Genomic DNA, 72089 nt, shown 5'->3' on the forward strand with positions numbered 1-72089 from the left:
TGTTTTTAATTATAGTTGACATACCATATTATATTAGTTTTTGATGTATAACATAATAATTCAAAATGTATATACTTTATGAAGTAATCATCACAGTAAGTCTAGTACCCATCTGTCACTGTACATAGTTATTACAATATTATTGACTATATTTTTATACTGTACCTTACATCCCCATGACTTATTTTATAACTGAAATTTTATACTGCTTAGTCCCCTTTCCCTTTCCACCCATCCCCTCACCTCATCTCCTTTAGGAACCATCAGTTTGTCCTCTGTATCTGAGTCTGTTTCTCTTTAGTTTTGTTTCTTTACGTTGTTTTCTAGATTCCAAGTACAAGTGAAATAATTTGGTATATGTCTTTCTCTACTGACATATTCACTTAGCATAAAACTCTCTTGGTCCATTGATGTTGTTGCATATGCTGAGTTTTTTATGGCTGAGATATCCCATTGTATATATACATGCTACATCTTTATTTATTCACTCTCAATGGACACTTACATTCATTTTTTTATGAGTTGCCTTGCTGAAAATCTTTTTTTTTTTTTTTATGGAGTCAGTCATAGAAAGGGATAGATAGGGACATACAGAGAGAAAGGGAGAAAGATGAGAATTGCCAATTCTTCATTACAGAACCTTAGTTGTTCATTCACTGCTTTCACATATGTGCCTTGACTGGGGGGCTACAGCAGAGTGAGCAACCCCTTCCTCAAGCCAGTGACCTTGGGCTCAAGCCAGTGACGTTTAAGCTCAAGCCAACAACCATGAGGTCATGTCTATAATCCCACGCTCAAGTCAGCAACCTTGCATTCAAGCTGGTGAGCCTAAGCTCAAGCTGGAGACACCAGGGTTTCAAACTTGGGTTCTCCATATTCCAGTTTGATGCTCCATCCATTGTACCATGTCCTGGTCAAGAACCCTGCTGAAATTCTTAAACATTATATAGACAAAAGTATGTATCATTTTAATATTAAATTTTGCTTAGGTATTAGGTTTCCAAAGGCCTTCTATAGCCATCCAAAAATTATAAAACTGTTCACTAATACAGTCTCTTACTCTAGTGGTTTAATATTTAAATTAAAGTATAATACTTTTCATCAATTATGAATATTAATATATGATTATCTTGAAATATTTAAACAACATAAGGAAGTATAATGAATAAGGTAAATGGACCACCAAAATAATAAAATTTAAAAGTTACATTATCTTTAAAATGTATTTTTGGAGGTTGTTGGGAAACAGCTGTTTTAGCCATACTTGCTTGCACTTTGCATGATTAGTGCATGAGCATATGGCAGAGCCACATGTGTATAACCTATGTAAGGTGATGTGTGCTTTCCCTTAGCGCAGATTGCTTGCTTACCACTGCAAGGGACTGTTTAGCAGATTACTTACTGTCACTGTGAGAAACAGTTTTCTCCTATTTGTTTCCAGCCATTGCAAGAACTTAATAAATGAGAATGACCCAATGCTTTCTGGCTCTGTTGTTTTCTTACTGTTTTCCCAAATCCAATGTCAACCTACCTGGCCTCTGCCACTGGAATTGTATCTGGCATAGTGGCAGGATTTGGATCAGGTACATATGGATCCATCAATGTCCTTGAAAGGTAGAATAGAGAAGTGACCATTCTTGAACATATGGTTCCTGGTGGCTACCATATTGGAGACTATGGATTGGGTGTCTTTTATAGCCCTGCAAGAAGAAACCAAGAGCTCTCTTTAAGAAGCTGTGCAAGGTCAAAAGCTCTAGGGTGAGATGAAGGCTAAGTTCCTTCAGTGGCAAGGAAAGGAGTAATTTCTGTGAGTTTGAGAGTCAGTGCAAGCTAGAAGCTGAATGCTGGCAGGGGCAATTGTTAGAGAAACAGCTCCAGTTTCAACATCTTCAGTTTCAGCTTTAGGCTGACAGCCAGCAACTGCAAGAACTGAAGTAATTGCTTAAGAAGGAGTGGCACCTTTGCTGGTGGAGTGACTCTGAATCAGTGGTGGCAAGCATTTTCAACTCCTCCTCCTCTGAGGACTCAGAGTTCAACCAGTGGTCACCCAGAAGGTAAAACCCCAGCAACAAAAAGTACCTCAGGGGCAGGCAAACCCCCTCCACAAATAGTTGAGTCCTCTATGGTCTGGCCCTACACCCAGACAGACTCATTGGAGTTAGGGGTGAAATTCAGGCAGAAACCCACTGAGTTCCTGTGAGACATATTGGTAGGTGACATCATGCTCTCTGGAACAGTGATGGAGAAATTAGCCACTATTATAACACCCTCCTCCTTGAAGCAGCATCTTTAGAATTGCCATAACAACCCAAGAAATCCTCCTACCTTATTATAATAGGTAGCCTGACCTATGGTGGCACAGTGGATAAAGCCTCGATCTGGAATGTTGAAGTCACTGGTTTCAATCCCTGGACTTGCTTGGTCAAGGCACATACAGGAAGCAACTACTAAGAGTTGAAGCTTCTTGCTGCTCCTCCCTCTTTCTCTCTCTCTTTCTTCTATATAAAAATCAATCAATAAAAAAAATTTAGAATGGGTGATAGATGCCATTTGTAAGATCTGGCAGAATGTTGGAAATTTGCCAGGGGCAGTGAATCGATGGCAGTTATATACTGAGCTTCAGCAGAACCTCCAGGAACTAGGTATAAGAAATGCTGCTTTCAATCTGAGGTTTTGTGGGCCTGATGAGAAAATATTTATGGAAGAGATGATGGACCTTATTCTCTGTAATACCCTGTCAGTCATTTTGGGGTCAATAGTAGCTATCTTGAGCCTTTATGTGGGGCAGCCCATCAACACTGTTCCACAGATGGTGAAAGATTTGGGGGCAGCGGAAGAAGCACAGCACCATAAGAATGTGCAAGCTACTACCAGTGCTGACCTCCTCACCCAACTAACAAAAATGGGCTTGTAAAGGTTACTCAAACATTGATGTAGATAGATTTGATTGTAGTCAGGGAAGATAAAAATAAATTAGATGGAAGGTCTAATAGAGTTCTGTTAGAGTGTTAGCAGCAGCTTATGCTGGAACAGAGGTTTAAGCCACTGAAAAAGCAGAAAAAAGAGACTGCCGTGGCAATTGCAAAGAAAATGGCTGGTACTCATGTTCCATAGTTGCAAGATTATATGTTGGAGACAGCTGAGATAGAGGAGGATTCTCAAGATCTGTTGTTCCAGTTTGAATAGGGAGAAGACTGAGGGACCTGTCTAACAGGGATGAGCAAGGGGAGGCCCATATGAAACTGACAATCCACTGGTACACTTCTAATGTTCAGCATGTATTGCCTTTAGGAGATAATAGGTGCTTTTGCAGCAGTTAAGAAAACTGTCAAGGTGGCACAGGCCTTGAATGTGTTTGACCTCAGCAGACCCTGCGAGCTTGGTGAAGGGTTTGGATGGAGCTTGTGACAATGAACAGAATGCTTATGAAAGGTGCTCTAGTCTGTTATCAAAGAGCTGTATGGCTAGTTGCCATGGACTTTCACAATGAGTGATTTGTACAGACAGCTGTGCTGTCTATTATGGACTGATCATTAAGCAGTATAATGAAGTCTTTAAGCAGGAACTGTAACAAGAGGGGACACTAGCTCCCTTGCTGGATGGACATACCACATGTGGACAATACTACAAAAGACCTTAATGGGTGGCCCCAGCACCTGTGGTGGCCTACCTGTACCACACAGCTGCTTTCATCCAATAGCAAAAATGCACCAAGGACACTTTTTTCAATGGGCATGGCCCTGAACTATATAAGTTTCCCACCTATGATGGCTATCCTTGTTGGCACTGTGGGGTAGGGAGTTAGAAGTGGGCTTCCAGTTAACTCCCTGGGCAACCCACACCTGGCTGCCTAAGGTAGAAGTGTCTCATCCCTTGGGTGTTCAGGGAGATGTCATTGTGAAGGACAACTTTGTAAATATAATAATTTTTGGTATAGCTTGTGCTTTTGCAAGTTAGTTGCTATAGTCTGTACTGTTTCTGTTATGTAATGTACCTGACCCCACTCCTCACACAGGAATCACTGTGGAAAATATCTGTTACATAGATTATGAGGTGAGCAACCCTAAAGGGGTGGAATGTTGGGAAAACACCTGTGTTAGGCTTATTTGTTTGCACTTTGCATGATTAGTGCCTGAGCATGTGTCAGAGCCATGTATGTAAAGTTCATGTATGGCTATGGGTGCTTTCCCTTGATGTGGATTGCTTGCCTGCCACTCTGAGTGGTTATTTGGCAGATTGCTTGTCTGCCAATTTGAGAAGCAGTTTTCTCCTGACTATTTGCTTGCTGGCCCTTGTGACTACCTCATAAATGGGAATGGCTTAATGCCTTCTGGCTCTTCAGTTCTTATACCATCTACCCAAATTCAATGTGACCCTCCCTGGCCTTGGCCACCAGTATTGCAGATATATCTTTGTTATACAGACAGTATGTCAGAGAGTGTATGTGTACATTTGTGTGTGTTGCTCCATATAGTCTGTGTATTCTGCCTTTCTCACTCCATAACAATATGTTGTAGTGAGTTTTTGTGTATTAATATAAATATTCTTAATTATCATTAGTGGATTTACAGTAGTACAGTGGTACCTTGAAATATGAATATACCAACATACAAATTTTTCTTAAGATACGAGCTGCGACTTGGTCCATATTTTTGTTCAAGATTCAAGCAAAATTTTGAGATATGAGTCGTGATTTGGGAAGCTGCTGCTAGTTGGCGCATTGGAGCATGGGTCCATTATCGGCAGTTTGATATGAGTTGACTGACTTACGAGCTCGGTTACAGAATGAATTAAATTCATATCTCAAGGTACCACTGTATAAGATTCAGTAGGTTTACTCTAACAGTTTCACTATATGTTTCCAATTTCTTCTTAATAAATGATTTCTCAAATAAAGTTTTTGTGTATGTCTGTGTATACCTTTACCAAATTGTTATATTTTTATTATGATACATTTCTAGGCTTGAAATTGTTTTCTAATACTTTTTATTTTATTTTATTATTTTATTACTTTTATTTTATTGTGTTAACATGGATTCAACTGTCCACTGAATATAACAACCTCATGCCCTCCCTCATGTCTCTGTACACACTTTTTGCCCTCTTCACCATAACCCTGCTTCTTTCTGGGATTTGTTGCCCTGTTATCTGTATCTCTGTGTTATGTATATATAATTTCACTAATCCCTTCACTTTCTCTGATCCAATTTCTACATCCCCATTTTCTTTAATAGCTGTCCTTCTGCTCCCTATGAACCCATCTCTAACTCTGTTCTGTTCCTCAGTTCACTTTGTTCCTTAGATTTCAAATACAGGTGAGATCATGTCATATTTTTCTTTCTTTGCCTGGTTTACTTCACTCAGCATAATAGTCTCCAGGTCCATCCATGTCATTGCAGAAAGTAAGATTTTTTTCATAGTTGCATAGTATTCCATTGTGTATGTATACCACATCCTTTTAATGCACTCATCTACTGATGGACACTTGGGCTGTTTCCAGATCTTGGCTATGGTAAACAATGCTGCAATAAACATAGGGGTGCATATCATTTTTTTGAATCAGCGATTTGGTATACTTAGGATATATAACTAATAGTGGGATAGCTGTGTCAAAAGACAGTTCCATTTTGAATTTTTTAAGAAAACAGAATACTGTTTTCCACAGTGGCTGCACAAGTCTGCATTCCCAACAGCAGTGCAGGAGGGTTCCCTTTTCTACACACCCTCACCAGCACTTATTGTGTGTTGTTTTGTTAATGAGTGCCATTCTGACAAGTGTGCAGTGATAGCTCATTGTGGTTTTAATTTGCATTTCTCTTATAATTAGTGATGTTGAACATTTTTTCATAAGCCTATTACACATCTGTATGTCCTCTTTGAAGAAGAGTTTCTTTAGTTCTTTTGTGCATTTTTTAATTGAATTGTTTATCTTTCTGGTGTTGAGTTATAGGACTTCTTTATAAATTTTGGTTATTGACCCCTTATCAGACTATTGATGAATATATTCTCCCATTGTGTGGGTTGTCTTTTTATTTTGTTAATGGTGTCTTTTTCTGCACAAAAGCTTTTTATTATGATAGAGTCCCATTTGTTTATTTTGTATTTTATTTCACTTGCCTGTGGAGATATATTAGCAATAATATTGCTACAAGAAATATTGGAGAGTTTACTGTCTGTTTTATTCCAAGATGTTTATAGTTTCATGACTTACATTTAAATCTTTTACCCATTCTGAGTTTATTTTAGTGAATGGTGTAAGTTGTTGGTCTAGTTTCATTTTTTTGCATGTACCTGTACAACTTTCTCAACACCATTTATTAAAGAGACTCTTTTCTCCATTGTATGACTTTACCTCCTTTGTCAAATATCAATTGACCATAAAGGCAGGTTTATTTCTGGGCTCTCTTTTCTGTTCCATTGATCTGTATGCCTGTTCTTAATGCCATTACCAAGCTCTATTGTGTACAATGGCCTTGTAGTATAACTTGATATCAGAAAGTGTGATACAGGCCCTGGCCGGTTGGCTCAGCGGTAGAGCGTCGGCCTGGTGTGCGGGGGACCCGGGTTTGATTCCCGGCCGGGGCACATAGGGGAAGCGCCCATTTGCTTCTCCACCCCCACCCTCCTTCCTCTCTGTCTCTCTCTTCCCCTCCCGCAGCGAGGCTCCATTGGAGCGGAGATGGCCCGGGCGCTGGGGATGGCTCCTTGGCCTCTGCCCCAGGCGCTGGAGTGGCTCCGCTCGTGGCAGAGTGACGCCCCGGAGGGGCAGAGCATCGCCCCCTGGTGGACAGAGCGTCGCCCCTGGTGGGCGTGCCGGGTGGATCCCGGTAGGGCGCATGCGGGAGTCTGTCTGGCTGTCTCTTCCTGTTTCCAGCTTCAGAAAAATACAAAAAAAAAAAAAAAATCTTAAAAAAAAGAAAGTGTGATACATCCCAATTTATTCTTCATTTTCAAGACTTCTGAGGCTATTCATGTTCTCTTTTGGTATCATATAAATTTTTGGAATATTTGCTTGATATCTTTGAAGTATACCATTGGTATCTTAATAGAAATTGCATTGAATTTATAGATTGCTTTGGGCAATATAAACATTTTAATGATGTTTATTTTTTCTATCCCTGAACATGGTATATGCTTCACTTGTTTGTATCTTTCTTGCTTTCTTTTTTCAATGTTTTATAATTTTACAAGTACAGGCCTTTTACTTCCTTGGTTAAATTTAATCCTAGGTACTTTATAATTTTTTTTTGTTACAATAATCAAGAGAATTTTTTCTTAATTTCTCTTTGGGACAGTTTATTGTTGGTGTTTAAAAATACCACTGGGCCATGGCCGGTTGGCTCAGTGGTAGAGCGTCGGCCTGGTGTGCAAGGGGTCCCGGGTTCGATTCCCGGCCAGGGCACACAGGAGAAGCGCCCATCTGCTTCTCCACCCCTCCCTCTCTCCTTCCTCTCTGTCTCTCTCTTCCCCTCCCGCAGTGAGGCTCCATTGGAGCAAAGATGGCCCAGGCGCTGGGGATGGCTCCTCAGCCTCTGCCCCAGGCGCTGGTGTGGCACTGGTCGCAACAGAGCGATGCCCCGGAGGGGCAGAGCATCGCCCCCTGGTGGGCAGAGCGTTGCCCCCTGGTGGGCGTGCTGGGTGGATCCCAGTCGGGCGCATGCGGGAGTCTGTCTGACTGTCTCTCCCCATTTCCAGCTTTGGAAAAATACAAAAAAATAAATAAATAAAAATACCACTGATTGCTGAATATGATTTTATATCCCACCACTTTGCAGAATTTATTTATCAGGTCCAGTAGTTTTTTGTTTGAGACTTTAGGGTTCTCTATGTATAGTATCATATCATCAGCAAAAACTGATATTTTTACTTCTTTTCCCATTTGGATGCTTTTATTTCTTTTTCTTGTCTGCTTGCTGTGGCTAGAACTTACAGAACTATGTTGAATATGTGTGGTGAAAGGGGGGACCCTTGACTTGTTCCTGACCTTAGGTTATTGCTTTTAATTTTTGCCCATTAAGTATGATGTTGGCTGTAGGTTTTCCATAGATGTCCTTCATGATGTTGAGGTATGTTTCCTGTATTCCGGCTCTGCAGAGTTTTTTCTCATAAATCATTGCTAGATTTTATCAAATAATTTTTCTGCATCTGTTGATATGATCATGTAATTCTTTTTTTTTTTTTTTTGAGTTTTGAAGGGTTTTATTTAAGGAGATTTATTTAATATTCCAGCCACATATGCTGACACAGGACATTTGCAGTCCCAAATCATATGCACCAAATACATCTCAGGAGCTGGTTATATACCTGTGTGTCACACATGGGCTGAGGAGAGCATGATATCATGGCATAAGCTTACAACATTTGTTTAGGGGACACACAGAAACATTAAGACTTTCAAGGCAACATAATCAAATATATTTATAATCTTTCAGGGTTTATCTTTCCTCCTTTGCCTAGAGGTATTTTACCTTCAATATTCCAGGAAGGGGGAGGAAATATAGTCAATGCAAGGTGGTATGTAAATTCTTTCTCCCATTGAAAAAGAAGTTTCTCAATTAACCTTTATTTTAGTTTTAAAACTAAATGACCCATTGTCCTTGCAAGCAAGAAACTTCTACATTTTTCTCCCTCCCCTCCCTAAAGGAAGGATGGGACAGGAAATTCTGATGTTTCCTCCTAGAATATCAATATTAATTTTTCAGCTTTTTGATACCTTACTGCACTATAACCATATATTACTACAACAACACTCAACTACCTCAGTAACATGAACTTATATGCTAGTATTCAGAAGTGTCTCTGACACAAATCCAGATGAGACAGACCTACCTGGCCTGGACTTCCAGACCACAGACTGAAGAATAAACATCACATGGATTACACAAGCCACTTGGAACTCCCCTGGGCTTCCTCCTAAAGATAAAGACTCTGGGACACCTTAGGACACTGAATCCTGTTGTGAACCACAAGATGCACTGAAGCATCCTTACTTGCTCATGACTCACGACGTGATCTTTAGTTCTGCTTCAATACTGTAACTTATCATTGATCATCCTAGTCTCTTACTTTCCTGCCTCCACCACATTCAGGTTTCTTTTTCAAATTTTGCACATTTGCCAGTCGACCTAAATGGAGCTCTGCTTTGCTTGCAAAATGCTTCCTGTTTCTAGAGCACCTTCCACCTACACCCTTCATTTATAATTCTCAGGATTCTCATCATATTTTTTTATTAATCAACTTAAACAATTTTACATACATTGCTTTCCCAAAGATATCTATACATAAACATAATGTCACACATAAAAATATCAACCACACTTTTATTAACACTATTGCCTTAGTTTCTTTTTTTTATTAAATTTAATGCAGTGACATTGATAAATCAGGGTACATATGTTGAGAGAAAATATCTCTAGATTATTTTGACATTTGATTGTGCTGTATACACCTCCCCCAAAGTCAAATTGTCTTCTGTCACCTTCTATCTGGTTTTCTTTGTGCTCCTCCCCTCCTCTAATCCCTCTCTCCTTCTTCACCCTCTCCCCCCTCCCCCAACCTCCTGCCCCTGTTGCCATCACATTCTTGTTCATGTCTCTGAGTCTCATTTTTATGTCCCTTCCATGTATGGATTCATCTTAGTTTTTTTTTTTTTTTTTTCTGATTTACTTATTTCACTCCGTATAATGTTGTCAAGGTCCATCCATGTTATTGTAAATGATCCGATGTCATCATTTCTTATGGCTGAGTAGTATTCCATAGTATATATGTACCAAAGCTTTTTAATCCACTCGTCCTCTGACGGACACTTGGGCTGTTTCCAGATCTTCGCTATTGTGAACAATGCTGCCACAAACATGCGGGTGCATTTCTCCTTTTCGAGCCGTTCTATGGTGTCCTTGGGGTATATTCCTAAAAGTGGGATAGCTGGGTCAAAAGGCAGTTCGATTTTCAGATTTTTGAGGAATCTCCATACTGTTTTCCACAGTGGCTGCACCAGTCTGCATTCCCACCAGCAGTGCAGGAGGGTTCCCTTTTCTCCACATCCTCGCCAGCACTTAATCTGTGTTGTTTTGTTGATAAGCGCCATTCTGACTGGTGTGAGGTGATATCTCATTGTGGTTTTAATTTGCATTTCTCTAATGATTAGTGATGTTGAGCATTTTTTCATATGCCTATTGGCCATCTGTATGTCCTCTTTGGAGAAGTGTCTATTCATCTCTTTTGCCCATTTTTGGATTGGGTTGTCTGTCTTCCTGGTGTTGAGTTTTACAAGTTCTTTATAAATTTTGGTTATTAACCCCTTATCAGATGTATTGTTAAATATGTTCTCCCATTGTGTAGTTTGTCTTTTTATTCTGTTCTTGTTGTCTTTAGCTGTGCAAAAGCTTTTTAGTTTGATATAGTCCCATTTGTTTATCCTGTCTTTTATTTCACTTCCCGGTGGAGATAAATCAGCAAATATATTGCTCCGAGATGTCCGAGAGCATACTGCCTATGTTTTCTTCTAAGATGCTTATGGTTTCACGGCATACATTTAAGTCTTTTATCCATTTTGAGTTTATTTTTTGAGTGGTGTAAGCTGGTGATCTAGTTTCATTTTTTTTCAGGTAGCTGTCCAATTTTCCCAACACCATTTGTTAAAGAGGCTGTCTTTACTCCACTGTATTTCCTTACCTCCTTTGTCAAATATCAGTTGTCCATAGAACTGTGGGTTTATTTCTGGGTTCTTTGTTCTGTTCCATTGATCTATATGCCTGTTCTTATGCCAGTACCAGGCTGTTTTGAGTACAACAGCCTTGTAGTATAACTTGATATCAAGAAGTGTGATACCTCCCACTTTATTCTTCTTTTTTAAGATTGCTGAGGCTATTCATGTCCTCTTTTGGTTCCATATAAATTTTTGGACTATGTGTTCTATATCTTTGAAGTATGTCATTGGTATTTTAATTGGCATTGCATTGAATTTATAGATTGCTTTGGGTAATATAGACATTTTAATGATGTTTATTCTTCCTAACCATGAGCACGGAATATGCTTCCACTTGTTTGTATCTTCCTTGATTTCTTTTATCAATGCTTTGTAATTTTCCGAGTACAAGTCTTTAGTCTCCTTGGTTAAGTTTACTCCTAGGTACTTTATTTTTTTGGTTGTAATTGTGAAGGGGATTTTTTCCTTAATTTCTCTTTCTGACTGTTTATTGTTGATGTATAAAAATGCTTCTGATTTCTGAGTATTGATTTTATATCCTGCCACTTTGCTGAATTTATTTATCAGGTCCAGTATTTTTTTGACTGAGACTTTAGGGTTTTCTATATACAATATCATATCATCTGCAAATAATGATAGTTTTACTTCTTCTTTTCCAACTTGAATGCCTTTTATTTCTTCTTCTTGTCTGATTGCTGTGGCTAGGACTTCCAGGACTATGTTAAATAAGAGTGGTGAAAGGGAATACCCCTGCCTTGTTCCTGATCTTAAGGGTATTGCTTTTAATTTTTGCCCATTGAGTATGATGTTGGCTGTGGGTTTCTCATAGATGGCTTTTATCATGTTGAGGTATGTTCCCTGTATTCCCACTTTGCTGAGAGTTTTGATCATGAATGGGTGCTGGAGTTTATCAAATGCTTTTTCTGCATCTATTGAAATTATCATATCGTTTTTCTCCTTCTTTCTGTTTATGTGATGAATCACATTGATTGATTTACGAATATTGTACCAGCCTTGCCTCCCCAGAATAAATCCCACTTCATCATGGTGTATGATTTTTTCCATATATTGTTGGATCCGGTTTGCTAATATTTTGTTGAGGATTTTAGCATCTATATTCATCAGAGATATTGGCCTATAATTTTCTTTCTTTGTGTTGTCTTTGCCTGGTTTTGGAATCAGAATTATGCTCGCCTCATAAAAGGAGCTTGGAAGTCTTCCTTCCTCTTGAATTTTTTGAAATAGTTTGAGAAGGATAGGAGTTAGTTCTTCTTTGAATATTTGGTAGAATTCCGTTGTGAAGCCATCGGGCCCCGGACTTTTCTTTGTTGGGAGTTTTTTGATAACTGTTTCGATCTCATTTGGTGTAATCGGTCTGTTTAGGTTTTCTGATTCTTCCAGATTGATTTTTGAAAGATTGTATGTTTTAAGGAATTTGTCCATTTCATCTAGGTTGTCTAGTTTTTTGGCATACAGTTCTTCATAGTATTTTCTTACAATATTTTGTATTTCTGTTGTGTCAGTTTTATTTCTCCTCTCTCATTTCTAATTTTATTTATTTGAGTCCTCTCTGTCTTTTTCTTGGTGAGTCTACTTAAAGGTTCATCAATCTTGTTTACCTTTTCAAAGAACCAGCTCCTAGTTTCATTGATCCTCTGTATTGTTTCTTTAGCCTCTATGTCATTTATTTCTGCTCTGATCTTTATTATTTCCTTCCTTCTACTACATTTGGGGTTAACTTGCTGTTCTTTTTCTAATTCTTTTAGATGCAGGGTTAAGTTGTTTATTTGAGCTTTTTCTATCTTCTGAAAGTGTGCCTGTAGTGCTATGAACTTCCCTCTCAGCACTGCTTTCGCTGTGTCCCACAAATTTTGAGTTGTTGTATGCTCATTGTCATTAATTTCTAGGAATTTTTTTATTTCTTCTTTGATCTCATTCTTAATCCATTCATTATTTAACACCCTGCTATTTAGTTTCCATGTGTTTGAGAATTTTTGAGCTTTTCTGCTGTGATTCATTTCTAGTTTCATGCTGTTGTGATCGGAGAAAGTGCTTGATATGATTTCAGTCTTCTTAAATTTGTTGAGAGCACTTTTGTGCCCTAACATGTGGTCTATCCTAGAGAATGTACAATGAGCGCTTGAAAAGAATGTATATTCTGCTGCTTTAGGGTGAAAGGATCTGAAGATATCTATTAAATCGAGTTGATCTAGTGTTTCCAATAAGTCTGCTGTTTCTTTGTTAATTTTCTTTCTTGAGGATCTATCTAGTGATGTTAGTGGGGTATTGAAATCCCCTACTATTATAGTATTGCTGTTGATCTCGCCCTTTAAATCCATCAAAGTCTGTTTTATATATTTGGCTGCTCCTATATTAGGTGCATAGATATTTATAATAGTTATATCTTCTGGTTGGATTACTCCCTTTATCATTATGTAGTGGCCTTCTTTATCTCTTACTATATCCTTTGTTTTAAAGTCCAGTTTGTCTGATATAAGTATTGCTACCCCAGCTTTTTTTCATTTCCGTTTGCATGAAATGTTTTTTTCCATCCTTTTACCTTCAATCTATGTGTGTCTTTTGTTCTAAGGTGTGTCTCTTGTAGACAACATATGTATGGATCCTGTTTTCTTATCCACGCAGCTACCCTATGTCTTTTGATTGGATCATTTAATCCATTTACATTTAAGGTTATTATTGATATGTAGTTGTTTATTGCCATTTTCTTCTTTAAAGGTGTATTCCTTTTTTTGCTATATTCTTTTCCAACTTTGATCTGTTTACAACAGGCCCCTTAACATTTCTTGAAGTGTTGGTTTGGTTGTAATGAATTCCTTGAGTTGTTTTTTGTCTGGGAAACTTTTTATTTCTCCTTCGATTTTAAACGATAGCCTTCCTGGATAAAGTAGTCTTGGTTGTAGGTTCTTGTTCTGCATTACTTTGAATATTCCTTGCCATTCCCTTCTGGCCTCAAGTGTTTCTGTTGAGAAGTCGGATGTCATCCTTATGGGAGCTCCTTTGTAGATGATAACTTTTTTTTCTCTTGCAGCTTTTAATATTTTCTCTTTATTGCTTAGCTTTGGTATTTTAATTATGATGTGTCTTGGTGTAGGTTTCTTTGGGTTTCTCTTTAATGGAGTTCTCTGTGCTTCTTGGACTTGTGAGAGTTTCTCTTGCATTAATTTAGGGAAGTTTTCAGTTATGATATGATTGAACAAAGTCTTTATTCCTTGTTCTTTTTCTTCTTCTTCAGGAACCCCTATGATGCAGATGTTATTTCTCTTCATGTTGTCACAGAGCTCTCTAAGTGTTTTCTCTGACTTTTTGAGTCTCTTTTCTCTTTTCTTCTCTGCTTTCATGCCTTCATTCCAGTTGTCCTGCAACTTGCTGATTCTATCCTCAGCTGTATCCATCCTGTTTTTAATTCCTTCCATTGTGGTCTTCATTTCTGATATTGTATTTGTCATCTCTGACTGATTCTTTTTTAATATTTCAATATCCTTTTTTTACTTGCTATTTCTTTATTTAGGTTTTCAAACTGCCCCTCCATTGTTGTTCTAAGATCCCTAAGCATCCTTACAATCATTATTTTGAACTCCGCATCTGGAAGTTTGTTTATTTCCATATCACTCAGCTCATCTCTCAAAGGTGTCTCTTGTGGTTTCATTTGGGTTGCACTCCTTTGTCTTCTCATAATGGTGTTTTATTTGTAGAGTTGGTTGAGTCTAGGCTTGGTGTTGTCTGCCTCCAGTTTTCAGTTGTGTTATTTCTAGGTCTTCTTGGGTTGGTATCAGCTATTATTTGTAATCCACTTTCGGATTTGTGCAGCTTTGAAGTCTTGATTTGTTTGTTTTCTTAACAGGTGATAGTCTTGTTAACTGATCTCAGCAGGGGGCTTCCTTGAAACTGTAACCAGGAATGCTGTGGGTATAACCTGAGATGGTGAAGGTCTCTTCCACCAACTAATCTCACTGGGGGCAGGGGTTTTTCTCAGCTTCAGTAGGGGGAGGTGTATCTCAGATCTCCATGGAGACCTGAGTTACTGCCCCTCCTCCCCACTTCTTGTTTTCAGCTGTGTCTTGTTGCGCTGATTGGAGCTGGATAGATATCCGGAGATCTCTGATCCGGAAGCACTTCAGCTCTGTTTTGTGAAAGGTTCAGTCCCTCCCCCAGCTATGGCTGCCTCCAGCATGAATGAGTCCGCTTTTTTATTTTGTTTCTTGCATACCTTAGCCCCTCACAGTCTGTCCCTCTCCTTGTCCTTTCCACTTGGGAGATAAGCTGGTCTTTTCAACCCACCTTACTCCCTGGTTTCCAGGTAAGTGGCTGTGAACAGTAGTTTCTGTTCTTTTTCCTCTGTGAAATCCTCTCTGGGCTCTCAGCCTCACCCCCCCCCTCTGCTGTTCCTGTAAGCAGAGGAGATTCAGGCACTCCTTACCAGGATTATTGTGGCTTCCTCTTTGCTCCTTGGTTTTTGAGAGCTGTTCTTGCAGTTCATTGTTGGTTTTTCATGCTGATTTTTCCTAAATTGATTTGTATTCCAGTTTGGTGTTGAGAGCTGGGCGTCTGGGCGTCTGCCTACTCCACTGTCTTCTTCAAAAGCCCCACTATTGCCTTAGTTTCACTTCACGTTTATCCGATCTCTGCACCGCCCGACTAGTGAACTGCAGCCCCTGCCCAGAAGCCTCACAGTTCACGTCCACAGCCTTGCTGAATCTTCCGCCGCGTTTCATCTCGAACCTGCCCGAGGCCGATCATGTGATTCTTATATTTCCTTTTGTTTCTATGATAAAACACATTGTTTGATTTGAGAATATTGTACCAGCTTTGTCTTCCCATAAAAATCCCACTTGATCATGATGTATGATTTTTTCTATGTATTGCTGGATCTGGTTTGTTACTATTTTGTTGATAATTTTAGCATCTAAGTTCATCAGGAATAATGGTCTACAGTTTTCTTTCTTGGTAGTGTCTTTACCTGGTTTTGGAATGATGATTATGCTTGCCTCATAAAAAGAGCTTGAAAGTTTTCTCTCCTTTTGGAATTTTTGAAATAGCTCGGGAAAGATAAGTGTTAGTTCTTCTTTAAATGTTTAGTAAAATTGCCTGTGAAACCATCCAGTTCATGATTTTTGTTTGCTGGGAGTTTTTTGATAACTGTTTCAATTTTATTCATTGTAATCAGTCTATTTAGGTTTCTCATTCTTCCAGATTGAGTTTGGAAGAGTTTATGTTTCTAGGAATTTATTTCACCTAGGTTGTCCAATTTTTTGGTATATAGATATTCATATTATTTTCTTAAAATTGTTTGTATTTCTGCAGTGTCGGTTGTTACTTCTTTTTAATTTCTAATTTTATTTATTTGAGTTCTTTCTCTTTTTTTTTTTTTTGATGTATCTGGTTAAAGGTTTGTCAATATTGTTTACCTCTTAAAAGAAGCAACTCTTGGATTCATTGATATTTTGTATTTTTTTTTTAGCTTCTAGGTCATTTATTTCCATTTTGATTTTTACTATTTCCTTTCTCTACTTCCTCTGGGCTTTATTTGTTGATTATCCTCTAGACTTTTGACATGCAGGGTTAAATTGTTTATTTTAGTTTATTCTTGTTTCTTAAAGTATGCCTGTAATGCTATGAACTTCGGTCTCAGGACTGTTTTTGCTGTGTCCCATAGATCTTGAGTTGTTGTATGCTCATTTGTTTCAAGAAAATATTTGATTTTTTTCCTTGGTCTCATTGTTAACCTATTCATTTTTTAATAACATGGTATTTAGCCTCTAAGTGTTTGAATGCTTTCCAGTATTTTTATTGTGCTTAATTTTTAGTTTCAAGCTGTTGTGTTCAGAGTATATGCTTAATATGATTTCAGTCTTTTTAAATACATTGAGATTTCTTCTGTATCTTAACATGTGGTCTATCTTAAAGAATGTACCATGAGCACTTGAAAAGAATGTATATTCTGCCTCTTTGGGGTGAAGAGTTTTGACATTGTCAATTAAATCCAGTTGATCTTGTGTGTCATTTAAGGATGCTGTTTCTTTCTTAATTTTCTGTCTGGAGTATCTATCCATTGATGTTAGTGGGGTATTAAAATTAATAACTATTCTACTATTGCTGTTGATCTCACCCTTTATGTCCATGAAAATCTACTTTATATATTTAAGTGCTCCTATATTAGGCGTATAAATATTTATAATGGTTATATCCTCCTTTTGGATTGCTCCATTTATGATTATGTAGTGACCTTTTTTATCTCTTAATATAGGCTTTGTTTTAAAGTCTATTTTGTCAGATATAAGTATTGCTACCCCAGCTTTTATTATTTTTATTTGCATGAAAAACTTTTTTCTATCTCTTCACTTTCAGTCTATGTGTATTTTTTTTTCTGAGGTGGATCTCTTGTAAACAACATATTTATGGGTCTTGTTTTCTTTTATTTGTTTCAGAGACAGAGAGAATCAGAGGGAGGGATAAATAGGGAAAGACAGATAGGAACACAGAGAGATGAGAAGCATTAATCATCAGTTTTTTGTTGTGGCACTTTAGTTGTTCATTGATTACTTTCTCATATGTGCCTTGACTGTGGGGCTACAGCAGATAATGTAACCCTTTGCTCAAGCCAGCAACCTTGGGTCCAAGCTGGTGAGCTTTGCTCAACCAGATGAGCCCGTGTTCAAGCTGGCAACCTTGGGGTCTCGAACCTGGGTCCTCCGCATCCCAGTCTGACACTCTATCCACTGTGCCACCGCCTGGTCAGGCTGGGTCTTGTTTTCTTATCCATGCAGCTAACCTATGTCTTTTGATTGGAACATTTAATTCATTTACATTTAAGTTTATTACTGACATATACTTATTTATTGCCATTTTATTCTTTATATCTACATTCCTGTTTTTCAAGATTTTTATTATTTTTCTTTTGCTCTTTTTACAACGGGCACCTTAACATTTCTTGCAGCACTAGATTGGTTTTAATGAATTTTTTTGAGTATTTTTTTTTGTCTGGGAAACATTTTATTTCTTCTTCAATTTTAAATGATAGCTTTCTGAATAAAGTAGCCTTGGTTGTAGGTTCTTGTTTTGCATCAGTTTGAATATTTCTGGCCTCAAATGTTTCTGTTGAGAAGTTGGATGTCATCCTTATAGGGGCTCCTCTGTAGGTAATTAACTGCTTTTCTCTTGCAGCTTTTGGTATTCCTTCTTTGACTCTTAACTTTGGCATTTTAATTATACTGTGTCTTGGTGTAGGCCTCCTTGGGTTCCTCTTTAATGGGACTCTCTGTGCTTCTTGAAGTTTTGTGACTTTTCCTTCATCAATTTAGGAAAATTTTCAGCTATAATTTCTTCAGACAGGCTCTGTATCCCTCGTTCATTCTGTTCTCCTTCAGGAATCTCTATGATGCAGATGTTTCTCTTCAGGCTGTTACAGAGCTCTCTTAGAGTTTTCTAAGTCTTTTTTTAGCTTCTTTTTATTTTGCTGCTCTATTCCTGTGCTTAAGTTTATCTTGTCTTCTAAATCGTTGATTCAATCCTCTGCTTCATCCAGCCTGCTCTTGATTTTTTCTAATGCAGTGTTCATTTTTTATACTGTATTTGTCATTTCTGACTGGTTATTTTTTTATGATTTCAATATCCTATTTGTTACTGGTTATATTTTTATTTAGGTGCTCATTATATCCATCCATTGTTGCTGTAAGATCCTTAAGTATCCTAAATGTCATTATTTTAATAATGTATGTTGTTAGATTGGTTACTTCCATTTCATTTAGTTCTTTTTCTGGGGATTTCTCTCATTGATTTATTTGGGTCACGTTCTTTTGTCTACCCATTTTGTCTGTGAAAAGAGTCCTCTTTTGGGCATGCTGCTTGTGTAGCCAGCTGAATCTAAGGTTGGTGCTACCTGCTACCAGGTACTAGTTGTATTGGTTCTAGATCTTCTTAGGTTGGCATCGACTGATGTTTGTAACCTACTGTGGGCTCTTTGTTTCAGTTCCTGCTCTTTTTGCTGTTTGTGTCTATGTTTTCTGTGCATGGGTAGTGTGGGAGGATCCAACTTGTATATAAAGACCAGCTTCTTTTTGCTTAGAGCTGACAGGAGCTCCATAAAATTTCCAATCTCTTTAAGGTTTGCCTCCAATTTTCAGTTGCTCCAACTTCTCTTGCAGCTCTTTCCAGAGTTTTCTGTAGAAAGACTGTAGTTTAAACCCAGACTTACTTCGCCCCACCAATCCTGCTACAAGTTTCAAGTTTGGTGGGTTAGGACAGCTGAGTTTGAGAATACATTACTGTGACCCCTTACTTCATGGGTCTCTTGGACAGTAGCTCATTACAGGGATTGTGATCCCTACTCTGAAGCCTAGTCCCTCAGCCACTGCTGGAAACTCAAATTTTATTTCTCTCCAACAAGGAGAACAGCAAGTTCAGATCAAGTGAGGTTAACATTCTCCTCTGCAGAAGTTCTTACAGCTCATGAGACCCTGGTCTCAAGAAAAAAGACAGAGAGTCCTCTCCTATGGCTGACTGTGCCTCCCAGAAATTGGCTAAACCCTTTGACCAGATCCAACAATAAACTCATAGGGACACACACTTTGATTGTCAATGCCCCAAGCCTCTCTCCTTTTCCCCTTTGGAGTTTATCCCCGAAGGATAGGATATCCAGCACATTGGCTGGCTGATTGTGAATCTCCACCCTATCCAAAGCACATGAGCCATTGTGCCAGTGTTGATCATAGTGAGCAGAGCTCACCACAGCTGGGCCAGATTTGAGGAGCTCTTCCTTAGGATACCATTCTAGCAAAGGTTATTAAGTCTTGAGTCAATGATCTCTGCAGTTGTCCACTGGTTGTGCCAGCCCTGTGCCTGTCTGGTAGAAACCTGAAGCAGACCAGTGGGAAACACTGACCTAGACTAGACCTCAGCAACCTTTTTGAAGCTACAAGAAATCTAGAGTTTGTGGCTGCCTCTTCTGGGCCCTGGTGCACATGGAAATACCAACTGAAACCTAAGCTGGCTTTTACCCACACTGAACTTGTGGGAAAGTCTGCTTAAAAGCCCAAGGTTCCCTGAGTCCATCTTTTTGCAGCCTCTGTCTGCTGGCTGCTTTTATGTCTCAACCATTGAGAAAACTCTGAAGCAATTTAATGATTGGGAAGGGTAGTAAGTGTGGCTCTGCCACTCAGCTCTAAGTGTCAGTCTGTCTAGAGTTTTTTTCACAGAAATAAGTAGGGTGTGGCCCCAGGAGTGTGAAGAGTTTTGCCTCTGAGATTCAGAGGTGTGATCTTTATGAATTCTGGACAGTTTCCCCTGAGTCTTCGTGAGGTAGAATTATCAGTCTTAAACTCAGGAGTGTGTGAAGGTGGTACCTCTGGCCTTAGCACCAGAAAACAGAGTCACTGACACATCTCTTGCTTCCTGGCTTTGCAGAACAACCCTTTGCCCTGACTGGAGTAGGAGAGACTCCCAAGGGGAGAGCAGTTGTTTTTCCCAGGTTGATGCCACTCAGAGGTTATTGTTCCACCAAAGAAAGATGGCAACTACAGTATTGAAATTGATTCAGCACAGGGGTTCCAATAGCAATCTCCCACCGGGTCTCTCCATGGGCTTATGCAAATTCAGTCCTCTCAGCACTTCCTCCCCTAGAGTCCCTGGTAAGTGGCTGTTAACAAGGATTTCTGTGTGGGCCCTTTAAGACAGAGTCTGTATCTCCAAAAAATCAGTCCCTTTCTCACGGACAGAAACTCAGCTCTTTTCACTTCCAAATGCTGTCTAGGTGACTCTTCTAGGCTCTGGGGCTCTGGACCTGGGCTCTGGGCCTGGGGCTGAGCACCCAAACCTCTCAGGGCAACCCTGCACACAGTGAGAGTCCCTCTGGTTCCCTCGCCGCTGCTCGCTCCTGGAAGTGGGGCCACCTTTATTGTGTCTCTGCTTTTCTTACCAGTCTCAGTGTGGCTTCTTCTGTGACCCTTGGTTATAGATTCTTCTTCATTTAGTTCATAGTTGGTTTTTCAAAAATGATTGTTCTTAAATTAAGTTGTAATCCAATTTGGTCCTGGGAGGTGGCTGTTGGAATATCCGCCTGCTCAGTTGCCATCTTCTAATCTTATAGCCTTGACTTTGTTGAACCAAAGAATATAGAAATTTATAATATTGGTATAAATTTCTAAAAAATTCATAATAAAAATTGAGCAATTTTTACTTTTAGTATCCTCTTATTACAAACCTGATACATAAATGTTTGTATCTTACTAAAAATGTGTTTAAATCCTAGAAAAGTTTTCACACATATTTTAACTGTGAAATTTTATAGCTTTAAATTTTCTTTTGCTAAGAATATAAGTTTAGCTTTATATTTATTTTGCTAAGAATAAAAGTTTTTATTTTAAGTAAAATGGCCACACAAACTAAGAACAAGTATAGCATAGTTTGATAGTTCGCTATGGCATTATGCAGTGGCAATTATATTTTATGGACACATTTTTATTTTACCTGATTCACAAATTTCAAATTTGCTTTCCCAGGACACTTTTGTACACAAAATTTGTAATCTCATTGCAGAAGAACTGACAAAAACGATCTATCATTTTAAGTCATGTGCACACAATTTATAAATCAATATTTGTATCAAAAAAGCCACAAATTCATTCAGGTGGTATTGAGAATGGTGTGGGGGAACTTGAAGAAATCAAAGTGAATTGTAGGTATTTCTAAAAATATCTGCCTTTGTCTTGCTGGCATATCTAGGCAGATAGAGAAAAAAAGGGTATTCTTATAGAGAAAAAGAGAGAAAGAGACAGAAAAAGAGAGAAAAGAAAAAGAAAAGTATTATAAAACAATAGTGTGTTGATATCTTAAAACATCAGCCCAGCAAGTATGATTACACACAACTATATGATATGTCTCCAATTATTTTTATGATGCAGTAGTATAAAGAGTAAGCCACCCTAAACTGTGGTGGTGCATTGGATAAAGCATTGACCTGGAATGCTGCGGATGTCATTTCAAAATCCCTGGGCTTGCCTGGTCAAGTAACATATGGGAGTTGATGCTTCCTGCTCCTACCCCCATCTCTCTCTTTCTCTTTCTCTCTCTCTCTCCTCTCTAAAATGAATAAACAAATTCTCTAAAAAAATGAGCTAAAAGGTTTTAAAATGATAATTAAGAAAGAAGAAACATATTATGAAACATTTCAATGATTTTTTTTAGTAGAAAATTTGGAACTGCTAAATAATCTTAATCAATTTTGTGGTGTGGGTAAAATAGAGATGCAGAGGACTCTAACATTTCTGTGAAAATCAGATTAGAGGAGGACACATATGAACAAGAAAGTAGAGTGGTGTGGGGGAACTTGAAGAAATCAAGTCTTCAAGAGTCTATTGAAGTAACTTCAAGAGTCTATTGAAGTAACAATGGAAATAATTGATAGTGCAATGAAGTAACTAATAGTAATAGAAAAAATTAAAATAATAAAACAAAAAGTAATAAAATTGGCATGCCTTTGTATAAGATTTTATGAATGGAAGAGGGAGAAAATGTTAAAGATTGCTGGTTTATATGTTAAATAGAGAGTTTGATTTAATGTATTTTAATTTTGACAAGAATGTATGATGGGGGAATCCAAGATGGTGACAGTATAAAAAAAGATATTCTAATTTTTTTTTTTTGCAGGACCAAACTGGAGTTATAACTAAATTTAAAGAAAAATATCATAAAAAAACAAAGCAGAACTAAATGTAAAGGATACTCATAAATAAGTATTCACAGAAAGAATCATATAGAAACTGAAAGAAAGGGTGGAGACACAAAAGAAGCTGCCTCTGTGCCCATGAGTGGCAGCTGATTTTTCAGAGGGACATCTCAGGTTCAGGAAAGGTTAACCCTGAGAGTTGTGCTTTTCAAACCCCTGACCAGGTGTCCTACCCTAGAACACCAGAGCCTGGAACAAGTGCCCACATAATATTTGACAACTAAATGATGTGAAGTTTTTGTCAAAAAAAGAGAGACAAGAGTTCTTACAGACACAGGTACCCTCTTAAGGGCCAATGTAGAAAATAAAATTTATAGAGACTTGCCCTGGGATCTGGTAGATGTGGGCTGAGTGTACCAGAGTAGGGAAAGAAGAGTGTGAGATTTCTAGCTCTGGAGAGAAACATGATGGTAAAAGGGACACCAGAACCCCTATGATAAATTATTCTCAAATACCAGAATTACTATGATTCTTGTGTAGAGCGGACTCCTCAGTTTGGCATTAGTCTGGGGGAAGGTTACCTCACACTCAAGAATATTTCTTGCCCCACCCTATGCAAATTAGATCTTGATGAGAATTAAACAACTTTTTCTGGGAAACAAGTGGTGTGACAGTGACACTATTGATTAGTATTAAAGCAGGAGCTTTTTCCCACTCCCTCCCAAGGATAGAATTGATGTTTTTGTTACATGAGAGATTCAGTAGAAATGGTTTAAACTGAGGTAAAACAAAATATCTGATTTTCAGAGGCTACATCCACTTGAGTCTTAGTGGCTATACCCTACTGGGTTCTGTAAAAAATTTAGAAAAGACTGACACCTGAGGCCCTAGGATGAGAGCCACACCCACTATTTCTCCTTATACCTGAATTACTCCAGGATATAGACTCTATCACATGTTTTTTAAGTGATTGGACCCAATAAGCAGCCAGAAAATAGTTGCATCAGGTGGCAGCTCTCAGGGAACCTTGGGCCTTTTGCTAACTTACAAACAGGCTTGGAATTGGTGCAAGTCATCCTAGGTATGCAACTTGGTTTTTCTATATTCACCTAAGCTGAACAGAGCCTGCCACAAATTCTGATTTGATTAGATTTCCAAGAAGGTTGCTGAAGGACAGTCACAGGAAGTGTCTTAGAGTTGTCTGCTCCAGATTCCCTCCTAAGAGACCCAGAACCAACACATCCAGTGGCCAGCTATGTACTACACTGGAGCAGTACCCAACTAGCCTTTCTAGCAGCATATCCAAAGGGAGAGAGATTCAGGCACTAAACCTAGCTAAGGCAAATTTTGTTTCCTGTGTTCTACATCTATACAGCAGCTCACATGCATTAGATGAGATAGAGTGTCACAGTTGGGAGGCCCAAGTCCTGTATATACTGCCTCACTGATCTAAGTTTCACAGGAAAAAGAGAGAGAGGCTTAGAGAAAAGGCATTTAAAGTGTGAATTTCTTGCAACCTACTGTTGGGACCAGTGAAGGGGCTTAACCACCTTTAGAGGGAGCACAAACAGCCCACATGGAAGACCCTCTAAATCTTTCTTTCTCAGACCAGAGTCTTCACAACTGAAAGAACTTCTGCAAAGGAAACCATCAACCCCACCCAATCAAAACCTGCTGCTCCTTTTGCTGGAGAGAAATAGAATTGAAATATCCTGCAGTGGATGAGGGATAAGAATCTGGAGTAGGGGACACTTTTCTCATAGTGAGCTCCTTGCCAAGGGACTCCTGAAGTAGGTGGTCCCAATAATGTGATCAGCCAGAATTTTGCTGCTCCAACCCACTAAGCTTGCAACCTGTGGAGGGGTTAGTGAGGTGGGTTAGGCTGCACCCATTCTACACTCTTTATACAGAAGACTCTGTGGGAAGTCTAGATAGCTGCAAAAAAAGTGGATAAGATGAAAAGTGGAGACAAATTTTAAGAATCTGGGAGTTCTTTACAGAACTACTGTCAGTAGCTGATCCTTATATACAAACTGGCTCCTCCCATACATATTCAGGCACAGAAAATGCAGACACAAACAACAAACCAATCGGTAGCTCCAGTTAGTATTCAGTGGGTTACAAACCATGTCAGACATCAACATATACCCAAACCCCACCCTAAACAATCCAGAACCAGCACAAACATTAGTGGTTAGGAGACCACACAGACACTAGACTCAGCAAGTCACACAAACAACATGCCCAAAGTAGGAGTACAACCTGCTCAGAATAACTATACCACATAAGAGACTTTGTACATCATCTAATAAATGTGATCAAGATTGAGCCTTAGAGCCAGCCAGCCTAAAAAGATAAGTCTACCTACAAAAGGGCCAACAGTATTCAAGATTCACACACAACAAGAGGGTAAATATAACCTTCAAGAAACAATTTTAAGTCAAAGAGGTTAATACAACTAAGACCATCTTCCTCATAAAGTCACCATAAAAATTTGGGAGTCAGAGCAGAGCTATTAAGTACAAAGACAGAAAGAGAATACAAAGAAATATGACTCGAAGAATTCAACAACAAAAATTCCCAGTAAAATAGATAAATGAAATGGAAGCAACCAGCTACTAGAAGCACAGTTAAAAATAATGATTATAAGGATGCTCATGGATCTTAGAGTCAGAATGGACAATCTCAGTAAGAAGTTAGTAAACATTAAAAAAGTCATTGAGACTGACCAGCTGGTGGTGAAATTAATAGAGTATTGGTCTGGAACACTGAGAACCCAGGTTTGAAACCCTGAGGTTGGAGGCTTGAGAGCAGGCTTGAACACAGGCTTAGTCGGCTTGAGCATGAAATCACTAGCTTGAGTGCAGGGGCACCAGCTTGAACATGGAATCACAGACATAACCCCATGGTTGCTGGCTTGAGCAAAGGGTCACTGGTTTTGTGGGGTCCTCCAGTCAAGGCATTTCTCAGAAAGCATTCAGTGAACAAGTAAGGTGCTGTAACAAAGAATTGATTCTGTTTTTCTCTCTCTATTCCTGTTTGTCTTTCCCTGTCTGACCCCACCAATAAAAAAGACAATGAAAGCATAAGAAAAAAACCAATTCGAAAAGGCAAATACAATATCTGAAACTCATAAAATTTTGTTAATCAATTTCAGCACAATAAACACAAAAATAATTTTAAAAGAAAAAAAATTATGATAAATTTATCGGTTGCAAGTGTATTGAAGGTATGTGCAAAAATGATAATTATAATTCAAAAGCTAATTTAAAATAGGTAAGGAGGAAAATATATCAAAGAAATGAGGATGTTAAAAAATAATATTATTTGCTCCTGGAAGTGTGTTGGAATCATATTTCCAGAGTAAATAAGCTGGAAAGTTTGGAAGTGTTTTAAAGGGAGTATAAAACTTTAAATTGAATTTATAGCAGCATTAAATTTATTGGTATTTGCCAGGTATGCATATGATTATCAAATAATTGGCTGATTTGTGATGGAAAATATTGGACTAAAAGAGGTTCAAGAAATAAAAGCCCAGAATATTGGGAGAAATTTGATGGCAATATTTAAATTATAAAAAGTCATGACAGAAATAGCAGTTATAGAGTACAGAACTGTATGGAACAGAGTTCTAAAGGAGTGAAAATTGTTATGGTATTGAAAGCTTAAAAGGCAACCATGGCACTTTTTGTCTTAGAAATGAAAGTGATATCTTAGATGTGATGTCACATTAACAAAATAAAGGTTGTAAATCATATAAAAATCTCAAAAGATGTAGTAAAATCATTTGACAAAATTAAACACATACATGTGATAAAAATTCTCGACAGCCTGACCTGTGGTGGCATAGTGGGCTAAAGCATAGACCTGGAACACTGAGGTTGCCGGTTCAAAATCCTGGGCTTGCCTGGTCAAGGCACATATGGGAGTTGATGGTTCCTGCTCCTCCCCTTTTCTCTCTCTCTCTCTCCTCTCTGAAAAAAAAAATGGAATAAATAAAGATTTTTAAAAAAATTCTCAAAAATTTGGATATAGAAAAAGCATAAATTAACATAATAAAGACCACATATGACAAACTTAAAACTAACAACATACCCAATAATAAAATGCTGAAAGCTTTTCCTCTGAAATCAGAAAAAAGACAAATATTTACTTTTTCCATTTTTATCCAACATACACTACTCACAAAAATTAGAGGATATTTTATCACTATATATTTATTTTGAAATATCTCCTAATTTTTGTGAGCAGTATAGTATTGGAAGTTCTACTTAGAGCAATTAGGCAAGAATCAAAATCCATCTGAACTGAAAACAACAAAGTAAAACTGTCACTATTTGAAGATGATATCACATTATAGAGAAAACCTTAAGACTCTATCAAAAAAACTTTTAGAAATAATTAACAATTCCGTAAAATTGGAAAATACAATGTCAATATACAAATGTAAGTTGTGTTTCTATACAGTAATAATGAACTTTTAAAAAGAGAAATCCCATTTACAATTGCATCAAATAAATAAAATAGCTAAGAATAAATTTATCCAAGTAGGTGAAAAACCTGTGTATTTAAAACTGCATTAAGGAAAGACTCTGAGGCCCTGGCCGATTGGCTCAGTGGTAAAGCGTCGGCCTGGCGTGCAGAAGTCCTGGGTTCGATTCCCGGCCAGGGCACAGAGGAGAAGCGCCCATCTGCTTTTCCACCCCTCCCCCTTTCCTTCCTCTCTGTCTCTCTGTTCCCCTCCCGCTGCCAAGGCTCCATTGGAGCAAAGATGGCCCGGGCGCTGGGGATGGCTCCTTGGCCTCTGCCCCAGGCGTTAGAGTGGCTCTGGTCGCAACAGAGCGATGCCCCGGAGGGGCAGAGCATTGCCCCCTGGTGGGCAGAGCGTCACCCCCCTGGTGGGCGTGCCGGGTGGATCCCGGTCGGGCGCATGCGGGAGTCTGTCTGACTGTCTCTCCCCGTTTCCAGCTTCAGAAAAATACAAAAAAAAAAAAAACTGCATTAAGGAAAGACTGACCTCTGGTGCCAACAGTGGATTAAGTGTTGACCTGGAATGCTGAGGTCACCACTTTGAAACCCTGTGCTTGCCTGGTAAAGGTACATGTGAAAGTTGATGCTTCCTTCTCCTCCCCTTCTCTCTCTCTCTCTTCTCTCTAAAAATGAATAATTAAAGTCTTTTAAAAAGAAATAAAATAAAAAACACTACATTACGGGAAGAAATCAAAGAAGGCACAAACAAATGGAACAATATTCTATGCTAATGAAGTAAATTAATTAACATTTTTAATATGTACTTACTACTCAAATCAGTATATAGTCCTTATCAAAAATAAAATGGTATTTAAAAAAAATATTACAAGTAATTCCAAAGACCTTAAACAGACAAAGGAATATTGAGAAAGAAGAACAAAACTGGTTTCATCATTTGCCCTGATTTTATTTCATTTTATTTTTAATTGTTCTTATTCACTGATTTCAGTGAGAAAAGAAGAGAGAGAAAGAGAGAGAGAGAGAGAAATAGAAACATTGATATGTCTTGTATGTTTCCTGATGAGGGATTTAACTGTGAACCTCTTTGCTTTGGGATGATGCTCTATCTGGCTAGGGCTGCCTAGATTTTAAACTATGTTACCAAGCTTTGGAGTTAAAACACTATAATATTGGCAAAAAATTATACATATAGATCTATGGCACAGAATAGAAATAAAACCACACATATATAGTCATTTAATTTACAATAGTGGAGCCAATAAATTCTTATGGGAAAATTAGACAGAACATGTAAAAAACTGAAACTGGACCATTAGTTTATACCATACACAAAATTAAATGGATTAAAGACTTGAATATAAACCTAAAACAATAAAACAGAAGAAAAATCAGTCAGAAAGATCCTTAACACCGATCTTGGTGACAATTTTTTTTTCTGACACTGTTAATCCAAATTTGGAGGGACCCGAAATATGGAAGACAGGAACAAGGTCCATCGTTTACACATCAAAGCTTTATTGTCTAGCTTGGCCAAGCGGCGGGAACTCCAACAGAAATCTGACGGAGAGCGTGCCGGCCCTTTGTTCCACTTAGTTTTTATAGTTTTGTAAGTGGGAAGTACAGAAGCAAAAATTGCAATTAGGAGCCCCTTACCGCTATTGGTTATAGTCATATGTCCTTTAACATGATAGGACCACGTTCAATTTGCAAACCATACATCATTTTGGAGAAAACAAAATTTACAAGTCAACACAATGGTAGAAAGATGTCTCTTTACATATTAAAGGCTTTCCTATATTATCTAGTGTTTATCTGCTATCTCTCTGTCCAGAGTCACACATGCATTTACATAGGAGAGGTAGTTTCGTGGGGACAAATGCCCGTAAATGGCTCATTGTTATAAGAAAAGTTTTATTTTGGCTTTTCTCTTCCTGCACCTGGCTAGCCATTCACCCCTTTCCCCACAGGTGTGGTGGAATGTCTGGGAATCCATGTTTTCCTCCTCTTGCATTTACAATAAAATGCCAAGGGCCATCCTGGTTATGCCAATCACACAGTACAGAGACTATTTTCACAATTTCTCTGCACACCTTAACCCAAATTAATAAAATGTTCTCCAAGCCTCCTAAAATATTAATATTAATTCTGTAGCCTTTGGTACTTTACAACACCTACGGGTGAAATGGCTCAGTGGCTCCTCAACACCAAAAGCCAAAGTAACAAAAATATAAACAAACACATGGGGCCATGTAAAAATGTAAAGCTTCTGCACAACAAAGGAAATAATCAAAAAAATTAAAAGGCATACTGAGAAATGGAAGAAAAAAATTAAACTATTTTATGATAAGGGGATAATATTCAAAATATATTAGAAACTCATAAAACTCAATAGCAAAAAACAAAAATAACAATTATATAAAAAATGGAATGACATCAGAGTAATGGCAGCATGAGAAATACCCCTGATTTCTCCCCTTGAAATTTTAACAAATTCAATAACTATAACTCAGTGAAGGATCATTAGCTAGGCTTTCAGGCAAGCCTGAAAGATCCATCAAACAAATAGACTAAAAGTGGGACAGATTGAAATGGGGAGCAGAAGATAAAACACATTTGTGTTTTGCTCTGGAAAGGAGACAAACCCAGAGAAACTGTTTTTATTCTCTGCCAGACTACAAGGAGGAGAAAAGCTTAGGTAGTTTGGATTTTGTCACAAAGGTAGAGAAAGGGAAACTTGGAATTACTGAGTCACCTGCCAGGAAGATTGGTGACATTGAGGGACAGAGGGAAATAAACTAAACCAAAGTAGCCAGAGATCAGGGTCACTGCCATTGTTCCCATGGTCTGCCTGCAGCTTGCACCTGGCAGAGACAGAGAAAATTAAAGTGCACCCTCCAGCCATCCAGATCCAGCATTCCTCACCTTTTAGCATGCAGAGTGGCAGAAAGAAACCCAGTTAGATCTACAGAGCCACTATCTCTCTTGAAAACAGAGGGTGCTTTGCATCAGGTCCCCAGGTCTGTTAAGACAGGGAAGGTGCAACTGGGAACATTCAATCACCATTACTAGAGCCGAAAAACTCTAAAGCCAAAGACAAAATGCTGAAACTGGAAAGCACTCAAAATACACTCCAACAATCAACATGAATATAGTCCTGCCTATATTTTTCCATACAAATATCTCAGCAAAGGACAGATCAGAAATATCACATAGCTAAAGCTTGTAATACAGTGACACCTGCTGGAAGAAATCCTCAAATCCAAAATTTCTTCTTTTTTTCCTTCTTACTCTTTTTTTCCTTTTTCTCTTTTGAATATCGTTTTCTTAATTTTATACTTTTCATTTTTATTATTTTGTGGATGTTTTGTTTGTTTTTGATTATTTTTTGTTTTCAATCTTATGTGTTCTGTGGATTTATTTTTAATTCACATTTTTAAAAAGTTTTTATTGCACTTTTAATTTATTTTAATATTTTGTTTTTTAGTTGTTCTTTTTAGAGTAATTAACAATAACACTCTCAAATATCATCAAGAAAGAAGAAATCAAATACCATGGTTATACAAGACATAGGTGTAGTCAGAAAAAAAATAAAAAATCTCAATCATGTGGAAACCTTGTAGTTAAATGATACACAATCAAAATTCTAAAAATAATCCATGGCAAAACAATGAGCCCAGAAAGGAGATTGAAACTTTAAAAGCAGAGATAAAAAACTCAATACAGTAATAAAAGATTGAGGTAGCAAGTTTAGCTAATATAACAGGCCAGATAGAGGAAACAATCAGTGACATTGAAGACAGGAAAATAAAGATGTTATGGAGAAAAGAGGAGAAAGACTCATAAATTTAAAAAAAAATGAGAGAGCTCTACAGGAATTGTCTGATTCCATCAGAAAGAGTAGTATAAGAATAATGGATATATCAGAAGAAGAAAAGAGGGAGAAGGGAATGGGTAGTCTATTCAAGCAAATAATTTTTTTTAAATAAATTTTTATTAATTTTAATGGGGTGACACAAATAAATCAGGGTAAATATATTCCAAAAAAACATGTCCAGGTTATCTATTCATTGAATTGTGTTGCATACCCAGCACCCTAAGTCAGATTGTCTTATGTCACCTTCTATCTAGACTTCTTTGTGCCCCTCCCCCTCCCCTTCTCCTCTTCCTCCTTCTCTCCCCCCCCCCCACCAGTAATCACCACACTCTTGTCCATGTCTCTTTGTCTCGTCTTTATGTCCCACCAATGTATGGAATCATGCAGTTCTTCTTTTTTTCTGATTAACTTATTTTACTCTGTATAATGTTATCAAGATTCCACCATTTTGTTATAAATGATCTAATGTCATCATTTCTTATGGCTGAGTAGTATGCCATAGTGTATATGTGCCACATCTTCTTTATCCAGTCATCTATTGAGGGGCTTTTTTGTTGTTTCCATGGCTTGGCCACTGTGAATAATGCTGCAATGAACATGGGGCTGCATGTGTCTTTACGTATCAATGTTTCTGAGTATTTGGGGTATATACCCAGTAGAGGGATTGCTGGGTCATAAGGTAGTTCTATTTTCAGTGTTTGAGGAACCACCATAATTTCTTCAATAATAGTTGTACTACTTTACATTCCCACCAACAGTGAATGAGGGTTCCTTTTTCTCCACAGCCTCTCCAACATTTGCTATTACCTGTCTTGTTGATAATAGCTAACCTAACAGGTGTGAGGGGGTATCTCATTGCAGTTTTGATTTGCATTTCTCTAATAACTAATGAATATAAGTATCTTTTTATATATCTGTTGACCATTTGTATTTCTTCCTGGGAGACGTGTCTGTTCATGTCCTCTTCCCATTTTTTTATTGGATTGTTTGTTTGTTTGTTGTTGAGTTTTATGAGTTCTTTGTATATTTTGGATATTAGACCCCTATCTGAGCTGTTGTTTGAAAATATCATTTCCCATTTAGTTGGCTGTCTGTTTATTTTGTTGTCAGTTTCTCTTGCTGAGCAAACCTTCTTAGTCTGATGTAGTCCCATTAATTTATCTTTGCCTTCACTTCTCTTGCCTTTGGAGTCAAATTCATAAAATGCTCTTTAAAACCAAGGTCCATAAGTTTAGAACCTATGTCTTCTTCTATGTACTTTATGGTCTCAGGTCTTATGTTTAGGTCTTTGATCCATTTTGAATTAATTTTAGTACAAGGGGACAAACTGTAGTCGAGTTTCATTTCTTTGCATGTAGCTTTCCAGTTTTCCCAGCACCATTTGTTGAAGAGGCTTTCTTTTTTCCATTGTGTGTTATTTGACTATATATATGTAGTTTTATATCTGGACTTTCTACTCTGTTCCACTGGTCTGAGTGTCTATTTTTCTGCCAATACCATGCTGCTTTGATTGTTGTGGCCCTATAATATAGTTTGAAGTCAGGTATTGTAATGCCCCCAGCTTCATTCTTTTTCCTTGGGATTGCTTTGGTTATTTGGGGTCAAATATAAGGTGATGGAAAATGATTTGATTTTGCATAATGGATATACAACATAATCAACAGTTCAAATGCTATACAAAATTTTACCTGAAACCTATGTACTCTTATTGATCAATACCACCTTGTTAAATTTAATTTCCTACATACAAATTAAAAAAAATAGGCTCATAAGAGAAGCAATCAATGAGTGCACACCTAGGTGGAACAATGAGTTGATGTTATTCTCTCCCTTTCTCCATTCCAGTCTTCCTTCTTTTCTCTCTCTCTCTTTTAAATCAGTGGGAAAGAGGAGAATAAAATTGCATTTCAAGATCTACCTCAACTGATACTATTTCACATATAGTTTGGTTTTAAATCTTTTATTCAGAGAATAATATATTTAGAATCATTTCTAATGAAACTATGGAAACTATTTAAACAATTTTATTTATTTATTTATTTATTTTTATTTTTTTTTACAGAGACAGAGAGAGTCAGAGAGAGGAATAGATAGGGACAGACAGACAGGAATGGAGAGAGATGAGAAGCATCAATTATTAGTTTTTCATTGCTAAAACTTTATTGTTCATTGATTGCTTTCTCATATGTGCCTAGACCGTGGGGCTACAGCAGACTGAGTAACCCCTTGCTCAAGCTAGTGACCTTGGGTCTAAGCTTGAGCTTTTGCTCAAACCAGATGAGTCTGAACTCAAGCTGGCGACCTCGGGGTCTCGAATCTGTGTCCTCCGCATCTCAGTCCAACGCTCTATCCACTGTGCCACAGCCTGGTCAGGCTGGAAACTATTTAATGTTGTGTCAATTAATGGTGAGTGTGTGAGCCAAAATGGAGGCTGTGTGACTGATTGAAAACTCCTTCTCCTTTAAAAAAAAATCTCAAAGGGCTCTAATTTGTTGTTATTAATGATGCAAATTAACTTAAAATATAACTCCATTAAAAGTGGAGATAGATTTATTTTTCTTTTTTTTTTAAAAAAAACGTTTTTTTTTATTATTTATTGATTTTTTTAGAGAGAGAGGAGTGAGAGAGATAGAGACAGAGAGAGAGAGAGAGAGAAGGGGGAGGAGCAGGAAGCATCAACTCCCATATGTGCCTTGACCAGGCAAGCCCAAGGTTTCGAACCAGCGACCTCAGTGTTCCAGGTCGACGCTTTATCCCACTGCGCCACCACAGGTCAGGCGAGATAGATTTATTTTTCAATGTGAATTGCAAAAACTGTGAAAATCATGACACCAAGATATTATTCTCTCCTTGTATGCTCAATATAGTTCAGCTTTTTTTTTAGAAATATTTGAGGTGAAAATCCCGTATTAATATTTAAAGTAGTGAAATGCTTTGAAGTGTCTTATGGTCTGCAAGCCTTGAATTTAACTTAAAGCCTCAGTGTGTCTCAGATGGTCTCTAGCACCACCTGGTCATAAAGAGAAGTCCCTTACAACAACTGTAGACCTGGGTTTGAAAGAAAATGCTGTGCTTTACCCGAAAATTGTTACCCACACATGTCTCTGCAGTCCAATATGGTGATCTATGGTGGATGACAAGGACTTTGACCAGATCAGTGACTTAATGTGACAGCCTATCTCTTGATGGGGATGGTGACATCCCAGGGTTTTTTTTTTACCTTTTTTGCTGAGAGAGAGAGAGAGAGAGCTCTCAGGATGAACTTTCATAAATTTATTAAGGATAAGCTTTTATCTTAATTGTGCTGTTTAAATCCACCATTTAGTAAAGTGCTCAGAATGAAAACTTGACTTGGGATGGTGAACACACAATATATTGTACAGAAGATGTGTTGTAGAATTATGAACCTGTAATTATATAATTTTGTTAACCAGTGTCACTCCAATAAATTCAATTATATATATGTATGCATCTTGAGGTGCATTGCAACATTATTTACAGTAATCAAGTTAAGAATTAACCTAAGTGTACATCAATAGATGAATGGATAAATACAAAGTGATACATATATATGACAAAATAGTACTTTGCCATAAAAAGAAAGAAATCTTATCAGTTGACTCAACATGGATAGACCTAGAGGGTATTGTGTTGAGTGAAATAAGACAAAGACAAATGCTACATGATTTCACTTATGCATGGAATCTGAAAAAAAAATAAATGAACAAACAAAACAGAAACAAACTTATAAATACAGAAATAAATTCATGGTTGCCAGATTGGAGGATGAAGGGGAAGTGGTTGGGTGAAAATGATAAAGAAATTAAGAAATATAAATTGGTAGTTACAAAATAGTTATAGAAATGTAAATTACAGTATAGAAAGTGGAGTCATTAATATTGTAATAATTATGTATGGTGTCAGATGGTTACTGGACTTACTGGGGGATCATCTTGCAAGTTATATAAGTTTTTAACCACTATGCTCTACACCTGAAACTGATATAATATTGTGTCAACTATAATTGAAAAATCAATTAAAATTTAAAAAAACAAATCTTGTAAAAATAAATAAGGAAAATTTAAATATTAATGAGTCCAAAATGATAAACTAAATTAATTAAAGTATGAAAAAATTTACTTACTTCTAGAGGTGAATTTAATGGTGGGAGTATGGGGCGTGTGTCCTGAGCCCTGATTTATGAAAGGCCCTGCAAAACCCCAACTTTACACTTTTCCCTGATATAAGGAGCCCAATATTTTCTTCTGTGCCTGGGGCCTCAACCAATCTTAATCTGCCTGTTTACTTCTATATATTCATTTAAATTATGGCCATTTCTACATTTCAAAAAATAAAAAGAAAGCAAAGAAACAATTTTTACACTTAAAGCATATAGCTATGACACATTAAAAAATATGAAAGGAAAACCAAAACAAACAATCAAAAAGCTAGGTAAAAAGCAATATAATATCTATATGAATGAAAAGAACAGCAGAAAAACAACCTTTTAAGTTTGGTGGAAGCTGCAGCTTTACTAGCCTCTCTGTAAACAAGCAAATGTAACTGGGAGTTGTATTCCTATGTGGCATCAGAAAGTAAAAGTCCTCTCTAATATAATGTACTGGAGGAAAATAATTGTAAAAAACTAGACCCAGAGTTGGCTCTCCCTATTTTTTTTTTAATTCAAAAAATATTTGGTATTTCGAGACTTAAAGGGAGCTCAATATCTATGGAATCAAAAGTATAAAGATGGAATCCTATGAACAGAAATTAAATTTATCTGAACTTATGGCTGATTAGCATCATAAGTAAGACTAGACTATTATCTGGGTGGGCCTTTTTGGGGTTGGACAGGTGCAACTATATGCATATGAGACTGAGTGTTTATCAAAGAAAAATTTGTGTGTGTGTGTGTGTGTGTCAGAGATACAGAGAGAGAGAGAAAGAGGAGCAAAGGCAGAAAGAGAAGGGAAGATGGAAAAGTGGAGGGGGCATTGGGAAATGGTAGGGAGAGAAAAAGGAGAAAGGGTAGGGAGAGAAAAAGGAGAAACTTTTTATCAAAAATAAGCCTGCAAATCAAAATTCTAAAGCACAGTAAAAATATGCTAAAAAAAAAGCAGACAAAAAACAATATTAAGAATATGTATTTATTGTAAATGCAGTCAGTTTTGTAAAGCAATACACAAACTACTATGAAATCAGTATATTTAAAGAAAGTAAAATTACTAATCAACATCTACAATGTCATTTACCTGCCACTGATCCACAAAAGCATTAAGAAAATTTCAAAGAATAATAAGGTGTATAAATTTGCCTTATCACATATCAATAATTATTTTAAAAACATGGCAGTTAAGACACAATATGGTCTTAGCCAGTTGGCTCTGTGGTAGAGCATTGGTCCAGTGTTTGAATGTCTCAGGTTCCATTCCTGGTCAAGGCACACACAAGAGGTGACCAGCTGCTTCTCCACCCCTCCTTCCCTCTTCCTCACTCTCTCTCTCTCTCTCCCCCTCCTTTCCCACAGCCATGCCTCAAATAGTTTGAGCAAGTTGTCCCCAGGTGCTAAGGATGGCTCCATGGCCTCGGCTTAGGCACTAAAACAGCTCAGTTCCCAAGCAATGGAGTGGTGGCCCCAGATGGGTAGAGCATTACTGGGTAGGGGGCTTTCAGGGTGGATCCCAGTGGAGGTGCATGAGGGATTCTGTCTCTCTACCTGCACACCTCTCACTTAATTAAAAAAAAAAAAACAGTAGTATTGGTGAAAAGATTACAGATAGACAAGTGGAATTGAAGAAAAGTCTAGAAACAGAGCAACTTACATATGGAAACAATATATGAAAGTGATGGCAATTCAAAGTTGTGGCAGTAAGAATAGATTCTGCTAAAATATTAGTCATCCATATGGAAAAAATAGATTATGCATCACAGCAGGCACAAAAATAAATCCAAGTGGATTTAAGAACTGAATGGGAAACTAAAACACTGTAAAACTTATAGAAAAGAAGAAAAGTGGCTCAATGATTACAGAATAGGAAAGAATACATTATAATAGAAAAATATATAAGAAGCATTTCTAAATCTAGCTTACATTATAATAAAAATCTTTGGTATAGTTCCCATAAACAAAGAGAAAAGACAACTACAGCTTGGAAATTTTACTTGCAATATGTATTGCTGAAAAGGTATTAATATATAAAATTTGTAAAGAACTATCGATAAAAAAATAATGGTGAGATTATGATACATCCATAAAATGAAAACCTAATACATTTGTTCCAAATTTTCTTGTAAGAAAAAATATATATGTAAGAAATATTTTTTTAATATAGGGACAGAGATAGAATCAGAGAGAGGGATAGATATGGACAGACAGACAGGAATGGAGAGAGATGAGAAGCATCAATCATCAGTTTTTCGTTTTGATACCTTAGTTGTCCATTGATTGCTTTCTCATATGTGCCTTGACTGCAGGCCTTCAGCAGACCAAGTAACCTCTTGCTTGAGCCAGCAACCTTGGGTCCAAGCTGGTGAGCTTTTGCTCAAGCCAGATGAGCCCACTCTCAAGCTGGCGACCTTGGGGTCTCAAACCTGGGTCTTCCACATCCCAGCTTAATGCTCTATTCACTGCACCACTGCCTAGTCAGGCTGAAATAAATATTAATAGCAGAAATAAGTCTTAGAACACTGTGCATAGCATATATTAATATAATTTAATTAATATGGAATATATAACTAAATATATATGGAATCTTTACTAGAGAAGTTTATTTTATATATTCATAGGCTACCATAAGAAATATTCAACAGAAAAAAATTACACCTTAGAAAAGAAATATGCAAAAATTAAAACACCAGACAATACCAAGGGATAGAAATAAGAAATTTAATATACTGCCAGTGGGAATATAAATTTATGTAACCCAATTTAGAGAAATTCTATAATGTGTAGTAAAGTTGAATATATGCATGTTCTTTGACCAAGCAACTTTACTCTAAGATGCATATTTAGAACCATGTTTCTCAAAGTGAGATCCAGACTGCAGTGTGGAAGGGAGGTCCCTGAGTTTCTTATAGAGGGTAGCAAAAGCAAAGTAATATTAACAAGATATTATTTGCTCTTTTAACTGTATTGACTTTTGGTCTAATGGAGTAAAAGCAATGATGATATATCAGCATGAGTCAAGGCAGCAATATCAAAAGTACTAGAAGAAATTGTATTCTTCATGGTCACATGCTCACAGTGAAAAAAAAAATGGCAAAAAAAAAAAACCCACCACAAAAGCAAGTGTAACCTAAATACATCTTTCTAATGAAACAGTAAAATTTAGTAATTTTACTAAATCTTGAAACTTGAGTTTTGATCATTATAAAATATTGATGACAATATTTATGAGAAGCACAAATTATGAGAAGCACAAATAAAGCATTTATGGTTCATAAGAAAAGAATAACTTGTCTTGAGGAAAAGCTCTTATGTGATGTTTCAGTTACAAACTATGAACTTGTTTTTAAACATGGCCTGCCATTTTACTTAACAAAATGACTGACAGACAAATTATTATTATTCAGACTTGGACTTCTAGCAACATTTTCTCATAAATCAATGAGGTCTATCACTTCAAGTACAACCAATGATAGCATTCATTGCTAACGATATTTAAAAATTCAAGTGAAAATTGGAATTTTGCAAAAGTTATACCTTCCTTGAGAGCCTGGCAACTTCCCAAAACATACTGTCTAATCAGCTTGGTGATGCTGGTAATAATGGTATTTTGATATTGCATCAATGAAAAGTGTAAACTTTTGAAAGATCTGCATATCTTAGTGGATTAGTGTTTTCCAAATGACGAATGCATGATGTCACAAGTCAGGCATCACTAAATGATCCACAATACAAAATAAACCAATGGAATTAAATGCAGTTGAATATAAAAACATTCATTTGACTTCTGATTTTATGTTGCAAGTCAGCTTTAAGAAACCACTATTGTTGAGTTTTGGTATAAAATCTAAGAGTAATATCTATAATTATTCAAAAAGGCTACTAAAACACTCCTTTATTTTTCTATTTTTTTTTGTGTGTGTGACAGAGATAGAGCGAGACAGAGGAACAGATAAGGACAAACATACCAGAAGGAAGAGAGATGAGAAGCATCAATTCTTCTTTGTCGCATCTTAGTTTCTCATTGATTGATTTTTCATATGTGCCTTGACTGGGGGGTTACAGCAGACTGAGTGACCACTTTCTCAAGCCTGTGACCTTGAGCTCAAGCTGGTGAGCCTTGTTCAAACAAGATTAGCTGGCCCTGGCCAGTTGGCTCAGCGGTAGAGCGTCGGACTGGCGTGCGGGGGTCCCGGGTTCGATTCCCGACCAGGGCACACAGGAGAAGCGCCCATCTGCTTCTCCACCCCTCTCCCTCTCCTTCCTCTCTGTCTCTCTCTTCCCCTCCCGCAGCCAAGGCTCCATTGGAGCAAGGATGGCTCGGGCACTGGGGATGGCTCTGTGGCCTCTGCCTCAGGCACTAGAGTGGCTCTGGATGCAACAGAGCGATGCCCTAGAGGGGTAGAACATCGCCCCCTGGTGGGCATGCCGGGGTGGATCCCGGTCGGGCGCATGCGGGAGTCTGTCTGACTGCCTCCCTGTTTCCAGCTTTGGAAAAATGAAAACAAACAAACAAACAAAAAACCAAACAAAAACAAAAAACAAACAAACAAAAAGATTAGCCCACACTCCAGCTGGCGAACTTGGGGTTTTGAACCTGTGTCCTCAATGTCCCAGTCCATCACTTTATCACCTGTGCCACTGCCTGTTCAGGATCTTTTTCTTTTGATATCTTTGTGCAGCGGAATTTTACTTATATACTGCAACCAAAATATTTTTCTCTAGATTGATCAATTGGATAAAAAAATTTATGTCTTCTTTTAAGCCACACATTAAATATATTTTTAAAAATATAAAGCAGTGTCACACTTCTCACTATATATTATATATTTTGAAAATAGTTATCTTTCATAAAATATCATTTATATTAAGGTGTAATTGGCTTATTTTTGTTATATTTAAATTAATAAAAAACATCCTAACCTGTGGTGGTGCAGTGAATAAAGTGTTAACCTAAAAAGCAGAGGTTGCCATTTCAAAATCCAGGGTTTATCTGATCAATGCCCATATGAAAAGCAACTACTACAAGTTGATGCTTCCTGCTCCTCCACCCTTTTCTCTCTATCTTCTCTCTCTAAAATCAATATTTTTTTTTAAGATCTTATAAAACAAAAATAGTATTCCCTGCCATTTGGCTCAGTGGTAGAGTGTAGGCTTGTCATGTGGTTGTTCCAGGTTTGAATTCTCGTCAGGGCACACAGAAGAAGTGACCATCTGCTTCTCCACCTTTTCTCCTCCCCTTCTTGCTTTCTCTCTCTTCCCCTCCTGTAGCCATGGCTTGATTGGCTCAAGTGAGGTGGCCTCGGGTGCTGATGATGGCTCAATGGTCTCCATTTCAGGCACTAAAAAATGGCTGAGCAGTGGAACAACAGCCCCAGATGGGCAGAGCACCACTCCCTAGTGGGCTTGCTGGGTGGATCTAGGTTGGGGCTTATGCAGGAGTTTGTTTTTCTGCCTCCCCTCTTCTCACTAAAAAATAAGAAAAATAAAAAAAATAATAAAAACATAAATATATTAACATTTTCTCAGTTTTAATTTCTAAACACTATACATACATAAATATAACCTTTATAAACCAAAAGTAACAGAATTGGATGATAGTTGAAAGAGTGATGTATAAGGGATGAGGTGTTTTTTCTGATGAGATATATGTACAAGTAATATAAAGAATATAAGCAAATTAGTCAGGGAGAAGAAGTTCAAAGGCCCTGAGACGGGCATGCTTGCTGTATCTGAGGAGTTGTAAGGTGGCCAATGTCACAGAGGAAGCAAGGGAGAATGTTTGGCGTTTTGATCAGTAAGTATAGTAAGCAAGAGCAGGATTATGGAAAGCACTGTCCCAAAGAGAAATGTCTCTGTAAGTGTTTGTGACAATTTTATGCTATCAATATCACAATAAACTTTATTCACTTAGCCATTAAAAGGCCATTGTATTTCACTCTCTAACCAGATTGGATTGCTAATAGGGGTATAATTCAAGTATCAGAAAATAGACATGGGGTGCAAAGGATCTCTTTGGTTGGCCTTTCACATGAGACACTGTTACAGGAAACTGGAAACAGCCAAGATGCAAGAACTATACTCAGCTTTCATATGTCAGGTCACAACACAACCTTATATTTGATACCAGATGAAACTCATTTTTTTAGAAGCCTATGTGCTTGCTTGGGAAGTTTATTGGAAAAGATAAAAGAAAGAAAAAGCTGCTACATAAAAACAATTCAGTTATAGCTTGACCAAGAAGTGGCAGAGTGGATAGACCATCAGATCGGTACACAGAGGACAAGGATCAAAACCTCAAGGTCGCCGGCTTGAGTGTGGTCTTATCTGGTTTGAGCAAGGCTCAACAGCTTGAGCCCAAGGTCGCTGACCTGAGCAAGGGGTCACTCAGTTTGCTGTAGCCCCCTGGTCAAGGCACATATGAGAAAGCAATCAATGTACTACTAAGGTGCCACTATAAAGAACTGATGTCTCTCTTCTCTCCCTTCCAGCTGTCTGTCCCTATCTGTCCCCATCTTTGTCTCTCTCTGTCCCTCACAAACACACACAAAAAAATTATTCAGTTATAGATGCATTTTGTTGTTGCTGCTACTGTTTCCTTCAACTATAGTAGTTGGAAGTCACTTTCGGAGGTGGAGGAGAGTTACAAAAATTCTTTGATATGCTTCTCTTCAAGAAATAAAGCTGAACTTGCAGTGAAGAGAATATGGCACAAGTGATGCAATGTCACTCAAAATGGTTAAAAATGGATGGCAGCTTCTTTTTTAAAAATTTATTTAGAAAATTAAATTTAACAGGGTGACATTGATCAATAATAGTACATACATTTCAGGTAAATATTCTTATAGCATTTGAACTGTTGATTATGATGTGTACCCATTACCCAAAGTCAAATCATTTTCCATCACCTTATATTATTCCCTCTTTACTGCCTTCCACCAACCCCCTTCCCCACACCTTCCTCCCCCTGGTAACCACTTCCGTTTTATCTATGTCCAAAAGTCTCAGTATTTTATATCCCATTTATGTGTGAAATAATACTGTTCTTAGCTTTTTATGATTTAATTATTTCACTCAGTATAATGGTCTCAAGGTCCACCCATGTTGTCTTAGTGGCAGTATGTCATCTTTTCTTATGGCTGAGAAGTATTCTGTAGTGTATACACAGCACATATTTTTTATCCAATCTTCTATCGAAGGACACTTTGGTTGTTTTCATGTCTTGGCCACTGTGAATACTGCTACAATGTATATAAAGGTGCATGTGTCTTTACATACTAATGTTTTTTACTTTGTTTGGGTAGATACCCAGTAGAGGGATTACTGGGTCATATGGCAGTTCTAGTCTTAATTTTCTGAAAAATCACCATACTTTTTCCATAATGGCATTACTAATTTATATTCCAAGCAGCAGTGAGAGAGGGTTCATTTTACTCGACAGCCTCTCCAACACTTATTATCTGTCTTGTTGATAATAGTTAATATAATAGGTGTGAGGTAGCATTACATTTAGTTTCTTTCTGGGTGTGTTCTCTCTCTCCCTTCTCTTTCTTTTATGCTCCCTCTCTCAATTATTTTCTTCCACCCCATCTCCTCTCCCATCCTTTCTCTTCCTCTCCTCTCCCCTCCCCTTTTCTTTCACCTCTGGCTAGTGTTCAGCAAAGAAATGAGTTAACTAAGACCACATGTGTGGACTTTGTAATGCATTCTTTAGTCCCAGTAAAACTTTCAGATGACTGCAACTCTAGCTTTTAACTTGACTTGTAAGCTTAAGAGAGACACTGAACCAGAAACACCCAGATAAGCTGTTCCTGGGTTCCTGATCCACAGAACATGTCAAATAATATTTTTGTATTAAGTTTCTAGATGATTTCTTACATGTTAATAGGTAACTGATACACATCAGGTTATTCTATCTCAGGGAAGATAAACTAAAATCCAAGAATATTAATGGATTTATGCCATAAACACAAAGCTATATATTGTCACAGCTAAAATTTAAACCCTTGTCTTTTGGCTTCTAGTTCATTGCTCCTTTCATTATGTCATATGTTCATATATGTAAGTAATACACATTCATACATACGTTATATTTCTTTTATTTCTACATCTATAATGTATAATTCTAAAAGTATTATTGAATCTTAATCTGAAATTATAAAATATAAATATTGATAATTTAATAATTCTCTTTGTATATCTTAAGCAAAAATAAAAGTATACTAATTATAAAACTTAAAAAAAATATTTTCTTTTTTTTAGGAAGAAGGACAGAGACAGAAAGAGACAGAGAGGGACTGATAAGGACAGATAGACAAGAAGGGAGAGAGATGAGAAGCATCAATTCTTTGTTGCAGCATCTTACTTGTTTATTGATTGATTTCTCATATGTACCTTGACTGGGTGGCTCCAGCTGAGCCAACTACCCTTTGCTCAAGCCTGCAACCATGGATCATATTTGTAATTCCATGCTCAAGACAGCAATCCTGTGCTCAAGCTTGTGAGCCTGTGCTCAAGCCAGAAGAGCCCACACTCTAGCTGGCGACCTTCTGGTTTTGAACCTTGGTATTCGGTATCCCTGGCCGATGCTCTATCTATTGAGCCACAGGCCAAAACCCAATTTTTTAGAACCAGAAACAACCAAGAACTTCAGAGATATCTGTCCTAGAGTTTCACTATATGGAAAATTGGGTTCTGCAAGGAAAAATTACTGATAATAGCCACAGTGTGAATTAAAGAGGGAGCAGGACTCAAATTTACCTCAGCTATATAAAGAAGGCATTTTTGAAATTTGATATTAATGTAGCTTTTACCCTGGGAACAGAGGTTTGCAAGTTCATATACATAAGGCTTAGCACAATAGCTGGCAGAGAGAGTCATAACTCTCTTATCTGGACTATTACTAGATTATTAATAGTCTTTATTCCTTTTATAAAGAACAATCATTAGTACTCTAGGGTGCAATGAAAACTCACAGATAATAGCTTACTCACTTGTGTGCATCTAGTTCCACCTGTTGAATTCAAGGTTTACTGAGACCTCAATGTTTTTTTTTAAATCTCTCTGTCTTAAGTGTCCTTATTGTTGTAATTATTTTTTAAGGAACACTATGTAAACCAACTGATACAAAATTTAAAAGAGATCTGCTTTTTTTCTTAAAATATAAATTAAATATTTGGAGAAAAGTTGATGAAGGCAAGTAATTAATTATAAAATTGCTTTAAAATTAGTTGTAAGAGGGAGATTGGAAGAAATAAAAATCTAGAGCATCCTGCACTTTTATTTCCTCATAAGTAAATTCAAATTTTTGCTACATTTCAAAGAAAGTGAAACTTGATATCAGAGATGATGTTATATCTTATGGTTTATGTAACAGTGAACATGCAAACCTTAAATTAGAGGACCACACTCAATGAAAATGCCTTCACCCTATACAAAGAAAGAGAAAATATGTTCATTTTTATGATTTAATAATGTCTAAAGAATGTATTTGTCATTTTTATTTTATTTTATTATTTTTAGGTTTTATTTATTTAGTTTTAGAGAGAGAGAAGAGGGAAGAGCAGGAAGCATCAATCCCCATATATGCCTTGACCAGGGAAGCTCAGGGCTTCATACCAGTGACCTTAGCATTTCCAGGTCAATGTTTTATATATTGCACCACCACTGGCCAGGGTGTATTAGTCTTTTTTAAATGATTTCTAGTTTTAACCAATTTTTTTAATGAACCAAGTATCAGTCACAAGTGCATCATGTAATAAGGTTTCTGTTGTTGTATATATTCTTAGTGTCTAAGGAATGAATAAATGAGAAATATGATGGGTTAGGTAAAACAAAGCATCCTACATATTCAAGAACATTTATTTGAATAATTTGCCAACATTTATGTAATGTACACTTAAATGTCAATCTTTTTTTCATCATTGGGTAGAGAGTGCTTGAGTTAAAATAAAGAATTTTCAAGTCTCCTCTTATTTCATGTTACACATTTCCCTCCTTGATAAAGCAGATTTCTTTCTAAGGTGTTTCATGAAAGTTCTCCCTTGCCAGCTCTGCCTGAATGACTTCCATGCTGGGTGAGAGTTTGCAAGAAATATGTTTTTCCAATGTCATCCACATTGTGACAGTGGTTTCTGATGAAGGAGTTTCCAGGGCTGATAAGGAACCATTACTGATGGCTAAACATCATAGGGAGCAGCCATCATATTTTAGGGCTCGAATGCTTAAGGAGCTTGTGCAAGCTAATAACTCTGGTAGAAAATTTCTATGGGATTCTGCTTTTGAAATGGATTAAAAATACACTGTGTATGAATCAACAGTCCTTTGTATAGCAAAAGCTGTTTCTCAAATTAAAGCTATATGTTTGTATCAATTTATTCTCATACAAGTTATGCTTAAAAATATTAATCTTATTTGTTCTGGTAGACACTGTCATCACGTGTACTTATTTTCATGAATTAAAAACATATAATAATATGTGAAAGCATACTCTAATTGTATGGGCTCGAGACTTTCTTTTGAATGAATTATTCATCATTTTCTCCAGACTTTTAGGTTTTGTATAAATCATCACCATGTCATAGATCTGTTTACCTCTGCATTTCTTCATTTTGATTTCATAAGTTTAACATTAATTACCAATCATTATCATCATTTTTCTACCTCACCAACAATTTTTCTTTTTTTCTTTGTATTTATTTATCGACTTAATACTACTGTTCTGCATATGCCTATCTCCACCAACTATTGATCTCTCTGTAGGTGTACATATAATATCACATTATGTTCTTTTCTTTCTTCAGCCATCTCTTCATTTGGGGGTTTTATTGGAAACTCTTTCTTAACTTTCATCCCCAAACTTTCTGATTTATTGATTCAAAACAATATTTCTTTGCAGTAGCTAATACCCTCATAATGATATGTCTGACTCTGAGTTCAATGAGGATAGGGAACATAAGTTTTTTATGCTCTCTATTGTGTCTTCAATGACCAGTAGAGTGACTGACTCTTAATAGTCATCCAATGAATATTTGCTAAATTGATGTATAAATGGCTGTATGTATTTCTATCCTCATCCATTTCTATCTCATTTCCATCATCAATACATCAGCTTCTCTCTTATCTTTGATTATCTATATCATTGTAACAATGTCTCTCAAGCTTTCTATTCATCATCCCAACTAATTATCTATCTCTATCTTTAAACTTCTCTATCTATATCTGAAATGCAACCCAGCATTTTACTAATATATTACAAAACATTTTTATCTACTTATCTTTGTGTCTATGTCTCTTTCATCTCCTCTGTCACGCATTAATGTATTTTAGCCTTCGTACCTAAATTATATTATATGTCATCTCAATATAGAATGATAGGTGTGCATATTTTTAGTGAAAGGCTAAAAAGAAAGATTACCAAAAATTTACATCTTTCTTTCATTTATTTTATATAAATTCAATGATATGACCTCAGCAAATAAAAAAGAGGAAAATACCAACCTAAGTAGTACCTGTCACTCCATGTAATGAATATAGTCCATAAATGAAATATCTGCTATTCCCAAAGTAATATATATTATATTTACAGAGATAGAGAGAGTCAGAAAGAGGGATAGAGAGGGACAGACAGACAGGAACAGAGAGGTGAGAAGCATCAATCATTAGTTTTTCATTGCGCATTGCAACACCTTAGTTGTTTATTGATTGCCCTCTCATATTTGCCTTGACCACAGGCCTTCAGCAAACCGAGTAACTCCTTGCTCAAGCCAGCAACCTTGGGTCCAAGCTGGTGAGCTTTTGCTCAAACCAGATAAGCCCGTGCTCAAGCTGGTGACCTCAGAATCTAGAACCTGGGTCCTTGGCATCCCAGTCCAATGCTCTATCCACTGTGCCACTGCCTGGTCAGGCTCTGTGCCTATTTCTTCATCTATAAAATAATAAAAAAAAAAAAAAAAATATATATATATATATATATATATATATATATATATATATATATATATATATATAACACCTTTCTTATGGGGTCACTATTAGAATTAAATTATTTAAAATAGACAAAGTCCTTTAAAAAGTGGGTGGTACAATTTTAACTGCTATTATTATTGATAGTGATATTTTTTTGTTTTTCTGCTTTTAAATATTGGAAATGTAGCTCACTTATAACTCACACTTTTTAAAATCTCCTTCTCCCAGTACAGTTATAACATATCATCTGAAACTTAAAAATTAAGTAGACTGCTTTTATTTCTCTTGAATTTCTGCTTTTCAAATTAAGAATATTTTTTCCACCCTCTATTTCATCTTGTCCACCTTGCAGTCTGAAGCAGTTATATGTTTATCTTTACATTCTGAAAGTTGATAATGGCTTTAATATGATCTCTAAGCATGATTAAAACATCTGTGGCTTTTCTAAAACTCTAAGATGGAGGAAATAATTTAAAAATTACATTTTTATGGGCCTAGCATGTTTAAGACTACATTTCTAGCTCCACAAAACCAATGTCACACTTACTTAGCTATTGATAAGACACTGTTCCAAGAGCCAATTTCAGTTAGATGCTCCTTTTCCATAAATCACAATTGATTTTACTATGTTCTCAATTTTTTGTATAATAGCAATCATTGCATCTATTCTATCAGTTCTTTTTAATATTCATCTAGTATTCTCTATCCTCTCACTCTTAAGCTGGATTGCTGATTCTGTAAGGCTCCTGAATAGTGGTAATCCTTTTATTTATTTTTTTATAGTTGTTTTGTTGAATCCCATTGTCTTCTTCCCAGTGTATTCCTTTTTTTGTTCTTCCTGAAGTACGTTTGTCTTCAAGTAACATTCTAAAATACAAAAGGCACAAACTTTCAAGTCTCTGCTGGCTGAAAGTTTTTTTATCCTGCTTTCACATTTGATAGTGTATTTAGAATAAAAATTTCCTCACACACATACTTTCTTCTAAAAATTGACTATTCTTTTTGCCTGACCTGTGGTGGTGAAGTGAATAAAGTGTCAACCTGGAATGCTGAGGTCACCAGTTCAAAACCTTGGGCACATATGGGAGCTAATGCTTCCTGTTCCACCCCTCTTCTCTCTCTCTCTCTCTTTTCTCTATAATAAATAAATTTTAAAATTTTTTAAAAAGTTAACCATTTTTTATGATAAAGACAGAGAAACAGAAAGAGAGACAGATAGGGAGACAGACAGGAAGGGAGACAGATAAAACTCATCAATTCTTCATTGAAGCACCTTAGTTGTTCATTGATTGCTTTCTCATATATGCCTTGACCAAGGGCTACAGCAGAGTAATTGACCCTTTGCTCAAACCAGTAAGTGACCTTGGGCTCAAGCCAGCGACCTTTGGGCTCAAGACAGTGACCATGCGGTCATGTCTATGAGCCCACACTCAAGCTGGTAACCTTGGGTTTCAAATCTTTGACCTCTGCATTTCAGGCTGATGCTCTATTCACTGTGCCACTGCCTGGTCAGGCAAAATGTTAAACCTTTTTTATTGGTGTCTAGCATCTAGCATAATTAATAAAAAGTTTGATGTCAATATGACAATAATTGTTTTGTTTGTGACTGAGTCCTCATTTAACTCCGCACTACCCCTTGGGAAGATTTTAGGTTTTTTTAAAATTTCTTTGAAGTTATAAAGGTTTAAAATTATTTTTATAAGAGAGACTTAATTTTACTTATTGTTCTGAGTCCTTTGATCTGAATTCTTCTATATGCTTGCTTTAAAAAATTCTCATATATTATTTACTGTATATTTTTACTATTTTCTGTTATCTCTTTCTAGCACTCCTGTTAGCCATAATTTGAAGTTAAAAATAAATTTTATTTTTCATTTTTTATCTTTTAATTTTTTTTCTCCTTTTTGGAGATATGCTTAAATTTGTCATTGTGTTTATATTGAAAATTTTATTGCTAATTATATTTTTAACTTATAAGCTCTCTTTTTTTCTGTTTCATTGTTGCTTTTCCATAACATCTTGTTTCCATTTTATGGATTTTCATCTTCTTGTACATATTTTCAAACTTATTACAGATCTTTCTGAAGTTATTTTTATTCTGTTATTTTCCCCTGCTTTTCTAAGCCAGTCACTTTCTTTTTATTTTTTTAGTTCCTTTTGCATCTGTCCATGTTTTTTCTCAGATGTCTGGTGATACTCCTTTGTTCATATTTGAGAATAAAGCCACAAAAAGAGTGTTGTGCTGGTTGAGATTTCTACTAATGCATTTTATTTTTATTGTAAACAGGGTAGTAGCTTTTATGTATGTTGAGGGTATACTAAACCACAGAAAGGCCACTATTTTACTCTGAAATGTAGATAGTCAGTGGATGACCTTGATTCTCTCCAGTTAATTTGATTTCTCTAGTGGAAAACAATTTCTTCTGAGTAGTTAAATATTTTCTTCAGGGAAAGTTCTGTTTCTGTCCTGATATTAATGGATAAGGAGCTACACAAACCTTATTTCTAGTGAGTTTTCTGAGCACGATATTTAAATTTAAGTCTCATAAATGGTCCTAATGACAAACAGCAAATGATAATACATTAATTCAAGAAAATCTAAGGTTCTGGAAGAACAATGAGTTAGTGGAATTTGAACTGAAAAACATTTCTTCGCTCTACTCTCAGAGCTCAGTTAGACAGAAAGTTGATTCTAGACAGATATAGCCTAGAATACAGGGCACATTCTGACTCTACTCTGAGTAATTGGGCTAGATTACTGGTGAGTATGATTCTAAAGATATTATTGTAGACTGAATGGTGTCTCCCTTACAGTCAAATTTGTATGTTCAAGTAATAACACCTAACGTCATAGCTTTTAGAGAGGGGCCTTTATGAAATAAATAAGTTTAGATGTGATTATGAGGGTGGGGCATTTATGCAGAGTATAATGCCCTTATAAAAAGAAACACAAGAGAGAGCATTTCACATTCTCTCAATCTCTCTCTCTCTCTCTCTTTTCCTGCCAATTAAGGACACAGTGACAAGGTGGTTATCTACAAGTCACCAAGTGAGCTCTTACTAAAAACTGCTTTGATTTTGGACTTCTAGACAAAAAACCTCTAAGAAAATTTCTGTTGTGAAATTCACACATTCTGTGGTATTTTCTTAAAATATATTTTTAAATTTGTGTTGACAGGGATTCAAGTGTCCAACTCAATATAACACCCTCTACAAACTGCATCATGACTCTCCATACCCCCAACTTTGCCTCACTCTCCCTATTTCCATCCTTTTTTTCCTTGGCTATTGCTGCACTGTTGTCTGTATATACATGCTATATCTATATAAATTAAAATGTAAATGTTCATTTGTTCAAAATCTTAAATCTCCTAAACTTCTTCACCAATTGCTTTGAAATTTTGACACAACATTGCATTAAAATATGCACGTGTTTTTTATGTTTTTATATACTTACTATTATATAGATGTCACACCTGTGATAGGTAAAAAACATGAGTTTTTGAAAAACAGTGCCATCTGTTGGATGTAAAAGCAACACATGCTACACTAAATATTTTACGATTCCATTTTAATGTTATGGAAGAAATATAAATTGCACATGGTTGAAAATGTTTTCTGTTGAATATGCAAGGAAAATTCAAATATAAACATGGATTTTACAGCAGAAATCTATAATTATGTATTGATAATGATTGAACATTTGTGCTTAGAAATCACAAACAAAATTCTGAATCAATTGGGAATGCCAGCACCAAATCAATCTGCTGCTGCTTTGTTCAATGTAGAATTGTGTTGTGAACAAAATTACAACACAGGTGATCTTTTGTTGTATGACCAATCAAATATTCTTATGCTAACGCTTGAGCAAAAAGTCATTTATAATCAAATAATGCAAACTGTCAATAATAGGGTTGCAGAAATCTTCCTTTTAGATGCTCCAGGATAAACTGGTAAAATGTTCTTAATTAGATTGATTCTGGTAACAATTTGATCCTAAAATGACATAGCCTTAGCTCTTGCATCATCTGGAATAGCTGCAACATTGCTACCAGGAGGAAGATCTGTTCATTTCACTTTGAAATTGCCATTAAACATGCAATTCATTGAGACTCCACATGCAACATTTCTAAAGCATCCAACATTGGAAAAGTATTGCAGAAATGCAAATTTATTGTTTGGGATGAATGCACAAAAAATCGCGCGTGGAAACATCAAACTATTTGGGAATACGTTAATATTGCTTGCAGGAGATTTCAGGCAAACATTACCTGTAATTCCTCTATCGACACTAGTGGGTGAAATAAATGCTTGCCTAAAATACTCTACTTTGTGGCAACACATAAAAACATTAAAATTAACTACAAATATGCATGTCCAGTTGCAAAACAATTAACCAGCTGAGTTATTCTCACATCAATTGCTGGAAATTGGAAACAGAAAGGTGCCAGTTGATCTGACCTTAGGATGAATTTCATCACCTCATAACTTCTGAAATTTGGTTACGTCAAGAGAAAAATTGGTTGAAAAAGTATTTCCCAATATTCAAACCAATTATAAGAATCACAATTGGCTGAGTGAACAAGCTATTTTGCAGCCAAGAACAAAGACATCTATGAACTTAACAATATTATTCAGTCTAACATTCAAAGTGAGGCAGTCGCATACAAGTCTGTTGAAACTGTTGTGGAAGCAGATAAAGCAGTTAATTATAACACAGAATTTTTGAATTCACTCGATCTGCCAGGGATGCCACTGCATGTACTGCAACTGAAAATTAGTGTGCCAATTATCATGTTGCAAAATATCAACCAAAGCTTTGCAACAGCATGTGGCTTGCAGTAAAAAAATAAATGAGCAACGTTGTAGAAGCAACAATCTTGACACGACCTTTCAAAGGTAAAGATGTCCTCATTCCTCACATTCCTATGATTCCAACAGATATGCCATTTCAATTTAAGAGATTGCAGTTCCCAATTTGATTGGCATTTGCAATCACCATTAATAAAATTCAGGGCCAATGTTTAGAATTGTGTGGTTTAGATCTACACACAGATTGCTTCTCACATAGACAAGTATATGTTGCATGTTCTAGAGTCAGCAAACCAGACAATCTCTATATCTGCACAGACAATGAAATAACAAAAAATATTGTGTACTCACAAGCATTGTGAAATTAAACATATTAGAAACGTGATCTTTCTCTTTTATTTCTTTTCCATTTAACCAGACTGAGCCACAACAACGCGTGGCTAACTACAGCTAGTGTGTGTGTGTGTGTGTGTGTGTGTGTGTGTATGTTTGGTTAATCATCTTCCCTTCTTCTTGATCCAGTCTTCCTTTTTCACTTCACTGTGAAAGCTGTTCATTCATTCTCTGTCCTCCTGCATCTGTTTCTATTTTGTTCCTCAGTTTATTATTTTCATTAGGTTCCACATATAAGTAAGGACATATGGTACTTGTCTTTCTCTGACTGGCTTATTTTACTTAGCATAATCACCTACAGGTTTGTCTATGATGGAAAAAAAGGTAAGATTTCTATCTTTTTGATGGTTATGTAGTACTTTACTGTGTAAATATACCACAGCTTTTTTATTCACTCATCCACTGATGACTACTTGGACTGTTTCCAGATCTTGGCTATTGAAAATAATGCTGCAATGAACATGAAAGTGCCTATTTTTTTTTGAACTAATGTTTTCAAATTCTTAGTACATGTTCTTAAAAGTTAGATTACTGGGTCATAAGGCCATTCCATTTTTAACTATTTGAGAAAATGCCATATTGTTTTCCACAGTGGCTACACAAGTCTGCTTTCCCACCAGCAGTGAAATAGGGTTTTCTTTTCTCCACACCCTCGCCAGCACGTATTGTGTGTTGATTTGTTGAATGAGAGCCATTCTGACTGGTGTGAAGTGATATCTCATTGTGGTTTTAATTTGCATTTCTTTTATTATTGATGATGTACATTTTTTCATATGCCTATTGAAATCTTTTTGGAGAAGTGTATATTCAAACTTTTCACCCATTTTCTAATTGGATTATTTGTCTAACTGGTATTGAGTTTTAAATGTTGCTTTATAAATTTTTATTATTAACCCTGTATCAGATGTACTGAAGAATACATTCTCCTATGAAGTGACTTGTTTGTTTTTTTATTTTGTGAATGTAATCTTTGGCTGTGCAAAAGCTTTTCATTTTGGTGTAGTACATTTGTTTATTTTGTTTTTTTATTTCACTTGCCCAAGAAAAACTAATGGCAACAATATTGCTATGAGATGTCTGAGGATTTACTGTCTATGCTTTCTTCTAAGATTTTTAAGATTTTGTGGCTTACATATAAATTTTTAACCATTTTGAGTTTATTTTTGGGAATGGTGTAAGATGTTTGTCTAGTTTCATCCTCTTGCATGTACCTTTTCAATTTTTTCTACACCATTTCTTAAAGAAACTATTTTTCACTTCATTGTATACACTTGCTTTTTTTGTCAAATAGTAATTGACTATAAAAAATATGGGTTTTGGCCCTGGCCGGTTGGCTCAGTGGTAGAGCGTCAGCCTGGCATGTGGGGGACCCGGGTTCGATTCCCGGCCAGGGCACATAGGAGAAGAGCCCATTTGCTTCTCCACCCCCACCCCCTCCTTCCTCTCTGTCTCTCTCTTCCCCTCCCACAGCCAATTGCTCCATTGGAGCAAAGATGGCCCGGGCGCTGGGGATGGCTCCTTGGCCTCTGCCCCAGGCGCTAGAGTGGCTCTGGTCGCAGCAGAGCGACGCCCCGGAGGGGCAGAGCATCGCCCCCTGGTGGACAGAGCGTCGCCCGTGGTAGGCGTGCCGGGTGGATCCCGGTCAGGCGCATGCGGGAGTCTGTCTGGCTGTCTCTCCCCGTTTCCAGCTTCAGAAAAAGAAAAGGAAAAATATATATGGGTTTGTTTCTGGGTTCTCTGTTCTATTCATTGATCTGTACACCTGTTCTTATGTCAGTATCAGGCACTTTGTTCTTTATTTTCAAAATTATCGAGAGTGTTTAGGTTCTTTTTCAGTTGCATATAAATTTTTTAAAAATTTGTTCTAGATCTGATAAGTATGCCATTGTTATTTTAACAGGAATTGTATTGAATCTATAGATTACTTTTGGTTTTATGGATATTTTAATGATGTTAATTCTTCCTAACTATGAGCAAGGTACATGCTTCTACTTGTTTGTATTTTCCTCAATTTCTTTATTCAATGTCTTGTAATTTTCCAAATACAGATCTTTAACCTCCTTGGTTAAATGTATTCTTAGGTACTTTATTTTGTTGTTATTCTTGTAATAGTAGATGGGATTGTTTTCTTAATTTCTATATCTGACAGTTTATTATTGGTGTATAAAAATGCTACTGATTTATGAATACTAATTTTTATGTCCTGCCACTTTACTACACTCATTTATTAGGTCTAGTAATTTTTGGCAAATATATTAGGGTTTTCAATGTACATTATCAAGTTGTTAGCAAATAATAACAATTTTACATTTTTCTTTTTCATTTGAATGCCTTTTATTTCCTTTCTTGTTTAATTGATGTATCTAGGACTATGGGTACTATGTTTTTAAGGTATCCCAAGCTGACAAAGATAAGTGTTTTAAAAATAATAGAGGTTTTGGTGAAAGACAGTTTGGATGAAATAGGTACATTTAACAATAGGTTATACCATAAACTGACTAATATTCTAGAGATATTTGAGTAGGGGAAAGTTGGGAAGAGCCCTCTTGTTATCAGAAGACCTTCTCAAACAGTGAACTTGCAAACTATGCTTTTCAAAGAGACTATATTTGGTGGAATTAATCTATGGAACAATTTATCCCCAAGGACATTGTTGAAAATAATAAAATAAGCAGCTGGTGCATAGTAAAGTTTAAAGTAGCGGATAAGAAAAAAGTTAATTAAACAGAGCTTTTGCTATAATTACCATTATCTTATGGAGAATTTGGACCCATCTAAGGCTTTGAACACTGAAGTGAACTATCAAGGTTTGAATTTCTAAATAAAATATACTTAGTCAAAATTAACCGGCCAGCCACTAATTAAATAAAAATGAAGCCCAAGAAATGATGAACTGGACCATTATCTAAAGTTTTTACATAATAATATCTAGAATGTCCATCTTTACTTCTTTATTTGTTTTAATAAAGTGAGAAGAGGAGAGGCAGACACAGACTTCCACATGTGCCTTGACCAGGTTTCAACTAGCTAGCCCCCTATAAGTTGCTCTCCTCATCTGGCAAGTTGCACTATTGCTTGACAACAGAGCTTTGTTTAGCACTTAAGGTAGAGGCCATGGAGCCATCCTCATCACCCTGGGCCAACTTGCTGAAATAAATAAAATCAAGGATGCTGAAGGGGAATATATATAGAGAAAAAGACAAGTATGAGGGGAAAAAGTAGAAAAGCAGATGGCTGCTTCTCCTGTGTGCCCTGACTCAGAATTATACCTGGGACATATATACACTGAGAAGACACTCTACCACTAAGCCAACAAGCCAGGAGAAAACAGCATGGCACTTCCTCAAAAATATTAAAAATAAAAATGTCTTTTGACCTATCTATTCCACTTTTAAGAATATATTCTAAGAATCCTAAATCACTGATCTGAAAGAAGATATTCACTTCCTTGTATATTGCAGCATTATTTATAATGTGTAAGATCTGGAAACAGTCCAAGTGTCCATCAGTGGATAAGTGAATTAAAAACCTGTGGTAAAACCCTGGCAAGTTGGCTCAGTGGTTTTGTATTGGCCAAACATGTGGAAATCCCAGGTTTGATTCCTGGCCAGGGTACACAGGAGAGTTGCCCATCTGATTCTCTACCCTTCTGCCTCTCCTTTCTCTTTATGTTTCTCTTCCCTTCCCACAGCAAAGCTCCATTGGAACAAAGTTGACCTGGGTGCTGAGTATGGGTCCATGGCCTCTTCCTCAGGTGCTAAAATGGCTCCAGTTGCAATGAAGCAGTGCCCCAGATGGTCAGAACATTGTTTCCTGGTGAGTTTGCCAGATGGATCTTAGGTGCATGTGGGAGTGTGTCTCTCTGCCTCCCTGATTTTCACTTCAGGAAAATACAAAAGCAAAAAAAAAAAAAAAAATTCATGGTACATATACACAATGGAATACTACACAGCTGTGATAAAGAAGGAAATCTACCTTTTGTGATGGCATAGATGGACTTGGAAATCATTATGCTAAGTGAAATAAACCAGGCAGAGAAAGAAAGATATAATATGATCTTACTTATATGTGGAATTTAATGAACAAAGTAAACTGAAGAACAGAATAGAAGCAGAGGCGGTATTACAGGGAGCTGAAAGACAGCTGTTAGATGGAAGTGAGATAAAGGGATGGGATTCAAGAAAGCAAAGGGATTAGTGAAATTATATATACATAACACATAGATACAGATAACATGACAGGAAATCCCAGGGGATGGAATGAGGGATTTAGGGGAAGGGAGTCAAAGGGGGTGTAATGGGAGACACTGGGGTGAGTGGTGTAGGTGTTATATTGAGTGGAACACTTGAATCCAAGTTAACACAATAAATTAAAATTAATAAATATTAAAAAAACTGAGTCTAAAGAGATATAAAAACAGAGACAAAATGATATATAGAGACAAAGAAAATGACAACATGACATAGCAAAATTTCTAGGTTGAAATAAAAGCAGTAGAAAGAAGGAAATTTATTTTATTACAGCTCAGATCAAGAAATAAGGGAGATCCAAAGTAAACAACTTAATATCATATCTTAGGAAACTAGAAAAAAAATATAGCAAAGACAATGAAAAGTCAACAGTAGAAAAAAATAATAAAAATTACAGTACAATTTTAAAAATAGAAAAAAAGAAAAATATAGAAAAAGTTAATACAACAGAGAGCTGGTTCTTTAAAAAAATCAATAAAATTGACAAAACTCTGGTTAGGCTCACTATAAAAAAACAAGAAATGACTCATATAAACAAAATCTGAAAAAAGGATTAATTAACATAAACATCATTTACATATACAGGATTATCTTCTCATACTATGAAGGATTATATGCCACCAAATTCAACAACCTAGATGAAATGTATAAATTCTTAGAACTATACAATTTTCCTAGACTGAGTAACAAAAAAGTAGATAACATAAATAGATGCATAAGCAGGGAGGAAATAGAAAGAACTATCATAAACCTTTCCAAAAATAAATATTCAGAACTAGGTGGCTTCACTAGTGAATTCTACCAAACATTCAATGATGATTTGGTACCTATACTTCTTATAGTCCTCCAAAAGCATAGAAGAATAAACAATACTTCCTAACTTATTTTATGATGCCAACATAACCCTGATACCAAATCCAGGCAAAGACAACATAAATAAATGGGAAACAACAGACCAATCTCTCTAAGAAATACAGATGAAAAGTTCTAAACAAAATATTAGCAAATTGAATACAACATATTAAAAAATAATTTATCACAATAAAGTGGAATTCATTCCAGGAGCACAAGAATGGTTCAAAATATGTGAATCCATCATCAGAATAATTCACATCAATAAAAAAAAGCAATATGATTCCATCAATAGATGCTATAAAGGCATTTGATAAGATACACCATCTCTTTATGTTTAAAAAACTCTATAAAATGGGGATAAAAGTACCTCAACATAATAAAGGCTATATATTACAAACTTAAAAAATGTAGGCTTTTTCTCTAAAACAAGGTAGAAGACAAGGCTGCCCACTCACTTCACTCTTATTCAACATAGTTCTGGTAATTTTTGCCATAGCAATCAGGCAAGAGAAAGAAATAAAAGATTTCATATAGGAAAAAAAAAGTAAAGGTACCCCATTTTGCATATTTTATGGTTTAGTTAGTAGAAAACCCCAAAAACTCCACAAAAATACTATCAGAATCAATAAACCAATATGACAAAGTCACAGGATACAAAATCAATATACAAAATTCATTGCTTTTATATATGCCAACATTAAAACATCTGAAAATAAAATTTTTTTACAATTACAACAAAAAATAAAATAAAACACCTCAGAATAAACTTAACAAAAAACATGATCTGTATACTAAAACTACAAAGCATTATTAAAAGAAAATTAAAAAAGAAAAAATGAAATAAAGCAATATTTTATGTTCATGAATTTGAAGAATCAACATAGTTAAAATATCCATATTTTCCAAAGCAATATGTCAATTTAATGCAACATCATCAAAATTGCAATGTAATTTTTTAAAGAAACAGAATGAAAAGTCACCAGGTTTGTAGGGAAGCATAAAAAACACCGAGTAGCTGAGGCAATCCTGAAGAAAAAGAATAAAGCCTGAGATAGCACACTACTTGACTTCAAATTATACTATAGAGCAATTATAACTAAAACAGCATGGTTTTGGCAGTAAAACTTTCATACAGATAAACAGGACAGAATAGAGAGCTCAGAAATAAAACCACACACATACACACACTTACACACATAACACACACAAATATTCTTTGATAAAGGATCCAAACACAAACAAAGAAGAGAAGAAGTCATCTTCAATAAATGGTGCTGGGAAAATTGAAAAGCTACATGCAAAAGAATGAAACTCAACTACAATTTATCTCTCTGCATAAAAATTAATTCAAAATGAATCAAAGACTTAAATATAAGATCTAAAACAATAAATTACATAGAAAACAAAAACAGGTACTAAATTTATAGACCTAAGCCATAGAGAAAAGTTTATGAATTTGACCACAAAGGCAAGGGAAGTAAAAGCAACAGTAAATAAACGGGACTGTATAAAAAGCTTCTGCACAGCAAAACAAACTCACAACAAAACAAATAGGCAGTTAACTAAATGAAAGATATTTGCAAACAACAGTTCCTATAAGAGGTTAATATCTAAAATATATGAAGAACTAACAAAATTTAAGAACATAGAAGCAAACAGTTTAATTTAAAAATGAGAGTGGATCTTAACAGAAACTACTCTCAAGAGGAAATACAAATAGACAACAAATATATGAAGAGATGCTAATCTTTACTAGCTATTGGCAAAATCCTAATCAAAACTGCAATAAGATACCACAATACACTTGTTAGATTGGCTATTATCAACAAGTCAGGTAACAACAAATGTTGAAGAGGCTGTGAGAAAAAGAAATCCTTATTCACTCCTGGTGGGGATGCAAATTAGTACAACCATTATGGAAGAAAGTATCATGGTTTCCCAAATAGAACTACCATATAACAAAGCAGTACCTCTAACATTGATATGTAAAAACATATGCACCCCCATGTTCCTCATAGCTTTATTCACAGTTGCTAACACATGGACACAAAGTGTCTCTAAATAGAGGATTGGATAAAGAAGTCGTTCTACATATATACAATGAAATACTCAGCCTTAAGAAACGATGACATAGTGCCATTTATGACAACATGATGGACCTTGAGAACATTATACTTAGTGAAATATGTAAATCAGAGAAAGCTAAGAATTGTAATATTTTACACATAGGTGGTATATAATATAACTGAAACTCATGGACATAGAAAAAAGTGAAGTGGTTACTAGGAGGAAGGGGACGTGGCAAAAGGGGATGGAAAAAGAGATGTGAGCAAGGATGTAAAGAGAGGTAAATATAAGGTGATAAATAATAATTTGACTTTTGGTGATGATTATGCAACATAATCAATTGTTTAAATGCTAATAAAATGTTTACCTGAAATCTATGTATTCTTATTGATCAATGTCATTGTATTAAAATTAATTTTCTAAATAAAATTTAAAAATAGATTTATCTAAAACTATTATTCTATTTTTTTTTACCAAAAGACACAGAAATAAAAAAGGCTAAACTAAACTTAAAATAGAAAAGAAATAATAAAGGCTGGATTTCAGAAATTAATAATACACTAAATAGAAAAACAATGAGTATTTTGTAAATGATGGATGCATTTGTTCACATACTTTTAATATCCTTGTTTTCAGACACAAATATCACAACTGCTCTCTTTCTTATCTAAATTTATTTTTTACAATCTTGTCATATGTGTGCATGGCAGACAAATATTCTTATTAAATTTAGGTACCAAGCACATATACTAGGGTGAGGCTTTCTCTTTTTCAGTCAAATACATTATTTGTTTATCATCATCCAGATATTTGTTGAAATTACTGTTTTTTTGTGGTTTCCTTCACATTGTTTGTTATTGTTTTTAAATCTCTTATTAACTTATTAGTCTCCTAAAAAGGAACACACTAAAAGGCAAATGACTGTCACTTTAAATATGAAGTACTAAATTGTTTAATTATACATTGCATCATCACAGTGAATATTTATAAATTTCATGGACATAAATTAGTAACAACTGTTCTGTTTTAGCTAAACTGTTTATTTTACTTTTTATGTTTATTAGTGGGAAAAATTTTTTTCTAAAATTTAAGGCTTAAATGGATTAAAGCTGGCCTATGATTTAGAGATGTTTACATGTTACTGAGTTGAGCTTCTTATAATGTATGCTGTAGAATGTAAAGATTAAACATTTATATCACCTATTAAGGTGATAAGTGTTTAAAAGTTGAAAGTTTTTAAAGTTGAAACTTATAAAGTTGGTTACTCTTTTAAAATTACACATTTTAAATTTAAAAAAATTTTAAAAAATGTTGCAATGTCACTACTAGCACATTTTATATTAACAATTTAAATACTTTTATTTTTATATAAATGTGTCTACTTATATTTTAAAGCATTTTAATAAAAATAAATTTGAACAAGAATGAATGTATTAAGGAATGAAATATGATACAATCACATTAGGTCACCTGAGAGAACAGAAGCCTGGAATGCCTGGGATTTGTTCTTCTGGGGCTCCAGAAATGTACAAAAACTTCAAAGACTGGATCTCCTACTGTCAGGAGAAACAGAAAGATTACAGAGCAGTTAAAGAGATACTAAACCAAAGTAGTAGCAGAATGAGGGGTCACTCAGTATGCTGGCAGACCACATAATGTAGAGACAGAGAAAAACAAAGTAAAACACTCAAACTCGCAAATCTCACATACCTCTTTTAATGATGTACAAAGAGTATCAGAGACATACCCCACAGCCTCCTCTAATGGTGTACAAAGAGTGGCAGAAACATACACCACAGCCTCCTCTAATGGTGTACGAAGAATGGCAGAGACATACCCCACAGCTAGTTCCACAGGGTCACTGTTTTTCCTGAAAAACAATGGTGCTCTGTATCTGTTCCCATGGTCTGTTGAGAAATAGAAAGAAGCAAATGGAGGTGTGAGATCACCATTGCTAAAGCTGTGAAGCCCTTACAGCATACTTCACTCATCACTGAAACTACAGCCTTGCCTCTTTAAGCAGGACAGCAACATCTCAGTGGAGATCAATCCAAAAATAACACAATGCAAAACTTGAAATTCAATGCCATTTGCTGGTAAAAATACACAAAAACCTTTCAGAACTTCAATATTTTTTTATTTCTTTGATTTTTTATTTTTTACTTTTTTGAGTGTGTTTTTTTTTGTTTTAGATTTTTTTCTCTAGGTTTTTATTTCTTATATTTTATTATGGTTTTTCTCTTTTATTTTTTATTATTAAAATTATTGCAATTTATATTTTTATTTTTAATAATAGATTTATTTTTCTGTAGCTGTCTTTTTTATTCCATAACAACACTCAAAATGACATCAAGGCAGAGAAAAACTAATCAATTACTATCCAAGGAACTGATGTAGTTCAGAAAGAAATTGAAAATATATACAAAAAACAATTTTAAGTGAATGGAAATTTTGTAGTTTAACAATAGGAACTGAAAACTGAAATTCTGAAAATACTCAATAAAATTTGAGAGCACAATGATAGACAACTCAGTGAGATAAAAAACACATTAATAAAAAAATTAAGTACTTCATCAACGAGATTAAATCTTTAAAAACAGAGATGGTGTATTCTTTACATGAATTGAAGAATGAGCTAGCAAGTTGAGCTAATAGTACAGGACAGAAAGAGAAAAGAATCAAAAACCTCAAAGACAGGTAACTAGAGATGCTAGAGAGAGAAAAAGAGAAAGAATTACAAATTAAAAAAAATTGGTAGAGCCTTATGAGAATTGTCTGACTTCATGAGAAAGAGCAATATAATAATAATGGGTATATTAAAGAAAGGAGAGAGAGAATAGTGAATGGAGAACCTATTCAAACAAAGAATTGATAAGAAATTCTCAAGCCAATGGAAAGAGTTAGATTCATGAATTCTTATTTATTTATTTTTAGTGAGAGAAGGGAAAGCAGAGATACATGCATGCTGACTTGGGATACATGCTTCTTGGTATTCACCCAAGAAGTCCACTAATGGGTGATGCTCTGCCCATCTGGGCATTGGTCCATTGCTCAGCAACAGAGCCATTCTTAGCACCTGAGGCAGAGGCCATGAAATTATCTTCAGCTCCCAAGGCCAACTCACTCAAAGTAATCAAGCCATGGCTCTTGGAGAAGAGAGAGAGAGAAGAGAGAAGGATGGAGAAAGAGATGATGACTTCTCCTGTGTGTCTTGACTGGGAATTGAAACTGGGTCATCCACATGCTGGGCTGTCACTCTACCACTGAGCCAACTAGCCAGGGCTGATCTAAAAATTTAAGAAAAAAACAGAACACCTAGTTATCTCAACGTAAAGAGGCCTTCTTCAAGTCACATTATAAAAAAAGTACCAAAAATTAATGACAAAGAACAAAACCTCAAGGCATTTAGAGAAAAAAAGAAACTAATGTATAAAAAAAGACCCATCAGGCCCTGGCCGGTTGGCTCAGTGGTAGAGCGTCGGCCTGGCGTGCAGAGGTCCCAGGTTCGATTCCTGGCCACGGCACACAGGAGAGGTGCCCATCTGCCTCTCCACCCCTCCCCCTCTCCTTCCTCTCTCTCTCTCTCTCTCTCTCTTCCCCTCCTGCAGCGAGGCTCCATTGGAGCAAAGAAGGCCCGGGCGCTGGGGATGGCTCCTTGGCCTCTGCCCCAGGCACTAGAGTGGCTCTGGTCACGGCAGAGCGACGCCCCAGAGGGGCAGAGCATCTCCCCCTGGTGGGCAGAGCGTCGCCCCCTGGTGGGCGTGCCGGGTGGATCCTGGTTGGGCGCATGCGGGAGTCTGTCTGACTGTCTCTCCCCATTTCCAGCTTCAGAAAAATACAAAAAGAAAAAAAAAAAACAAAAAAAAACAAACAAAAAAAACCCATAAGGTTATCATCAGATTTTTCAGCAGCAACTCTAAAAGCCAGAAAAGAGTGGACCTAAACATTCAAATTACTTAAAGATAAAGAAGATGTGGCACATATACACTATGGAATACTACTCAGCCATAAGAAACGATGACATCAGATCATTTACAGCAAAATGGTGGGATCTTGATAACATTATAAGGAGTGAAATAAGTAAATCAGAAAAAAACAAGAACTACATGATTCCATACATTGGTGGAACATAAAAATGAGACTAAGAGACATGGACAAGAGTGTGGTGGTTACCAGGGGTGGGGGGAGGGGGGACAGGGGGAGGGTTGGGGGGAGGGGGAGGGGCACAGAGAACTAGATGGAGGGTGGCGAAGGACAATCTGACTTTGGGCGAGGGGTATGCAACATAGTTTAATGACAAGATAACCTGGACATGTTTTCTTTGAATATATGTACCCTGATTTATTAATGTCATCCCATTACCATTAATAAAAATTTATTAAAAAAAAAAAAAAAGAGAGAAATTATCAGCCAAGAATACTACATCTTTCAATATGAAGAGAATTAAAATTTTCGAGATATAAAAAAATTGAGTTTGTCATCAGAAAATGCCCATTGTAGGAATACTTAAGGATGGCTGTATGACATACATAAAACAAAACAAAACTACAAGCATAAGTTTCAACAAGGTTACAATATAAAAAAGAATAATCTATGGTAACAATAACATAAAAGAAGAGAAGATAAAATTTGCAGTAGTGAAGATAGAGGCTAGATTACAGACACTCATAAGACAAAGGCTCATATATATATATGAATATATATATATAAATATATATATATATTCATATATATATTTTTTTCTCTAAATAAGCTAACAGTAACCACCCAAAAAGGTAATAATGAAAACCACACCTTAAAATATAAAAGAAAGAAAAAAGGGGAAAGAAGTATGATATACTACCGAACAAAACAACTGACAGAAATACAAAAAAGGAGAACTAAATAAGACAAAGAGCTACCAGAAAGCAAAACAAAAAATGACTATAAGAAAACCTCAAGCATCAATAATTACCCTATATGTAAGTGGACTAAATTCACCAATAAAGTGGCACAGAGTAGCAAATTGTATCAAAAAGCAAAACCAAACCTTATGCTGCATTTAGGAGAAACATCTTAACTGCAAGGACAAAAGTACACTTAAAGTGAAAGGTTGGAAAATAATTATCCCATCAAATAATACCCCAAAAAAGCAGTTGTTGCCATATTAGCAGGGGTCCCCAAACTATGGCCCACGGGCCACATGTGGCCCCCTGAGGCCATTTATCCCGCCCCCACTGCACTTCCAGAAGGAGCACCTCTTTCATTGGTGGTCAGTGAGAGGAGCACATTGACCACCTCATTAGCCAAAAGCAGGCCCATAGTTCCCATTGAAATACTGGTCAGTTTGTTGATTTAAATTTACTTGTTCTTTATTTTAAATATTGCATTTGTTCCCATTTTTTTCTTTAAAATAAGATGTGTGCAGTGTGCATAGGGATTTGTTCATAGGTTTTTTTATAGTCCTGCCCTCCAACAATCTGAGGGACAGTGAACTGGCCCCCTGTGTAAAAAGTTTGGGGACCTCTGCCATATTAGTATCTGAAAATGCGTACTTTAAGACAACAAAGTAACAAGAAACAAACATGGAAATTTTATAATGGCAAAGGAGACACTATATCAAGAAGATATAACACTTCTTAAGATATATGCTCCAAATCAGGGAATATCAACATATATAAGATATCTACTAACAGAACAAAAAATAGAGGCAGACAAAAGCAAAATCTAATTTGAAGATCTTAACACATCATTAACAGCTTTAGATAGATATTCTAAACAGAATATCAATAAAGAAATATTAGCATTAAATGACATACTAGACCTTGACTATTTGGCTTACTGAATAGACTATCAGCCTGGCATTCAGAAGTCCAGGGATCAATCCATGGTCAGCTCACAGAAAGCAAGCATCTGCTTCTCATCCCTCCCTCTCTCCCTCCACTCTTACTTTTCTTCTCATAGCCAGTGGCTTAATTGGCTCAAGTTTCAGGCAGGCTGGTAAGGATAAGTTTGCTTGGTTTGACCATTGGCATCAGGTGCTGAGGGTAGCTCAGCATCAGTCCCAAATAGGGATTGTTGGCTGGATCCAAGTCAGGGTGCATTCAGGAGTCTGTCTCTATCTTTCTCGTGTTCTCACTTAAAAAAAATTGACACACTAGAAAAAATGGACATAATAGACATTTCCAGGACATTCTATCCCAGAACATGAGATTATACATTCTGTTCCAGTGTGCAATAAATATTCTCAAGTATAGACCATATGTCGAGTCACAAAACTAAACTCAATAAATTCAGGAACACGAAAATTATTCCAAGCATATCTTCTGACCAAAAAATTTGCAATTATAATTCAACTGAAGAAAGTAAATAAATAAAAAAATGTATTAATTAGATAACAAACCTCTAAAAAATGAGTTAGTCAAATAATTAAATAAGCAGAGATGAAAAGATATATGCATACAAATGAAATTCACAACATGCCATATTAATGTTCCTAGAATACAGCAAAATAGTAATAAGAGAAGAATTTATATTATTATAAGCTTATATCAAGAAGCAAGAGAGATCCCAAATAATCAACCTAATATCATATCTTTAAAAAACTAGAAAAACAAACAAACAAACAAAGGCAACACCAAGGCAAGAGAAGAAAGGAATTAGTAAAAACTAGAGCAGAACTAAATTAAATAGAGAAAAAATTAAAACATTTAATAGAAGAACAATCTGGTTCTTTAAAAAGATTAATAAAACTGACAAACCTGTTTCTAGACTTACTAAAGAAAAAAGACAAATAACTCGTATAAGAAAATTCCAAAATGAAAGAGAAATTACCACAGACTTCATAGATATACCAAAGATTATACTAGAATGTTATGATAAATTATATGCCATCTAATTAAAAAATCTAGAAGTAATGGATCCATTTCTAGAACCATACAGTCTTTCTTGTCTGAGTAACAAAAAATGTGGGAAACCTAAATATAGACCTCTAAGTAGGGAAGAAGTAGAAAAAAACTACAAAAAATCTGCTCAAAAATACAAGTCTAAGGCCAGATGGCTACATTATTGAATTCTGCAAAACATTCAAAGAAGGTTTGGTACCTATTCTTCTCAAAGTCTTCCAGAAAAATAGAAAAAAAAATACTCCTTAACAAATTTTATAAAGCCATCACACCCCTGATAACAAAACCTGACAAAAACAATAAAAAAGCTACAGACCAATATCTCTCATAAATACAGATAAAAAGTCCTAAACAAAATTCTATCAAATAGAATAAAACAATACATTAAAAAATAATACAACACATGAAACTTAACTAGAGTTATTCCTCCTGCACAAAAATTAATTCAAAATGGATCAAATACCTAAATATAAGATCTGAAGCAATAAGTTACATAGCAGAAAACATAGGTACTAAAATCCTGGATGTTGGTCATAGAGAACAATTTATGAATTTGACCCAAAGGCAAAGGAAGTAAAGGCAAAAATAAATAAATGGGATGATAGTAAACTAAAAAGCTTCAATATAGCAAAAGAAACTGACAAAATTAATAAGCAGCCAACTAAATGGGAGATAATATTTGCAAACAACAGATCTGATAAAGGGTAAATATCCAATATACACAAATAACTCATATACCTCAGCAACAAACAAGTAAACAATCCAATTTCAATGAGAGGAACTGAAAAGCCATTTCTCCCAAGAAGACACACAAATGGCCAACATATGAATGAAAAGATGCTCATCCTCAATAGCTATTAAAGAAATGCAAATTAAAACTACAATGAGACACCACCGCACACTTATTCTATTGGCTATTATCAACAAGACATGTAATAACAAGTGTTAAAGAGGCTGTGGAGAAAAAGGAACCCTCATCCACTGTTGGTGCCATTATGAAAGAAAGTGTGATGGTTCCTCAAATTATTAAAATTGAAGTACCATATGACTAGCAATCCCTCTAATGGGTATCCCTAAATTCAAAAACATTGGTACATAAATACACATGCACCCCCTTGCTCATCACAGCATTATTTATAGTGGCCAAGACATGGAAACAACTAAAGTGGCCTTCGATACAGGATTAGATAAAGAAGATGTGATGCATATATACAATGGAATACTATTCAGCCATAGGGAATGATGACATATTGCCATTTACAACAACATAGTTGGACCTTGAGAACATTATACTGAGTGAAATAAGTAAATCTAAAAAAGTTAAGAACTATATGATTTTACATAGATGTGGGATATAAAAATGATACTTGTAAAGCCAGGAGCCATGGCCAGGGCCACCACTACAGCAGCCTGGCCCATGCAGGTTCCCATTGGATTCGGACAGTCGGTAAAGAAACAATGGAGCCAAAAACTGATGGGCTGTCATCTTTAATTCTAGCTTGTACTCAGTGGGCAAGTAAAAACACACACTGGGCTCCAAAACCCACTCACATTCAGTGCTCACAAAGCTACTGACTTATCCGAGTTTTCTAGAATCAAAGGTTCCTAGCTCACCAGACTCATTCATCTCTGTTCCCCATCTCCTTCCTTCTCTCTGCACAAACTCTGCACTAACTGGCTTCTCACTCAACACTCCGCCATCTTGGCTGCCTCTCCTGGCCTCCTCCACGGGGCATTTCTCTGCTCTCTGCTCTCTCCTCTAATATTAATCTCAGAAACCAAGAGAGCAAGCTCCTGTTCTGCCCCAATTTTATAGTGTAGATTCATAACCTTTAATCCAATATACAAAATAGGGAAGTTTCTAATACAAAGTCACTTCTCTGAGGCATGATTGGATTGTACCACCCCACATCAAAAAGGGTGGGAAAGGCTTTATCCCAAAACCAAGCTCCAGGCTACAAGGATTCTGCCTGCCCACAGCCCACAGAAACACACATTAATATCACCTGGGCAATGGCCTCCACGTGGGCAGTGTCATCTTTAACAAAGTGAGCATAATATATTTTATCTGCCCAACAATCCACACCTATACTCACTTTACTACCCACAATCGACACCACCGGCATTCCTGTGCAAGGAAATTAGGCACATTACACAAATTACAACAGCACAAATTGTACAGTTTCAACAATCACAAAGGTACACTTCACCAGTCTCTGAGCACTTTGCCCAAAGCGCAAAATGTCCTTGGCCTTCTTTCTAGCCATGGGAAAAGCTTCCCGGGGCAGGGGATTGCATCCAGCAAAGCCACCCCCACCCCCATCAGGGGATTTCACATTGTCCAAAATCCGTAAGTCCATCCAACAAAGGAGCCAATGCCCACTCTGGTAGTAGTCCAGGAAATTAGTCCACGCACATGGGGCATCAGCCACCCCCCTCATCCCTGCAGTCCTGGCAGGTCTTACACTGTCCCAAAGAGGAGCACATGGCAATGGCAGTCAGCATTTCCATCTCTGCTCTGTTGAACATGTCCAACCCTATGTCCCAAAATCGCAGACCTACCAGGGCCTTAGTAGGTGCTCCTTCCAGCTGGGCTCTCATCTTATGGAGACTGCGGATTGCAACTCCAGCCCAATTCTCCTCATCCTCCAAAGAGAAACTGAAAACACCAGCTCCCGCTGCCAGGCTCAAGTGCTGGGCCGCTGCTGCCTTCTGCTCCGTAGACCTTGCAGCTCCAGCTCCCAGCCTCCCGCTGCTGCTGGCTCTCCACAATGTCCAGTGCAATCTGCAACTCACGAACCTGTGAATCCTACTCCAGCAGCTGCTCCATTTCAAGGTGAATCTCACAAACCTGGTCGACCTCCTCCTCCAGCACTTCCTTCAGCACTTCCTCCAGCTCCAGGGTCAGCATCTGTTTCTCCTGCATTTGCTCCAGCTCCTTCCACTGCTTGGTTTGCAGGTCCTGGGCAGCCTCTTCCACAGAGCTCTTGGTTTTTTCACACATGACTGTAAAAGTCAGCCAGCCTATGGTCCCCAAAAGGACAGCCATGGGGAACCATACCACCAGCCAGTCCTCTACTCCACCACTCAAAGGTGGTAGTGGCTCCATACTGATCTGTATCAAATCCTGCCACAGACTACGCCAAATGTAAAGCCAAAAGCCATGGCCACTATCACAGCAGCCTGGCCCATGCAGGTTCCCATTGGATTCGGACAGTCGGTAAAGAAACAATGGAGCCAAGAATTGATGAGCCGTCATCTTTAATCTTAGCTTGCACCCAGCAGGCAAGTAAAAACACACACTGGGCTCCAAAACCCACTCACATTCAGTGCTCACAAAGCTACTGACTTATCCGAGTTTCCTAGAATCAAAGGTTCCTAGCTCACCAGACTCATTCACCTCTGTTCCCCATCTCCTTTCTTCTCTCTGCACAAACTCTGCACTAACTGGCTTCTCACTCAACACTCTGCTATCTTGGCTGCCTCTCCTGGCCTACTCCATGTGGCCTTTCTCTGCTCTCTGCTCTCTCCTCTAATATTAATCTCAGGAACCAAGAGAGCAAGCTCCTGTTCTGCCCCAATTTTATAGTGTAGATTCAGAACCTTTAATCCAATATACAAGATAGGGAAGTTTCTAATACAAATTCACTTCTCTGAGGCATGATTGGATTGTACCACCCCACATCAAAAAGGGTGGGAAAGGCTTTATCCCAAAACCAAGCTCCAGGCTACAAGGATTCTGCCTGCCCACAGCCCACAGAAACACACATTAATATCACCTGGGCAACGGCCTCCACGTGGGCAGCGTCATCTTTAACAAAGATATATTTATATATATATTTATATATAATATATTTTATCTGCCCAACAATACTCATGAACATAAATAAATAGAAAGTGGTTACCAGGGGAAGAGGTAGTGGGGGAAGGGTTGGGGGGAGGGATTAAAGAGGAAAAAATATGCTGTGAAGGAAAGTGATTTCACTTTGAGGGATGAGTATACAACATAATCAACAAATAAAATGCTATAGAAATGTTTACCTGAAACCTATGTACTATTATTAATCAATGTCACCCTGTTAAATATAATTTTCTAAATAAAATTTTTTAAAAAATTATTCTCTATTACCCATGCAATAGAGTAACATGATTCAGTCCTTCTGGCACCAAGTTAGTGTTTTATTTTTCTACAAATCCATACTTCAACAAGATTCCCAGTATGAATTTATTTGTTCCTTCTCTTCCTAACTCTGAAACAGACCTCTTTAGTATTCTGAGATTTTATAACATATTCTTTATGAGATGATTACAACTGCATTTTTTATATACCTCCCAAACCCTAAAAACCCAAAAGTCATTTTTTTAAATCAGGAGGGTGTACCTGGAGGTGGGGGCATGACTCATATAGGCTATAAATGCATGTAAAAGAAAATCTATAATTGACAATAGTAGTTTTCAGAAAAAGAAATTGATTTTCAATTTGACTATACCTTTGCAACATCTTTTCCCTATTGAATGATGTGAATTATAAAGCATTTATTTTCTAGCTCCATAATTTCAGTACATTGTACATGATGTGTATGTGTCTCTTTTTTTCTGATGTGTGAGTCTGTAAATTAATTAAATAATAGCCAGTTTTTCTAAAATAGTCTAGCAGAATGTTACTTGCATTTTAGAACCATACATTTCCTTACCGGATGGGGAGGGCATCAGAAATTCCTTACATGCAAGCTTTTTTTCTCCCTTCTCTCCTGTCCTTAATTTCTGTGTCTTCTGTTCTACACGCAGGCCGTTTTTGGCCAAAGAAACCTCACGTAAAGCCTCGGCTCCTAATCTCTCCTTCTCCGCGGACTCCAAACTCTCTCCCTCCTGCCTGAACCCTGGGAGCACCCCTCTCTCGGGACCCCTCTCTAGTCCCTCACCAAATCTTTTTTGCTGGAGTCTTTTCCCTCCAGAAAGCCACTTCCCTTCACTAAATCCCATTTTCTCATTCACCAGTCTCTCTTTCTCCTCCCCTGCTGGCCAGGGACCTCTCCCTTCTCCACTGTGTTCTTCATCCCTGCCCCCCTCCTTAGAAGCTGTGGCTCTGGCTGCGGTGCCTGTCTCATCATTGACCTCTCTTCCCTCCTTACAAACTGCAGTTCTGTCTTTCTCCTCTCCGACCCCTCCTCCCTCCTTACAAATTGTGACTGTGCCTCTTTCCTCCTCATTCTCTACCTTCTCCTAAGAGCTCTAAATACTTTTGACTCCTCTGACCATGTGGCGCCACACCAATACTTTAACCTCTTCCTCCTCCTCCTACAGATTCTGACCCTCCTTCTTTCCATCCAGCTGCTCACACTGTCTATCCATCTGCTTTCTCTCTTCCTCCCCTCTATGCTGGCAATTCCCTGTCATCTTGAAAAACTTAAAAAGCAGAATTGTATATTAAGCTATGTGAGTAAGTAATCCGTCTTGTCTCTTTGTCAGAAAATATCTCTAGTATAATTTGAATTGAAACAAGTAAAGTGCGCTCATTTAAATTCCTTAATTCATAACTTTCATGTAAAGTCTTTGTTTAATGTGTAACTGTGTCTGTTTCTAAGGCCTTAAACCAATAATTACTTACCTCTTAAACCAGGTTTACTCATCCCCATGAACTCTCTCTGCAATACCCCCACCCTTCCTGTTCGAAAACCTTCAGGAGCTTATCACCTCATACAAGCCTTACACCTAATCAATGAGGTGGTAATTCCCCTCCATCTAGTAGTCCCTAATGTCTACAAGTTACTTTCACACATTTTCTCAAACACCACTCATTCACAATCATAGACCTCAAGAATGCCTGCTTTATCATTCCTCTCTTACTTTCTATTTACCTTTATTTAAACTGACCCAGACACTAATGCAGCCCAGCAATTTATGTGGATTGTCTTACCCCAGGGCTTCAGAAACAACCCACAC

The sequence above is a fragment of the Saccopteryx leptura genome, chromosome X, assembly GCF_036850995.1.
Source record: "Saccopteryx leptura isolate mSacLep1 chromosome X, mSacLep1_pri_phased_curated, whole genome shotgun sequence".
NCBI classification, from domain to species: Eukaryota; Metazoa; Chordata; class Mammalia; order Chiroptera; family Emballonuridae; genus Saccopteryx; species Saccopteryx leptura.